We start from the raw sequence: 72,089 nt of genomic DNA, 5'->3' as shown, positions 1-72,089 counted from the left end.
CAATTTTTCCCAGAGAAAAATGAAGGCACAAATCAGGCAGGAAAATTAATATGATGAGAAGTTAAGTAACCTGCCCCAAAGTAACATGGTCAGTGTCAGAAGCAGAACTCATAACCTGTTCTCTAGGCTAAAATGTCTGCTAATACATCTGATATATGAGCTGGGAGTGTAGCTCAGTGGTAGAGCTCTTGCCTCATATGCATGGGGCCCCAGCACTGCAAAAAGAAAGGGAAAAAAATGTATTCCCCAGAGGAATAAAGTAAGCTACAACACTATAACAAAGAGATCAGACAAATCCAGGGGTATTCATTTGTTCAGACAAATGAACTGATTTTACCAACTAATCAATAAAAGTAAAAAATGCAGGACAAGCATTATATGGGGGGGAGGCATTTTAGGGATATAAAAATCAAAATTAATATGGGGCCTTGTTTGGATACTAATTGGAAAACATCAACGGTAAAAATATATTTTAGGAATGATCCGAGAAAATCTAAATATGAACTTAATATAGAAACTATTAAAGAATTTGTACAAATTTTATTAGATATGACCATGATCTTATTGTCCTTTGAAAAAAGGCCTTTAATTTTTGGAATATAGTGCCATGGTGCCAGAGCCTTTCTATTTTTAATTAATAAATAAATGAATTTTAATTAGTAAATAAAATTTTCATGTATTTATTATATATAGCATGATGTTGTGAGATACGTAAATGTTGTGGAATGACTCAATAGAGCTCATTAATATATGTGTTACCTTACATAATTATTATCCTTTTGGACTGGGATTGTGGCTCAGTGGTAGAGCGCTTCTTCGAATACGGGAGGCCCTGGGTTCGATCCTCAGCACCACATAAAAATAAACAAAATAAAGGTATCATGCCCATCTATAACTAAAATAATAATAATAATAATAGTAATAAATCATCCTTTTGTGATGAAAACAGTTAAATTCACTCTCAGCTATTCTCAAGTACACAACACCTTGTAAGTAACCACAGACACAGTACCATATAAAAGCTCTCTTGAACTTATTCTCCTTCTCACTGAAATTTTTACATCCTTTGACCATATCTCCCCAGCCCTCCCCACCAGGGTTTTTCTTTAAAATTCAGTCTTTATCTAGAAAAGTTTCAATGGGGAGGATTTTCCCCAGCTGAAGGGAAGAGGGAAAGGACACAGAGCACCTGGCATGCCTACGGGCTGAGGGAGCATGACAGTTCTTAGCTTGGAGGTGACCACATCAGGTGGCACATAGCAGCTGCCAAACAGAGGGAGGACTTGAAGATAAAGGTGACAAAGAAGTGGAACCGATAGAAAACTATAGCAGGAGTCTAGGGAGAAATTTTAGAGGTCCCAACCTTAGGCAGTGGTGTTAGAGAAGATTATATAGAGAAAGAAACTGAAAGAAAGCAGATATTTCAAAAGGGAAGGTAGAGAGATATGATGGTTGATTGACATATGAAAAATAAGCCACTAGGGTGAGAAGAGGGATTAGGAGGGAGGGCCCTGGTGCCACAGGACCCAAGGTCAAACCCAGCTCCATGGCGTACTAGCGGGGCACATTACTTAAACACTCTGTGCCTCAGTTTCCTCATCCATAAACAGTATTAAAAGTAGAGCCCAACCTAAGAATCAGTGCATCCTAAGAATCAGTGTTTAAAACAGTGCCTGGGTAATAACAAACGCTTAGTAAATATGTTATGGATAGCCATGTCAAGCTTGGGAAGACTGAAGATATGAAGATATGAACGTGGCTAAATCCATGGGAAGGAAGGAGGTTACCCAAGAAAAGCGGGAACGTGAAAGAACAGATTCATGCAAACCCCATGGAACACATCGTTTGAAGGGAGAGCTCAACAGGAGGATCCCCAAGACTGAGACAGAAGGGACATTAGAGAATCCTAGAGAGCAGTGTTTTGTGTCAGAAAGAGCCATCTCCCAAGATGAGAGCCATTGGAGACCCTTACCTTGGTGGGGCTAGAGTCTTAAGGACAGGGGCTGGGAAGTGAGCAGGAGGAGACCATGAGTCTGCTAGGCTGAGGACTGGCATGAGAGGGCAATAGTAAGAGACGGAAGAAAGATTAATGGGGAGAGGAGGTTTAAAATGCAAAATATTTGGACATGTTTGTAGAGTGAAGGCAAAGATCTTTTTTAAACGTGCAAATGAAAAGCTAGGGAAGAGAAGGGGAATAATACCCAGAGCAAGATCTCCAGAAGATGTCAGGTTCAAGGTCAGTAGTGATACCACAGACGGGAGCATGTGGACATCTGAACAGGCTGATACTATGGCGCCCTGTCAAACTTCTATGTGCATGTTTGAATTTTAGTGTGGACTGGGTGAAGAGTGATTAAGATTGTAGATGAGATTGGAACACGCAGTTTTCTCGCTGTGGAAGAGGGTGATGATGTCTGCTGAGAGGAATGAAATGGAGAAGTACAAAGAGGAAAGTAAACGGGGAAAGAAGTTTTCAGGTGGAAGAATGATGTAACTAAGGTGGTGAAATGTTCTTCAGCATCATGGTGTCTCCATCACCGTAGCATGTTTATGCAGCCTCTAGTGCTCAGGCCTTTGTCCCATGGTAGCCCGCTAAGACTTTACAGTGTGTGTAAATGTCCCTGGGTGGAGAGGACACAGAGTCAGTAAAGGTCTAGGTTTTGTAGCTACCACAGAGGCACCATCTCTTGGGTGCAATAGAAAGAAGCTTTGGAGCTGGGCATGATGGTGCATGCCTATAATACCAGTGTCTTGAGAGGCTGAAACAGGAGGATCATAAATTTGAGGCCAATCACAGCAATTTAGTAAGGTAACTTAGCGAGACCCAGTCTCCAAAATAAATAAAGAAATAAAAAAACAGGCTGGGGATGTGGATCAGTGGTAAAGTGCTTCTGAGTTAAATCCTCAATACAAAAAAAAAAAGAAAGAAAGAAAGAAAGAAAAGAAAAGAAGCATTGGGACACATATCTATGGGTTGCTATTTTCACCCTTCATCAAAAATAATACTCTTGGGGCTGGGATTGTGGCTCGGGGTAGAGCGTTTGCCTAGCATGTGTGAGGCCCTGGGTTCAATCTTCAGCACCACATAAAAAGATTTTAAAAATATGGTATTATGTTCACCTACAACTAAAAAAAATTAATAATAATAATAATACTCTTGAGGCAAGGAGGGAAGGGGAAATGCTAGGGAAGATACTGGCCAAATTATGTTGTTACATTGTATGTATGGACAAATGTGTAACAACAAATCCCTTTAATATGTGCAACTATAATACACAAAGAAATGGGGAAAAAAGAAAAAAAAATAATAATAATACTCTTGGTACTAGTGCAAGGGAGGTAAAGAGAATATAAGCCCACAAGTTGGAAGTTAGAGACTGAGAGTGCTAAAGACACTTTTCCTGGTCAAAAAAGAAAGGGAGGGTAACAATAGGTTTACAGATGGATGTGAAAGCTCATATTAGAAGGGAAGCAGGAGAAAGGAGGGGTTCTCGGGCCATCTTAAGGTGCTGGACTTGTAGGATCATGGGCTACGTCATTGGTTTATACATGTAATGGTGTACTGTATGAGTTAGGTGATGAGAGCTGGTATAACAAAGGGACCCAAAACTTCAATGACTCAAACAAGATAGTTTGGGTCTTGCTCATCTAACAGTCCACTTTGGGAATCCTGGTTTATCTCTATTCCAGGACAGCCAGTGGCAGTTCTTTTCACAACTTCCAAGGCTGCCAAAGTTGTAGCCATGCCACATGGCAAGGAAGGGGGAAAGAAATGAATCTAGGGCCAGAGATTTCTTCTTAAGCATGTGAATTAGAAGTTGCCCCCAACATCTCTGCTCACATTTCATCAGTGAGAGTAAAGTCTCGTAGCCACACTTTGCTTCTGAAAAGTGGGGAGGTTGGCCGGAGAGACACAGCCCCTGGAAATGCAGCCAAGATCCCCAGGACTATTCTAACACTGTGGAATGTAGGAGAATGGAGTTTGGGGACAGCTAGCACGCTCCACCACAGCTTTTGTCACTAGTCAACACCTTTATGGAAATACCTGACTCTCTTTCCCTCTCTTTTTGCTAAACAAAGTGCTCCCAGTTTATCACTAGATCAGTTGAATGTTTATTTCAAATTGCAATCAAGATATAACAATTAAGTATTTACTTTACATAATGAAAGTTACCATTGCCCTATTAGCATAATCTGTTTTGGGGGTTTATTGAAGCCATGTTAAAATATAAATAAATAGATTTTAATAGGCAATATACATATTTGATGTATTTCTGCTCTGCTTTAGGATAGTACTTAATTCTTTAAATGTAACTATTGGGGGCTGAGGTTGTGGCTCAAGGGGTAGAGCGCTCATCTAGCATGTGTGAGGCACTGGGTTCGATCCCCAGCACCACATAAAAATAAAATAAAGGTATTGTGTCCACCTACAACTAAAAATATATATAAAAAAAAGTAAATATCAGAAGCAAAATAGTAGTAAGCTAGTGAGATGATATCTAAAAGAAATATTGAAAAATTTACATTTCATTTATTAGATTCCTACCAACTATTTTTAGTGGTATATATTAAAAAATTTTTAAGTAATAAGAAAACACTTTGATACTGACTCATTAAATTACACTGTCGATTTTTCTTTTACAGCCATATGGTATTTTACTTTTTCTTATAATAATTCTCTTCTTCCCTTTTCCATATATTTTTATTTATACTTTTCTAATGAATTCTAGAATTATTTTTAAATATAAGATGGCTTTGTAAAAATACCTACGTATTGTGTAAGATAATCATAATCATTTTTTTCCCACTACCTTCTGATCAAATAAAGCCAATAGAGATGTAATTGTTGCCAAAGAAACAAAAGACACCCCAATTATTTCTGGGCTGGGATGGCTGATGGCTTGCCATTGCTAAAAAGCAAATGAGATACAGCCAAGAAACTGTGCTGTTTTGCTTAGTTGGAAGGCAAGTTAGGGATACATACACATGGTTCCAGATGACCTTCAAAGAGGACACAATGTCAGCATCCTGCCAGTTCACACACAAGGGAATAAAATCCATAATGACAGTTAAAATCTTTCTTCTCCTAGTAAACTATGTCACCCCAGTTATAAACAGTAACACTAGCACAGGAAATATCTGACCCTTTTGCCCCTGGTTAAGAGTTATTGCCTGTTCCTACTTGGCTAATTGTTTGAGTTTCTGAAAAAACAAGGAATATTTCAGAAACCTCATTATGAGAAGAGAGATTTGCAATTTACAGGTAAATGAAGCAAGCATTGTACATGCCCAGATGTGTCCAGGCCCCTGTTATATGAGCCCTGGCAAGTTAAACAGACTGTGTCTTGTCCTCTGCAGCAGCTAGGAATGCCCCCAGCTCACCAGAATGCTTGGAGGCCCCAGCACTGGCTCCTGGGAAAGGTTTGAGACGAAACATGAAATTTGCTCTCTAACCCGCAATGTTATCTTTGCAGTAGTTAACAAGATAAAGTAAATAAACCTAAACTCTCCATGAACTTATATCTTGGTTTTTTTAATTGAATTCTCTGGCACACTGCACCAGGTGATGGGAATATAAGGATGCATAAGGTACAGTCCAGAGAGGGAAACAGCTATATAGACATGACGTCAGTATCTGGGGAATGGCCAAGGCAGATCTCAGAGAAGCAAACATACCTACCTGGAGATCAGAAAGGCTCACAGCCAGGGATGCTGGAGTTCAGGTGACAAGGGAAGAAGGGAATTCCTCCTGCTTGAGTTTAATCCGGAAAACAATACACAGTGACTTGTACGATAATCTTTTTTTTTTTTTTTTTTTTTTTTTGCAGTTTCATTGAAAAAAGCTAAATAAAAGTCAAAATGGCACTGGGCACAATGGTACCCTGTCTCTAATGCTACCTTTTATTGAACTGGATTATTCAAGCGGGTACTAAGACACCCAGTTGGCCCTGTATCCATGGATTCTGCATCCACAGATTCAACAAACTACAGATTGAAAATATTCCAAAGAATAATTGTGTCTGTACTAAACATGTTCAGACATCTTTCCTTGTCATTATTCCCTAAGCAAAATGGCATGACTGCTATTTATATAGCATTAAGTATCATAAGTACATTGTTTCTTGTTTGGTTTTGTTACAGTGCTAGGGATCAAACCCAGGGCCTTGTGCATGGTAGGCAAGCACTCTACCACACTCCAGTCCACAAGGTATTATAAATAAATAATCCAGAGATCACTCACACTCACACACATATACACACAAACACACACACACACACACACACACGCAAATATATATGTATATATACACACACAATTAGGTTGTTTGGGCTGCCATAATAAAATATCATAGACTGGGTGGCTTAAGCAACAGAAATTTATTTTCTCCTTAGTTCTGGAGGCTGGAATTCCAGATCAAAGTGCTGGAGGGTTGGCTCTCTCTTTGACTTGCAGATGGCCACCCTCTAGCTACTTCTTCACCTGGTCCTACATCTGTGAGCACAGGCCCCTGGTGTCTCTATGTATCTTAACCTCCTCTTTTTATGACACCGGTCTGTTTAGAATAGGGCTGACCTTTAGCCTCATTTGAACTTAATTACCTCTTTAAAGGACCTGTCCCCTAAAAGAGTCACATTCCTAGGACCTGGATATTAGGGCTTCAATCTGCGAATTTTGGGGACACACAATTCAGTTTAAAATGCATGTGTATGCCTATATCTATTTAACTATGTCGTTTGACTTCAATAACCCTGTAAGGAACTCAGAAAGGCTTAAAAATTAGCCCACTTAATAAGTGTCAGAAAATGTAAACTCAGGACTGTCCAACTGAAAAGCCCATGTTTTTAACTCCTATTTTATACTTAGAAGAGAGAGAAAAACAAGTAGCAGATATGAAAACTCTCCTGTTACCTGGTACCTTTTTGCACACAGTCATGCCATTAAGTTAGTCCAACATTTACTGTGTGCTTATAATGTGTCTCAGGTGACAGTGGAAGTTGTAACTCTCCCATGAGAGAACTGCAGAATTAAACTGGGAATAAATTTTCATATGTGCAAGAATTGCATGGTTCTCCCAAACAGGAGATCTATGGGGGGAAAAATACAGGATATTGTCAAGTTCAGAGATCTTTAGAGCTAAGATCATCATGTAAAATCCAATCAAAATATGTGGGCTTGTCAACACTATAAGGAAAAGAAGATTTGGTAATGACTGACTTGAATCAAAGCATGTGGAATTCTGTGACCACCTTCTTTAAGTTATGGAGTCACTGGCATAGCAACTAGGAAAGGCTCTGGGTATTTCTACCATATTGTAGACATGGATTTTGTTGCATCCAAAAAAAAAAATTATCCTGGGAATCAAAAACTTAATAGTTATTGTTCTTTAGAGAGTAAACATGTTTTGCCTCGGGTGGATTTAGAATTTAGTATAGAAATGTCCATAAAATGAAACTTGTACTGCTAATAGATTATTATTATTATTATTACTATTAATTAATATGTAACATCAGCACATTTTTATGGGATACAGTGTAATATTTCAACACATATACAGTACTGATAAAATCAGGGGCAATTAACATTTCCATTTCTTTATCATTTCTTAATTGGGGTTTGAGTTCCACACTCCTAATATCTTGGTTTTAAGGAATCTATACCTATTAAAAACATAGCATTCATAATATTTGTCATGGACCAAATGTTTGTATCCCCCTGAAAATTAATTATTTTGAAATCTATCTAGGGTAGGCTGGGACTATGCTCAGTAGTAGAACACCTGCCTCACATACATGAGGCCCTGGGTTTGATCCCCAGCACTGCAAAAAAAAAAAAATGAAAAAAGAAAGAAAGATCTAATCCCTGATGTGATGGTACTTGAGAACAGGATTTTCAGAAGGCGATTAGGTCATGAAGATGAGTCATCATGAACAGAATCACACCCTTACAAGAGATGTGACATCTCCCTGCTACGCCTGCCATTGGAAGATACATAAGAAGTCAACCATCTATCACCAAAACCAGGGTCCTCGTAAGAACTTGATCATCCTACCACCCTGACCTCAGAACTCCAGCCTCTAGAATCATCATAAATAAATTTCTATTTGATATACCACCTAGCTTATGGTATTTTGTTTTAGAAACCCAATCTAAACAAATATTTTAAAGTATTTGGCCTTTTAGAGTTATTTATGAATTCTATAATTCCTATTTAGCATATGTAATTGAGAAATTTACACTGATGATTTTAATTTGGAAGTTTACTGTTTCTATATAATATTGATATTTAGACTTCAGACTGGCCATAAGGGGCTCAGACTGTGACTCAGTGGTAGAGCACTCACCTGGGTTTGATCCTCAGCACTACATAAAGATAAATAAATAAAGGTTCTTGTGTCCATTTACAACTAAAAATATTTTTAAAAAAAGAAAGAAAAAAGAAAAACAGAAAAGACTGGCCATGAAATAAGGCAGGCACGAAAGGACAAGTACAACATGTTCTTATTTATTTGTGGAAGCTAAAGGTCTCAGTCACATAGAAGTAGACAGTAGAATAGAGGTCACTAGAAGTTGGGAAGAGTAGGGATGGAGGGGACAGGGAAAGGTTGGATGAAAGGTACTAAAATACGGATAGATGAGGGAATTAATTCTATTGTAGAGTAACTTAGTCTATAACAATTCATTATACATTTCTAAATATTTAGGGAAGAATTGGAAGTTTCCCAGCAACAAAAATGGCAATCAATGTTCAAGGAGCTAGAAATGCCAATTACTCTAATTTGATTATTAGACATTATAAAGATGTATTGAACCATAACACTGTACCCCATAAAAAAGTTCAAATATTTTGTCATTTGAAAAGAATTATAATTAATTTAAAAATAATTAAGGCCAGCCATATAATCATGTTTAATGATCAGATTTGTAAGAATTAAACATTTAGGAAGATTTTACAATCAGGCATATGAAATACAACATATTTAATGGTTATAATTTCAGGTTCAAATATGTAAATGTTTACACTTGTAAATAGGACCAAATATTACTCAAAGGACCCCTTAAAATGTTGACATTTGTAGGCTGGGAATGTGGCTCATTGGTGGAGCACTTGCCTAGCACATGTGAGGCCCTGGGTTCAATCCTCAGCACCACATAAAAATTAAATAAAATAAAGGTATTGTGTCCAACTAAACTAAAAAAAAAAATTTAATGTTGACATTTGCTAGATTTATTCATAGAACAATAATATTTCTAAATTGACCTTAAAATGAATCACTTGATTTTTTTTTTCTTTTTCTTGTTTATGTCCTGGGAACCAAACCCAGGTCCTGTGTATGCAAGGCAAGCACTCCACCACTGAGCTCCACCTTGTAATTCCCCTTGAGGTTTTTTTAATATGGAATAAAAATAAACGGTAATTTTTAAAACAAAGGAAATTCCCAAATGAACTATTCTCTGGTTCAAACTACCTTCAAGGACACCAAAACTCTTATTTACTAGCCACTGTACCAGGCACAGGGATACAATGATGAGACAGAAATTCCTACCATCTGGTAGGGAAAAGCAGAAGCAGTTATATGATTGTGACTGTAACAGAGATTTGTGCAGGGTAAGGATGGAACCTAAGAAAAGTGGCACCTAAATGGGAAGCCAGGGAAAAGCTTTACAGAGGAAGGACTGGGAATGAGTAGCAATTCTCCTGGCAGATTGAACAGGGAAAGGGTGCATTTCCAGCAGAGGCAAAGAACTATGAGAGCCACAGAGACAAGTAGGTCAGCATTCCTGAGTCAAAAACTTAGGGGGAAACAGGTACAGGGAGGTCAGATAAGTAGGCAAGGACCAGATCATAAAGGGGTATGAGTCCCAGGGAAAGACATTCCCATTGCAACCTGTATGCAATGGTGAGACATTGAAGAATTTTCATCAGACTTGATCCAATTTGCCTGTAGAGCTCCCACTGTGAAAAAAAAAAAAGTGAACTGAATAAAGAAATGATTGGAGTTCAAGTAGAAGATTTTGGAAAATGGGAGGGAAAATGAGTGCAGAAAAAAAAATAATAATAAGATCAAGCTAAGGGCAAAATTAGTACCTAAAGCACATTTTCATGGGCCATGTATATTTTGTTAGCGGTATACTGCAAAATTTATCAAATGGAACTGCAGGAAGAAAAGAGGGAGGAAGAAGGGGGAAAAGAAGAAGGCAGGAAGGAAAACTGAGTTGGAAATTAAAATAAGAGATTTAGGCTAGAAATGTGTTTTAGGCATCGAGAGCAAATAGATGGTAATTTGTGAAATCTAGGGATATTTGTCAGCATCACATCACTACATGAAATACCTGACACAGGCTACTTACAAAAGAGGAGAGATGTATCTGGGCTCATGGTTCTGGAGATCCAAATCCAATGGATAGACCCATTGGTTTGGACCTCTTATGTGGGTGGTACATCATGACAGAAGTGAGTTTCAGAACAAGTGCTCACATCTTAAGCCAGAAATCAGAGAGAGGAGGACAAGATCCCATAATTCCTTTCAAGTGCCTCCAATGACCTAAGGACCTCCCATAAAGCCCCTCCTCTTGGAAGTCCACAGCCCCCCCACACACACCCCAGCTCCTCCCTGGGAACCAAGGTTTTAACACATGGACATCAGAGGGACACTATCCATATTCAAACCATAGCAATGGGAATAACAGATATTCCAAAGAGTATGTAGATGATAGGAAAGAGAATAAGGCTAAGGATAAAATCAGGGGAAAATCAACATTGGAGATATAAGGAGTAGGGGAAGAAAAGGTCAAAATTCACCCCCACAAGTAGGAGGTCATCCACAGCAAGAGACATCAGGGCATCAAGGAGAGGATTTCAGAAGGTGGAAGAAAGTGAGCTCAGATGTTAGAGAGAAGGCCCAGAAGATAAATACTAGTATTGTAAGGATTCATCCAGCAAAGTTTGTAAAGAACATCCTCCTTTAACTTTATAACATTTCTATAAAATAATAAAGAGAAAGGGGCTAACTCTAGTTTCAAATCACCTTCTTCTACTCTCATAATAGGCATCAGATCCATTAAACTTCTCGACGAACAGCCTTCTGTTAAGTGACCCCCAATTACCACCTTTACTTTTAAGCAACTTGACCCTCCTTGCCTTCTGCACCTTAGCCCTCTGAGGGGTTTCCTTCTCCAGGTCTCTCTCCCATCTTTCTGCCCTTTCTTCTCCCTCTCACCCGCTCCCTGCAAGCATTTCTCAGGGCTCAGTGTTCAGCCATCTGTTGGTCTTATTTCTAGAATAATTCTGCTGGGCTGATTTAATTTCCTTCTTCAGCTATAATTTCTTGGCTGATATTTCCTAGAATCATAAAATGTTGCTATTGTCGCTGTTCAATACATCATCACAGAGAAAGAACCACTAGATGTATATGTCCTGCATTCAGAATCCCAGATACAAAGTGCTGCACATAGCTCATCCATTATTCCCCTATTCTCTTTTTCTATTATTATTTTCAAGTAGCTCTAGGCAGCTTGGTGCTTCCTAGCTTCTGGGACCATTGGCAGGAATAATAATGACTTATCCAACTGCAGCAACAAATCCAACCATACAACCACTATTTCTGCAAGTGAGTTGAAAATTATATATAGTCCTGCCTGCTAGAGTTCACCCCTGAGAATATACTCAACCCACCAAGAATCCACACTGTTCTCACTGCCTACACGGGTGGGGTTACACAGCATTAGCCTCTTCTTTCCATAAGTAGCCCTATAATTTTATCATATTTCATCAATTTGAAAGTTTACATTTTATATTATAATGTCCCAGAAATTGAGATACACCTTTTCATTATAATTGGAATATAAAATAATGATGTGTCTTACAATCTATGGTGTCATAGATTTGATGAAATTTGGGTATTTGAAGAATAAGATGCAAAAGCAAATTAGTTTAACCTATTGTACAACACAGTGGCTGTCGTTAATAACTATGTATTTTATTTTTAAAATCACAGAGAGGAGATTTTAAGTATTCTCACCACAAAATAACAATAAATAATGGAATAATACATATATTAATTAGCTCAATTGAGCCATTCCACAACATATATGTATTTCAAATAGCATGTGGCTCACAATAATGATCTATAATTTTTGTGTATTTTAAAACTAAATTTTTTCTATAGAAGACAATACGTATGGTGAGTAAAAGGAGATTCAGAACTTAGATGACCAGGTTTAAATTTCAGCTCTTATACTTATTCGCTCTAATAACTAGGAAAAAGTCTTGATTTTTCTAGGTCTCCATTTTCTAACCTGAGAAACTGGACTAAAGGACTAGGCACAGCCGCCCCCTGGAATCCTGCAAGGTCTAGCCTTGTATGATGAGCTCAGCTTAGTGCCTGGCCCCTGTTTTTTTCAAAAGGACAAGCTGTAAGAGACATAGGAATAATATTGAATTCTTATTTGGACTGAACTAGGGAAATTCTTTCATCATTATAATCAAGAAGAGAAAAAACAAACAGCTTGTAACTCAGATTCTGAATAGTCCTAAAACTGGCTGAGCAAATTCTCATGCTTATAAATCATAAGCAAAATTTCCAAAGATGATAAACCAATACGGTCCTGCTTTCCATATCTCACATCACTAAAAGATGTGCAAGCACATGTTGCAGATTAGACCCAACAGAATATCCCTCTTCCCTCTGCAAGACCATGCATCCAACTCCTACAGCTAAGTTGACCAGAGTCAGTCCAAATTGAGATATTGACCAAAATGTTTGGTGTTTCTTTCAAGGGAAAAGTTATAAACTTCCAAACAGTATGGTCAGATTTTGGTAAATATACATATATTCATTAAAAAAAGAACTGAAAAGATACATACATACTAAGTTGCTAACTGGATAGTGATATTCTAAAACTTTTATTTCCTCTTTTTCACTTTTAATTTGTCAATAATAGAAATGAATTGCTTTTGTTGGGGAAAAAAATAATCTTTCAATTTTATAAAATAAAAAGGTGCAGGTATGCTGACACATTCCTGTAACCCCAGCATCTCAGGAAGCTAAAGCAGGAGGATTGCAAGTTCAAAGCCAGCCTCAGCAATTTAGTGAGACCCTGTCTCAAAAAAAAAAAATTGAAAGGACTGGAGATGTAACCGAATGGTAAAGCACCCCTGAGTTCAATCCCCAGTAGAAAAAAAAAAAGAAAGGACTGGGGATGTAGTGCAATGATAGAGCACCTGCCTCACATGCGCAAGTTCCTGGATTTGATCCCCCCACTGAAAAAAAAAAAAAAGACTTATTTTCAACAGGATTTAGGAGACATTGTTTTTTAGTCAATGTTTAATTCTTGTGAATTTAAACACACTTAGGAGACATTAATTCAGCTTTTCTAACGAAGATTATTAATTGATTCCCCATGGACTACTGCAGGGTAGACATACAGGGGTGACATGTACATACCAATAGGTTCACTCTAGCAAGTAAAAGTACAACAGAACTTTCTAAGCAGGCCTAAGTGAGTCCAAGGTTGAAGGGACAAAGCAATCAGCTTACAAGGACACAGCTGGGATAACTATTTTCTTTTGGAGTGTTTAGGAGAGAATTGTTTTTTGTTTGTTTTATGGTACTAGGCTTGAACCCAGGTCCTTACATGTCCTAGGCAAGGACTATATCACTGAGCTACAATCCCAAGAGAAGAACTGCTGTTAAAACTTATTTAGCAATGCAAATCGAACCCAGGGACATTTTACCATTGAGCCACATCCGCAGTCTCCTGTTATTTTTCATTTTGAAACAGGGTCTTGTTAAATTGCCCAGGCTGGCCTCGAACTTAGGATCCTCCTGCCCCAGTTTGAGTAGATGGGATTACACCATGTATGGTCCCTTAGCTTGCTTGGGTATTAATTTATGTATAAACTAAACTGCTATAACAAATACAGAAGTTTATTGTCTCTTGTGTCATTCCCAGAGGCAACTGCAAGGTGATCCAGTGTGTGAAAGCAGCTTTTTCCAGGAGGTCATCCATCAATCTTGTGGTTCTGCCTCCTGGTGGGGTGTCACCATCACATCTGCATCCCAAAGGAGGGGAAAAGGAGAAGAAGCAAAAAAAAAAAAAAAGAAAAAAAAGCAACTTGTCTTTAAGAAAATAATGTAGAGGGCTCAGTAGTATAGCAGAGGCAGTAAACTCTGGGTTCCATCCTCAGCACTTAACATAATCTGGAAGTTGCATACCACCCTGGACTCACAACCCAGGAGTGAGAACTTAGTCACATAGCCCCTCCTGCTCCAAAAGAGCTGCACACTACAGCCAGTATCTGAGAACTCCAGTCTCACCTGTTAAACCTCAGTGGGTGGGTGGGGGGTGGTTACACAACTGTAAAATAAAGAGAGGTAGGCCGCTAGACCTGAGATGCAGTTTCTGCAACAAAGGGCAATTAATGGAATATTTCTAAATTAAATATTTATATTGCTTTCTGTCCATCTTTTATTATTTATTTTTTAACTTTTCCCCTCTTTACTGTGGAGATTGAACCCAGAGCTTCACAAAGTTGGGCAACTGCTCCACCACTGAGCCACATCCCCAGCCCTTTTATTGTATTTTATTTAAAAACTAGGTCTCACTGAGTTGCTTAGGGCCTCGCTAAATTGCTGAGGTTGGCTTTGAACTTGCATCCTCCTGCCTCAGACTCCGAGCTCCTGGGAATACAAGCGGGTGCCACTGCGCCTGGTATATTTTAAAATAGAGTCTCTCCACTTCAACACTTTTGCCTTTCCTTTCCCAGTATCCTGGATTATAGGTGTTCATCACCTATAATGTCCACTTGTCCCCTCACTTCAAATATGATTGACAAACACTTCAGATGCACCAACCAAATAGTACCAGCAGCCAACCAGAAGCTGGAAGAACCAAAAACACAATTTTACCCTAGATTCCCCAAGAAAGAACAGCCTGGCCAATACCTTGATTTCAGCCCAGGGAAACTGATTTTGGAATCCTGGCCTCCAGAATTGTGAAAGAATAGAACTCTGTTGTTACAAGCCATCCAACTGTAGTGATTGGTTACAACCCCTAATTAATACAGTGACATTGTCTTTAATTTTAATCTTGGTGATTTTTTCGTAGCTACAGCCCATGGTCAAAATGTTCCAACTGATTCTAATATGATCTATAAATTAAAGTTAGTGGTTTGAATTTAGCTCAGCATTCACCTAAAAAAAATTAAGTGGTCTGTAACTGGTAGTCAGAATTCCACTTAAAACAAAAACAATATAAATAAGAGCACCCTACTTGGGTAATTTGGGGTTGAAAAGAGGGGAAATTCCCAAAGTTCATTTTCACTCATTAACTCATTCAATAATATTCACTGGACACCTGCCACGGGCCAAGCACTGAGCTTGGAATTGGGGAACAACAATGTAATAGACAAAGTCCCCAAGGGAATTATGGTCTGGTTCAGCTTTCAGTTGCTGGGAGAGAAAAAGAAGGAAGGCACAAGATGGAATAAATTAATTTAATTTTAGAAACCACTTTATAAAATGATGCACCAAAAATATGTAAGGTTTGTCATGATGCCTCTCAAAGTAATAAAGTACTGTCTATAAACAAATGTTTCTGGAAAAGGAAGCCTTCCTGAATGTGGGCTCCAAGGCAGGAGAAGGGAATCAGAACAAGTCCCCCAACGAAACCCAGAGGTGAAACAGCCCTAAACATGAGATATTAAGAGGAAAGCAAAAGATCTCAAAATTACATATTAAAAAATCTTACAAAAGACAGAGAGGGACCAGAAAAGGATGATTGACTGGTACTAAGTTTCACTTAGATTGGAGCAAAATGATCTGGTGTGCTATTGCCCCAAAGGGTGACTACAGAGAACAATAATGTACTGCACCTTTCAAAAAGCTACAAGAAAGGATTTTGAAAATTTTCACCAAATGACAAAAACTTGAAAAGGTATATATGTTTATCTGATTTAAATAAAATGCAATGTATACATGTATCAAAACATTACATGGTACCACATTAGTATGTATAATTTTTGTTTTTGTGTGTCAGTTAAAATAAATTCTTTTACAAACAGAAGCTTGAATTCCAAGAGGTGTACATGTATCAAAATATCACATTGTACCCCATCAATATAATTATTTGTTTATTAAAAAAAGAAAAAAATTAAAAATTATATAAAATGCAGAACCATGTTTCTTAATTTCTAAAGCTGGACTCTTTATAGTTGAATCAAATGAATTATAAACTAAATGACCATTTTCACCAATCTACATAAAATAATTTTCCTATATTTAAAGTCCACCATAATCCAAATTCTACTATAAACTTGCAAAGTCTGAAATGGACACAATTATCTTTATGTATGGGTTGGGGTCATAAACATCGAGGAGGCAAAACTGAATTGCCCAGGGGAGCTGACTATATAATCAAATTATCCAGCTCAAAGGGCAAGTTGTATAAGTGAAGACCATAAAGGAAAAGAAAAGTCCCCCTGTGTTGCTCAATAACAAGTTTCCCTTGCTTAATATTTTCGTGTGAAATTGCCTTCATCCCCCACTTTATTTTATATTTTTAGACACAATCAGTGGAAATTTTTCCACCACAAAATAGCAAAGTGACAAGCATTCTTGCTAAAGAAATCTAATATCACACATCCTGACAAATCTCTTTGGACTTTCCTCACTTCATTCAAAGATTCCAGCTCCCCTGACAGCCTGGTGGGATGAGCCGGCAGGAACCTTATTTGCCGCAGGGCCTGAATAGCTTCCTGGGAAATTCTGCCACCCAAGGGAAGCTCTCAAAGGTCAGACATGAGCCTGGCCCAGTGACAATACCTCCCTGGTCCCAGAGGAAGGGTGATTCTCAGTGCACTCTGGTCTGTGAATTAGATTTGTCCACCAGCCCTGCCCCCACGGACTCATGTCAGAATCCTCAAGAGGGGCATGAAAAACAATAGCAGCTTTTGCTAGAATTTGTGGACCAACTTTAATATTGCTAGAAGTGGACAGCCAGACACTCTGTCTCTTTATGAACTGTATTAGGAAGTTCAATATCACTTATAAAATATTTCTGTCCAAAACTGTAATAACAACTGAACCAGAATCAAATCAAGCCTCTGGACCTCATTATTACCAATTTACAAGAATCACAGGGAACTGAGGGGCATTTTTGAATGACCCTTTGATGATATATTCAGCCAAATCCAGAATGTGGAAAATTCCATGGGACAAATGGCCAGTTTCCTTTAACAAACACATAGTTTTATTTATTTTTATTTTATTTATTTATTTTACTTATTTTTTTAGTACTTGAACCCAGCGGTGCTTTACCTCGGTCTCCATCCCTAGCCCTTTTTGTTTTTAATTTTGAGACAGGATCTCACTAAGTTGCTGAGGCTGGTTTCAAACTTCAAATCCTCTTACCTCAGCCTCCCAAATATCTGGGATTACAGATGTGCACCACCATGCCCAGCAAATACAAAGTTTTTAAAAAAGGTTAGGGAGGGGTTGTAACTCAGTGGTAGAGCACTTGCCTAACACATGTGAGGCACTGGGTTCAAGCCTCAGCACCACATAAAAATAAATAAATAGACAAAATAAAGGTATTGTGTCATCTACAGTATATATATATATATATATGTGTGTGTGTGTGTGTGTGTGTGTGTGTGTGTGTAAGGAGAATTATTGTAGCTAGCAGAAGACAGAAAACACAAATACTTACATGGATCATCTTTAGAGTTTGATTCAAACAAACCATCTGTGCAAAGACATTTTTGAGACAATTAGAGAAAGACAATAGTTTTCAAATATCATGAGCCCTCTCTTCATTTTCTGAACTCTCAAAGCAATTTCTGTTGGTAGTGTGCTTTCTTTTCTCGGTTAACTTTATTATTTTGCATTCCTGATTGGGTTTAAAGTTCTCACAGGGCAGGCACATGCTTGTTATTCACTTAGCATGACAGCTTGACCCCAGATTCTGTCTTAAATTATCTTGACTAATTAGCATATGATGGGGATGTCTCTCTTAAAGCCCTGACCTAAGGGATAACACACTGAGATAAGAATATGGAATTCTGAGTCAGTGCTTGCCTTAGCCAGGGTCCCAAGGGACAGAAAAATCAACTCCTTCAGGCATAAGCAAAAAGGTGGGATGTACTGATTCCAATAACTGAACAGTCAAGGTGTAGAGACCTAAAGGTATTTTCAGTTTCCTTTTCCTTCCCTTTCCCCATCTCTAGGTTTTCCCACCTGTGACAGATCCAGCTCTTACCAGCCCAGCTTAGTCAGGCTGAAGAGAAAAGAACGTCATTTCCCCCCAACATACAGATTTGTGCATCTCCATGAAAAGTTCTGATTGGTTCAGATTGCATCACCTGCCCATCCTTAGGCCCATCACCCTGACTAGAGGGAATGGGACATTATAATTGGCCAGACCTGGAGCACACTGATCCCTGTAGCCAGGGAATAAGCAGATCAATAAGAACTGTGTCGGGGGGGACTCAGTTTCCCCAAGGGAAGGGGAGGAGTTCCCCCCAAAATATGGAGAAAGGAAATGCTGGGGAAAGCATCACCCTCTCCCAACCTCCACCCCTAAGTAAAACCCTCCCCCCACAGACCTGGTTCTGTCTCTCACCTGACAATCATCCTGGACAATCCTAAGACAACAATGTCACAATTTCTTGCACTTTTACTATCTATCAGATAATGGGCCAGTACTGTCATTGTAAATACAATTACATTTATAAAGTAATTTTGTATGTGTGTGTATGTGCATGGGTGTGTAATTTATAATTCTCTGAATAACTCAACAAGATAGATGTCATTAGGCCCATATTACAGATGATAAAACTAAGACTTTAATAGGTCTACAGATCTGTTTGAGAACCTGCTTGTTAGCACAACTGTTTCTTTGTGTTTCCGTTTCCCTGTTTATGGGGTTTCCCTTTTAAGGCAGTGACTTGGTGGTACTCCTACAGGACATTTGTATTGTTTCTATGGAGTAACTAATATTGGGTTGTTCCAAAATCTAAATACAACAAAGGTTAATAGAATTACTATAGAAAGCAAATCTCTGCTTCTCTATAAATTGTAAATCTAGTAGTTGCAGTAGTAGTAACCAACTAACAATTATTAAGCATCCACTGAGGGCCCTGCATTGGGCTAGTGACTTACAAAATTATCTCACTTATTTATTCAAACATCCTTTATGTAAATGTAGCAGCCCTTTTTTCCATTACTGTAACAAAACATCTATGGATGGAAAACTTACAAAGAAAAGGTTTGATTAGTTCACAGTTTTGGAGGCTGAAAATCCAAACAGCATGCTGCAGCTCCAGCGAAGACACATCTGACTATGTCACTTGATGGCATGTGGCATCACGATGACAGAAGCACGTGTGGAAACGAGATCACAGCAAGACAGGAAGCCAGTGCTTGACTAAAGGTCAGGCTCAATCTTTCAAATTACTCACTCTCAAGAGAACTAACTCAGGGCCGGGGCTGTAGCTCAGTGGCAGAGCACTTGCCTAGCACATGTGAGGCCGTGGGTTTGATCCTAAGCACCACATAAAAATAAATAAACCAAAAAAGGTATTATGATCTACAACTAAAAGAGAGAGAGAGAGAGAGAGAGAGAGAGAGAGAGAGAAAAAACTAACTCAGGGTCCTATAATAAGTACTTAATCCCTTCGCAGGTCAGCTTCCCCAGTACCCTCCCATTAGGCTCCATCTCTTCAAGGTCCCAACTATAGATTTTCACCCATGTCTATACCACTGTCACACTAAGGACCAAGCCACTCACACATGTGAACCCTGGAGAACAAACCACCTCCAAACCCTAGCAGTGAGTAATGTTGTTATTCCCATTTTACAGATAAGGAAGCTGAGGTTTTAAGAGGTTAAGAGGCTTGCCCCAAATGCGTGACTACAGAGTGGTAAGCCAAGATTGGAATCCTGCTGGTGTAAACCCAGGGCCTACATTCCTAACCACTGAGCTACAAGAAGGAGGGAAACAAAGAACAAAACTAGTGAACAAAAATAGTGATGGATGCTGATACTTCAAAAATAGGTGTTATATTTTGCATGCCAAATTTGATTCAACTATTTATTTCAAATAATGTAGCAATATGGCATTCTTCCTGTACTTTTTCAATTGAATAAAATGGAAACCTTTCTTGCTTACTCTAATGAAACCAGACAACTTAGAAAAATCAAACCATTCCTCTGATACCTCAGTGAATTTTAATTATATATATATATATATATATATATATGTATTTGTATACATATATACATATACAAATTAATTCCAGAATGACATTTTTATAACTATAAAAAAACTGTATATGAAAACGCAAAGATTTAAATCGATTAAATTAAACATTCATAAAAAGTTGTATGCAAAAAAAATTTGCTTATACTTCAAAAATAAGAATATTTTATTGATTAAGCCCTATAAAATATGCACTAGCAAAGAACATATTCACATTGTTTATAAAATATGTGAAAGCAGGGAGGATATTTGCAAATTAATCACATACAACAACACCAGTATTATCACATCAAGGGTAAATTTTAAGCGTGGAGACAATTGATTTTTACAAGTGACATATGAAATCCTCTTTAAATTATGAATAAAACAGGAATTTCAACACATTTTATGATGTTCAGAAATAAATGTGATCTTATGTTTTCAGCAATATGTTATTTAAAATAGTGTAATCATATACTAGTGATATAAACCTCACACAGAAGTTAAATGGGTATCAGAAGTTCTCCTGTCTGATCTAGGCAGACCATCCCTGGTTGAATGAAGTCATATTCAGATGAGCGAATGAGGCCTGCAGAGATCCTCAGAGCTCCCACAGTCAACCCTGAGATGCATGATTATAAACATTTAAAGTTACAAGCTGCTGAGGTTTTGTGATTGTTTCTTGCATAACTCATTGGAACCATATTAAAAAGTTATGTTGGTTTTTAAATATGTCCACAAATTTTTAATTCTCTCTTTACGAGATGGAGCCTCATTTCCATCCCTCGTGTATAAACTGGACTTAGTGATTTGCTTCTAATAAACAGAATAAAGTGGAAGTGGTGGGTGGACTTTTGGAAGGTAGAACATAAAGGGCACTGTAGCTCCCTCCTCATTCTCAGATTGCTCGCTCTAGGGAGAGTTAGCTAACATGTTGCATGGTGAGAAGCAGAGGGTTCCTGCCAACCTCCAGTGAGGAACTAAGGTCTCCTGCCAATAACCACACAAGTGAGCCATCTTGGAAGCAGATTACCCGGCCCCAGCCAAGGATTCAGATGCCTACAGCCACATGAGACCCTGAGCCAGACCCACTCAGCTAAGCCACTCCTACATGCCTGACCCACCATTACTGTGAGATTTCTTTTTTTAAGGTTTCTGTTTTAAACCACTAAACTTGGGGGCAATTTATCATGCAGCAATAAATAATGAAGACATTTACTGTGTCAATACATTAGACACCAACTTAAAAAGTAGGAAATCCCAACTACAGATTTTCACCCAGGTCTATACTAGTCTCTTTCTCTTCAAGGGATATGTTTGAAAACCCCCAATAGATGCTTTTCAATAGTACCAAAATATATTTATTTCAATTGATATGTGTGTGTGTGTGTATATATATATATATATATATATATATATATATATATATATATATATATCTTGTTTCTTCTACATAAAGTGAGTGTGTACATACAATGCTTTTTTCTTCTATGTACAGACCTATGATAAAGTATATAAATTAGGTACAGTAGTAAGAATAGTAACTAATAATAATATAATAACAATTATAATAATGTAATGCAATAAAAACTATGTGAATATTCTCTCTATATGTATGCATCTCAAAATATGGAATTTTCCATTTAATATTTTCAGATCAGAGTTAACCACAAGTAACTGAAACTTCAGAAAGTGAAACTATGGATCCAAGAGCCAGGGGTGGAACTATGGTACTACCATTCCCAGCCATGATGGAATAATTGGTATTGCCCTAGCTCTCTACAATAAACAACTATTATACCAGATAAAATGTATAAAATAACTGTTTTCAGATGTTGAATAATGAGCACTGCAGGACTTTTCTCCTGAAGAGAAGAGATCTGTGACCAGGATCACCCTGGCTTTCTACCTGGAGGCGCTTTTCAGACTGGCACAGAGAAGGAAGACTAAAGGGAACATAAAAGTCTTGCTGGATTGAGAAACAGAGATTGGATCTTTCTTTGGTCTAATGAAGTGGCTGAACTTTGTGGGGTTGGATACCAAAGAAAAGGAGCTGCAGGCTGGGATGTAGCTCAGTGGAAGAGCATGTACTTAGGATGCCCAAAGTCCTGGGTTCTATTCCTAGCACTGAAAGAAAGAAAAGGAGCTGCAGATACCTGCAAATGGAATCCTGGAGTGTACAGGGGAATACTAAGCTGTGTACACAGGAGTGAGCCTCCAGGAGATCAGTAAAGTGAAAATGGAGTAATAAAGACAATCTAAGCTGAAACACACATAGGAAAAGGTCTAAAAAAATGAGCAGTCCTAATGACCCATGGGACAATATCAAGCAGTCCAATAAGTAAATAATTGAAGTTACAAGAAGAAAGAAAATATTAGGGAAAAATATTTTCTTAAATGTGTTAAACTTGATGAAAAATATTAGCCCATATAGCCAAGTAGCCCAAGAAACACAAACAAAATTACATCATGTGATTTTCCTTCTGCATGTGGCCTCTTCAAATATCTGTTTAGCAAGGTAGCCAGATTTCTTATACAGTAACACAGGACCCCAAGCTTCTAGGCCTTCTTAAAGTTTAGGCCCAAAACTAGCAGAGCACTAATTCCACCACATTTTACTGGTTATATTGAGTCAAAGGGCTGTCCCTGATTGGATGGAGACACAGAAAGTTAGGGTTTACTCGGGGACGGGGGTCATCTTTCGGGATGAGTTATTTCATTAAAAAGTCAATAGAGAAAAAGATAAATGGAACACTAAAATACACTCAAGGCAAAGAAAGCAGAGAGTGAAAAATAGCAAGTAAAAGTTGAAGCATGTAGAAAATAAATGGCAAAATGATAGATTCAAGCCGAAGCATATCAATAATTACATTAAATATAAGCAGATTAAACATTTTAATACAAGACAGAGATTATCAGACAGGATAGAAAAGCAAGGCCCAATTACATACAGTCTGGAAGAAGCCCACTTTAATGTTAAGATTCGGATTCATTAAAAATAAAGTACAGAAAAAGATATAGCGTATAGCATGCAAATACTAGTCAAAAGAAAGCTGGAATGACTATATGAATGCTTGTCAACTTATGATAGAGTTATGTCCCAATAGACCCATAGTAAATTGAAAATATTATAAGTTCAAAATTCATTTAATAAACCTAAACTACCAAGTCACAGCTTAGTAACACAGTCTGTAGTAGCATATTGACCTCATGGCTGACTGGGAGCTGCATCTCCCTGCCCTTGCCCATCTTTTTGAGAGAGTATTGTGCCTAGTATCACTACTCCAAGAAAAGATCAAAATTCAAAGTATGGTTTCTACTAGCTGCGAATTTTCTCAAACTATTGCATCAGTTCAAAAATCTTGGGTTGAGCCATTGTTAAGTCAGGAACATCTGTATTATTATTTTTTTAATAACACATTTATTTTATTTATTTATTTTTATGTGGTGCTGAAGATCAAACCCACAGCCCTGCGCATGTTAGACGTGCAGTCTACCGCTGAGCCACGACCCCAGCCCATCTGTATTAATTTTAACCAAAGCAGTCTTTAGACTAAGGCATATTATCAGAGACGAAGAGAACATTGCATATTGACAAAACCTCAATTCATCATGAAGACATGGCAATTTTAAATGTTTTTATAGGGCTAGGGGCGTAGCTCCATAGTAGATTACTTGTCTAGCATGCACAAGAGCCTGAGTTCAAGCTTTCAAGCTCCAGCACTGAAAAAAACAGAAAAATAAAAGAGGAAGAACAAGAAGGAGAAGGAAAAGAATGAAAGAAAGAAATGCATATGTACCTAAAAACAGGACTTTAAAATACCTGAAGCAAAAACTCAGGAGGCTGAGGTAGGAGAATCACGAGTTCAAACCCAGCCTCAGCAACTTAGCAAAGCTCTAAGCAAGACTATCTCAAAATAAAAAATTCAAGAGGGATAGGGATATAGCTCATTGGTAAAGCAATCTCGGGTTATGGTTTACTGGGGTTCAATCTCCAGTACCCACCTCACCCCCAGAATTGACAGAACCAAAGGAACATAGAGACAAATTATTTTATTTTATAGATTTCAACACTCCCTTCAGTAACTAGTGAAATAAGTGTCATAAAAATCAATAAAAATACATAAAAGCTAACAAAATTAGGGACTGGAAATATAGCTAGGTAGTAGAACCCTTGCCTTAGCATGTGTGAGGACCTAGATTCAAATCTTAATACAAAAATTAATAATTAATTAATTTTAAAAAACACGAAAAAAAAACCCACCATCTTCACCCAGTTGACATTCATAGAAGCTATACCTAATAACTGCAGAATGCACATTTTTTAAAAAAGAAACATGGGGTCAGTCATAGTAGCACTCATCTGTAATCCCAGCTACTAAACAGACCGAGGCAGGAGGATCAAAAGTTCAAAGCCAGATCAGATAATTAAGCAAGATCCTGCCTCAAAATTAAAATAAAAATGTGTGCATGTACAAATATGTAATGTTAAATTCCACCATATGTACAACCGTAATGCACCAATAAAAATATGGAAATAAAATAAAGGTCTGGGAATGTAGCTCAGTGGTAGAATGCTAGCCTAGCATGCCTGAAGCCCTGTGTTCAATCCCTAGCACCAATAAATAAATAAATTAAATTAAGTGATATGGAACAGTCATCTATAGAGAGCATTTATTAAGATATACAATAAGCTTTGATAAACTTGAAAGAATAAATTAGAAACCAATAACAAAAAAATCTGGAAAACATTCAATTATTTTAATATTAAGCAACATAATATTAAAGACCCTGTGGTTCAAAGAAGAAAATAAAAGAGAAGTTAGAAAATATTTTGAACTAGGGAGGGAGGAGGGACAGGGGAAAAAAAGGAACAATGGAATGAATCTGACCAAACTCTCCTATGTACATATATGAATGTACCACAATGAATTTCATCTTCATGTATTTCCATAATGCACTAATTAAAAGAAAACATAAATAGGGCTGGGGTTGTGGCTCAGTGGTAGAGCAGTTGCCTAGCATATGTGAGGGAGGCACTGGGTTTGATCCTCAGCACCACATAGAAAAATAAATAAATAAAATAAAGTTTTATGTACAACTAAAATATTTTTTTAAAAGAAAACATAAATAAATAGAAGAAAGATCAGTAGAGTAGAGGAAAGGGAAGAAGGAGAGGGAGGAGGGAAAGTGGAAGTACTGGGAATGAATTGGATAAATTATATTCCATGTTTGTGTAATTATGTCAAAATGAATCCCAATATTATGTATATCTATAGTACACTGAAAGAAAAAAAGAAAAAATCTTTTGAACTGAATTATAGTGAAAACACAACACTTAAAATTTTGTAGGATGCAAACCAAAGTGATAATGCTTAGGAAATTTATAACTTTAAATATTCATATTCAAAAAGAAAAAATGTTTAAAATCAGTGACCTATGCCTCCCCCTTAAGAAGGTAAGGGTTGCAGGGAGCAGTGGCTCATGCCTATAATCCCAGCAACTCAGGAAGCGGAGGCAGGAGGAACTCAAGTTTCAAGCCAACCTCAGCAATTTAGCAAAACCCTAAGCAAATTAGTGAGACCCTGTCTCAAAATAAAAAATAAAAATGGCTGGGGATGTGGGTCAGTGATTAAGCAGCCCTGGGTTCAATCCCCAGTACCAAAAAGAAGAAGGAGAAGGAGAAGAGGAGGAGGAGGAGGAGGAGGAAGAGAGGAGAGCATATAAAAATAGGAGAGAAAGTAAATAAAATAAGAGCAGAAATTGATGAAATAGAACATAGGCAGATAATAGTAAAATCTAACACGTGGTTCTTTGAAATGATAAATAAACTAAACTTCTAGCTAGACAGAACACAGAAAAAAAAAGAAAACAAATTCTCAGTATCAGGAATGAAAGAGAAGATAACACTGTGTGTTCTACAGATAATGAAAGAAAAATAAAGGAATGATATAAAAATATTTATGCCAGTAAATGTGACAACTTAAATACAATGGAGAAATTCCTCGAATGATTACCAAACTAACACAAAATAAGTAGAAAATCCAAATAGTCCTATATGTATTTTAAAAATTTATCTTTCTCATGAAAAAAATTGCAGGACTTCCCTAGTAAATCCTATCTTACATTTAGGAAAGAAATACTATCACTTTTATACCAAGTCTTACAGGAAATAGAGAAGGAAGGGACACTTCTTAAGTCATTTTATGAGGGGAACATTATATTTATATCAAAACCAGGCAAAGACATTACAATAAAATGAAACAATAGACTAATATCCCTCACGATCACAAATGCAATCTTTAAAGAGGACCACACTAAATCCAGCAATGTATAGAACATCATGACCTAGTAGAGTTTATCTCAGTGGTGCAAGATTGTTTCAACATGCAAAATTCAATCAATAGAATCTAGCACGGCAGCAAAATAAAAGAGGAAAAAATCATGTGGTTATCTCAATAGATACAGAAAAAAGAATTTAACAAAACCTAATGACCATGTATGCTAAACAAACTGAGTAAAATGGAATAAAGAATATCTATTAGCAAAGCAGGGTGGTGTATGCCTGTAATCCCAGCTATGTTAGGAGCTGTGATAGGAGGATCACAAGTTCAAGGCCAATCTGGAAAATTTAGTGACACCTTGTCTCAAAAAAAAAAAAAAAGAGAGAGAGATAGAGAGAGAGAAAGAGAATACCTATGAAAAAGTAAGTGTTAACTTCAACTTACTGATGAAAAAGAATGTTTTCCCTTTAGGAATAGGGATGTTTACTCTTTCCACTTACATTCAATATTTCATTCATATTTTTAGTTATTGAAATAAGATAAGAAAATACAAATAAAAGGCATACAGATTGGAAAGGAAAAATTAAAAGCATTTTATACATAGATTAAATAATTATAAACATAGATGTCATGAAGAATCCACAAAAATCGAATGGGACTAACAGTTGAACTTGGAAAGGTCACAGAATAAGAGGTCAACATAGAAAACCAATTATATTTCTATATTCTACCAACAATCAACTGGAAAATAAAAATTTTAAAATAAAGACGTGTGAGCTGGGCAAGGTGGCTTGAACCTGTAATTCCAGCAGCTCAGGAGGCTGAGGCAGGAGAATCGATAGTTCAAAGGCAGCCTTAGCAATGGTGAAGCACTAAGCAACTAAGTGAGACCCTATCTCTAAATTAAAAAATTAAAAAAGGCTGGGGATACGGCTCAATATTTGAGTGGCTCTGAGTTCAATCCCCAGTACCAAAAAAATAAATAAAAATAAAAATAAATAAAGAAGTGTGAACTGGGTATAGTGGTGCAAACCTGTAATCCCAGAAGCTCAGGAGACTGAGGCAGGAGGATCACATGTTAAACCTGTAATCCCAGCAACTCAGGGAGGCCCTATCTCTAAATTAAAAAATAAAAAAGGGCTGATGTGGCTCAATGGCTAAAGGACCCTTAGTCAATCCCCGATATAAAAAAATAAAATAAAATAAAAATAAAGAAGTGTGGATGGACTAGATCAATGCACAGTGTATGCATGTATGATGATTATCACAGTGAATTCCATTCATTTGTACAATTCATATGTGCTAATAATTATAATAATAAATAAATAAAACATCATTTGCAGTAGCATCAATAACAAAATGTTTGCATTTATTTGTTTATTTTGCAGTGCTGGGAATTGAGCCCAGGGCTTTGCTCATGCTAGGCAAGAGTTCTACCACTGAGCTATATACCCAGCCCAGGGCTTTTATAATAAACAATAATAATGATGTAATTATGAAAAAAAGATGTAATTATGTACAGGAACTCTATCCGATACATTGACAACTACAAAACATTGCTAATAATAACTAAAGAATACATAGATAAATATACAATATTCATGGATTAAGAGACTTAATATTGTTGTCATATTGCCAGTACCTCACAAATTGTTCTACTGATTCAATGCAATCTCAAAATCCCAGCAGGCTCTTTTGTAGAAGTTGGCAAACAGATTGTAAACAGATTGTAAAAGTATCTTCCAGTAAGTTAATAAACAAATAATAAAATTATATTTGAATACAAATAACTTAGAAGAACCAAAGCAAATTAGTAGGAAAAAAATAATATGGGAGAAATTACATTATTGCTGTGGTATTTAAGAGAAGGTAGTAAGTCCAGAAGTAGGCTCACTAAATAAGTGGTCAAGAAGCAAAAAGAATTCAATAGAGGTCTTTTCTTTTTTCTTTTTTTTTTTTTTTCTTTTGTTTCCTTGCTGAAGATTAAACTCAAGGCCTCACACAGACTAGGCAAGCTCTCTATCATCAAGCTGCATCCCCAGCCCTTTATTTACTTTGAGACAGGGTCTTAGTACGTTGCCCAGGCTGGCCTTGAACTTTAGATCCTCCTGCCTGAGCCTCCCGAGTCTCTGGGATTACAGGCATGCACAACTGCACCCAGCTCAAGTTAATTTTTGTGCATATTTTGAGATCTGAAAAGAGGTTGTTTATTTTTTTTTCCCTTAAATATCCAGGTAGTTGGTTGTTACCAAATATCACCCGGGTGTAGTGACATACACCAATGTCTATCTGTACTCACCACTGCAACAATTAATCTACAGGCAGCTTGGAAAGCAGCTGCCCTCAGAGAGAAAGGACATGTCCCACTATGTGTGCACTCCCTGAGGGGTAGGTAGGCTGATGTTTAATCCAATCACTTCCCATTGCCTTCCTTCCCAAATAGGAGGCAATCGCCATGCCATTCTAGAAATAAAGGCTCTCTCAAGATTCATCTTCTCAGTTCTTCCTAAGGCAGATGAGAGTCAATACTGAGTCAAGTATTACCTAGCAGCTCAGTCTAAATATAGAAAGACATCAATCAGAAAATATGAGGGCTGCAAAAGCACACATTGCCCAAAGATGATTTTTAAGAGTGACAATGACAAATAAAGGACACAGAACTGAAAGTTGTCAAAAACGTTTTCTCTCCAATTGAGCAATTAATCTTATTTTGTAATTTTGTATATAGTTTGTATGGTGGAAAAACGTTTCTGTTGCTGAAAAAGCAGAGTACTACTGATCTCATCCAAAACTTTTCATTTTTAAGAAAGGACAGATGTGAAGGGTCTTGCTCAAAGTCATTCAGCTAAAGATGGCGGGCTGGGACCAGCATTCAGGTTCCTTGGCTCTCAGCTCTGTGTTCCTTCGTTTCGAGCACATTGAGTCTGAAATGTTGGAAAGACACCTGGATAGGTAAACTAACACATCTGCTAGGCATTACAACATGGAAATTGTATTCTGAAGTGCAACCCAGTCTAGCACATAAATATTTTTCACCCCATATATCTTTATCCAAGCATCTACATAGATTTAACTAACATGCAAGCAAATGAAGAGATACATACATAGAAATAAATTTGGGGAAATCCCATTCAAAATGTAGAGAAATATTAAAGAAATCTGAGTTTAAGAAATAAAAATTCAGAGCCTTTAGACCCTTCCCAAGGAGCATGCCCTTAACAAAATATCAGGTAAATCACGATCTAAGCAACAACCTGGATCCTGACTCCAATGTATAACTCACCATGAAAAAGAAAATAAATTTAGAGACTAGAAAAGATTTCATAATTGGGAAACTTAAGGTAGACCCTTTAAACATAAAGTTAAACATTTTATTAAATGTTTAAGAGACATATGCAATAAATTAACTAATAATATTTCATAGGCTTGACCACTATCAAATAAACAAAACTTTAAACATAGAAAATTTATTTTACAATAAGACACACATATGTAGAATCAAGAGCCTACCCTTTGACCTAATAATTCTATTTCTGGGATCCTAGCCTAAAGAAATATAAAATTCATAAATTTTTTATGCCCCAAAATGTTCACTGTAACATTTTTTTGTAACCATAAAGAAAGGATTCTGCCTAGATGTCCAACAGAAGGGCAATATTAAGCAAACCAGAGTTCAACCACAGGACAGACCATTTCATAGAAAGATGTAATATACAGAAAGATAGAATAATATGGGAAATAAGCATTGCTAACCTTTACTGAATGTTTTCCAAAAGCCAAGAACGGTGTTATGAACTTCATACACATTAACTCATTCAATCTGTACAAAAACCTATTAGAATAGTCCTTTCATTGTCACCTTTTTAGAAATGAGAAAGAAAGACATAGGGTGGTTATTAACTTGTCCAAAGTCACACAAATTTTGAAGGGAAAGCTGGCATTGGAACGTGGGCAGTGTGACTCCAGCACCTGAACTTTACCACTGTGAACAAAAGAACATAGGAATCAAAATTATAAAAAGAGATCTTTAATCTCTCTCCATTTTTAAACCAAGGAAAAATGCATCCAAAGATCAACAGTGGTTGTCTCTAGGTAAGAAGGTTATTTATCTTTCACTTTCCAAATATTCCAAATTTTCAGTCATATGAATATAGTTTTCTATCATGGACATTCATTCACATGCCTGTAATCCCAGCAGCTCAGGAGACTGAGGCAGAAGGAACAAAAGGCCAGTCTCAGCAACTTGGCGAGGACTTAGGCAACTTAGTGAAACCCTGTCTCAAAATAAAGCATAAAAAGAGCTGGGGATGTGGCTCAGTAGTAAAAATACCACTGGGTTCAATTACAATAACAAAACAATCTCTAGTAGAGTTGTCCTTCAGATTGGTTTTAGGACTCTGCAGATACCAATATCCAAGAATGTTCACGTCCCTTATGTGAAATGATATAGTATATAAATACTACATACACCACACTGCCCCATACATCCTCACATATGCTTATTTCTTCCTTTTTTTTTTTTTCCTTTCTTCCTTTCTTTCTATGTGTGATGTTGGGAATTGAACCAGGGGCCTCACTCATATTAGGCAAGTGCTCTACCACTGAGCTATATCACCAACTCTTGCCATGTTCTGTAAATCATTTCTAAATTACTTATAATATCTAATACAATGTAAATGCTATATAAATAGCTGATAGACTATATTATTTAAGGAATAATGTCAAGGAAAAAAAACAGGCAGTATTACTCAATACAAACACAATTTGTATTTTTCAATATAATTTCTGTCTCCGGTTGGTTGAATCCTGAGTAGCTGAATCTCCAGATGCAGAGGGCTGTCTTCATTTGCTTATTCATGGTCTTCTGAGTTACAAAGAAGATTACCCAGACACAAACCTGCTCCACTTGGAGGATTTTCTCTATGGACTCCTATTGCCCAGAAAAAAAGTTACAGAGAGGTATTACGATTTAGTCCCTGATGCCGAAGACCCATTGGGTTGGCTTGCACAAACCCTCCCCTTTTTCTGCACTTTCCTATGACCCCCTTTACCCACCAACCCCATTCCCTCACCCAACTTGTGAATCCCTTTAAGAAAGACCACCTAATTAAATTCACCTTTCCATCTTTTTCCAGGCCCAAACCAGTGTTCCACATATAATTCTCATGTAATTTCATTAATAAAAAGGTACTAAATAAATTTTGAAAAATTTAGGTGCTATGACCAGGAAAAAAGAATTTGCCAGAACAAAAGTGTGACTATACACTCCAAAGGTACAGAGGGTTTCCATGGCCAGTTGGATCAGATCCAGCTGAGCAGTGCCTGATGTGGAACATGGCCCAGATTCCCTTGGTGAGAGTCGGGTAGTGCGCCAGGGACCAGGGGTGGCAGGAGAACTCAGGCCTTGCTCTTTCACCTGCCAGGAATATTGGCTGCTAAATGTTACAACTGAGTTCCCCCACTATGTCAAAGGAGCTGCTTTACCCAGGGTCCTGCTGCCTCCCCAGGGATGACCTCCTTCAATGGCCAATCAATGACCCAGGCCCAAGCTTCAATTTAGGACAACTCCAAAGAGCCCTCCCAGCTCCTGAGCTCCCCGTGGGACCAGCTGAGGCCTCTGTTATGACCACAATGCAACTGAAGTCCCCTCTCTGCTCAGTTTCAGAGTTGCCAGAACCCAAAGCACCCCAATAGATCTGTGTGCAAATCTCCATCTCAGAGTCTGTTTCCCAGAGAATTTGACTTAATAGAGCCCCCAGGAAACAGAAGTTCTAACAGAGGCCTGGTTGTTAACAAGATAAAGACATGAAGAGTAATTGAGGCCAGAGGGACAATGGGAAGACTCCCAAGAGCTTTCCAACTTCGAGGAAGGCAAGAGAGGAGTCAGGAGGCTGAGAAATGGGGTGTCTCAGGTGCAAATGCCTAAAGAGTAGGAAAACCTGGTAGATGTAGGTAAATAGTCTGGTAGACAGACAGGTAGGAAATAAGCAAATTTAAAATGACCCTAGTAAGTAGCTTGGTTAACCATGATCCTAAGACAAAAACAGACTTAATACTGCTGGCTAGAAATCAGCAATAACAGTTCTGGGAGTGCAGATTACAGCTGAAATGTCAGGAGCTGCAAGATAAATTTTGCCCCTGATTGAGGAAAATAGAGAAATGTGAGGATTACCTTTCAGAATATCTCCTATTCCAGTTGCTTTTGAGCATTCAACAAGACATAATGTCTTTTTCCCATTAAATCCAAGTGCTAGCCAGAGTCTCTCTGATAATTCCTGAAATTGCTCTTGACGCCTACTGATGGCACATCATAATGTAATTTCACACTCCACTCTGACAGCATGGATGTAAGGCATCCCCATGACCACTTCCAATTCTGTGTCCTGAAATCACATCCCCATAGCTCAGGGCACCTCTAAAGTTTTCCAGCAGAAGTATCTCAGGCACGTGAACATTTACATCATCCATCTCTCAGGTATCCCTACACACCAGGAGAGTCCAATGACAACCCATGTCCTTCATGACTAAAATCTGTTTATCCACATTAGACTATGGCCTTTGGCAGCCTGAAGGGAACACTAAGGCAGCCCAAAGTTTCCAAGGTAGACAAAAAGCATATGCGATGGTATATGCCTGTAATCCCAGCTACTCAGGAGACTGAGGCTAGAGGATGGCAAGTTGGAGACAGTCTGAGCAACTGAGCAATACCCTATCTCAAAATTTTTTAAATTTTTAAATTTTTTTTAAAAAAGCAGAATCCTGAAAGAATGCATAAAAGCAGAAAAGGTATAGAGGTTCCTCCAAAAATTTAAAATAGACCTATCATATGATCCAGCAACCCCACTACCAGATATATATCCAAAGGAAATGAAATCAGTAAGTCAAAGAGACATCTGCACCCCATGTTCATTGCAGCGTTACTCACAAAAGCCAAGAAATGCAAACAACCTCCATGTCCATCAGGTGATGAATGGATAAAGAAAATGTGGTGCATATACATAATGGAATGCTATTCGGCCATTAAAAAAAAAAATGAAATCCTGCCATTTGAGACAACATAGATGGAGCTGGAAATCATTAAATGAAGTGAAATAAGCCAGGCACATGATCTCACTCATATGTGGAATATATAAAAGTTGATCTCATAGAAGTGGAGAGTAGAATGGTGGTAACCAGAGGCTGTGGGAGTGGCGGGGAGGGAGGGAAGGGCATACTCAGATAGGATTAAGAGATTCCTGTGTGCCATTGCCCAGTGGGGTAACCATAGGTGACAATAATGTATGGTCATTTCAAAAAGCTAGAAGAATTTTGAAAGTTTTTACCATAAAGAAATAATAAGTGTTTGAGTAGATAGGTATGTTTAACCCAATTAAAACATTACACAAGGGGGTCTGGGGTTGTGGCTTAGCGGTAGAGCACTTGCCTAGCATGTGCGAGGTCCTGGGTTCGATCCTCAGCACCACATAAAAGTAAATAAATAAAATAAAGGTATTGTGTTCAACTACAACTAAAAAATAAATAGTAAAAGCAAAAACATTACACAACGTATATCAGTAACACAACATCACATTACCCCCATTAAAATACAATTTTTATGTTTTATATACCAAGGAAGAATAAATTTACTTAAAAATTTGTTAACATCTGTGATTACAAATTCAGTACATTTGATAAGAAAAAAAAAAAGAGCAAGAAAAAAAAAACAGCAGGCTTGATAGCAATCAAAACCATTAAAAATAAATGCCCTTGGACCCAATTTCAGAAATTTACCGTAGTTAAATTTGACACATATGTCTAAGAATATTAAGCAAAAATATTCACTTCTTGTGTCACAAAGATGTCCCGCTGGAGTCTCCCTGTCTTTCCAGATTAAAATAAGTTCAGATCAAAGTCCCACAGTGGAACAAAGCTCCCTCTGCACCCACCTTCCTCAAGATATTTTCAAATTCTCAGTAGGTCATATATTCCTCTGGCCACTTCTGGCTTCAATATCCTGCCTCTGCACCTTGCAGTTCCTCTGTCTCTACCTTGATAACAATAGAATGTGGGTTGTGGCTCAACGGTAGAGCACTCGCCTAGCACGTGTGAGGCCCTGGGTTTGATTCTTAGCACCACATATAAATAAAAATAAAATGAGTATGTTGTGTCCACCTACAACTAAAAAATAAATATATAAAAAAAAGAAAACAAAATAATGTGGGCCACGGCCCCTTATATGATTGATCCTTTCTCTAAAGCCACCACTGGTAGAATAAACATGTTACTAGAAGTTTGTGAGTCACAGAAAACAACTTAGCTAGGGCTGGGGGTCTAGTTGGTATGAAATGTACTTCACATGCTGGAGGCCCTGGTCAGATACCCAGCACCAAAAAAAGAAAAGAAAAGATACCCAAGGAGACAACTTACCTCACATTTTATTTGGTCTTGTTTTTGTATTTATTTGTTTGTGGTGCTGGGATCAAACCTAGGGCCTTGTCATGCTAGGTAAGCCCTCTGCCAATGAGCTACATCTGCAGCCCTTTACATTTTTTATTTTGAGACAAGGTATTGTTAGGTTACCCAGGCTGGCCTCAAACTTGTGATCTTTGGGCCTCAGCTTCCCAAGTAGCTGGGATTATAGGCATGTGCCACCAAGCCCAGCCAGACTTATTCTTAAAGTCACCCCATAAGAGTTTTCTCACTGGCTGTTTCATTTCATGGGACACTCAGTGTTATGGTTTGGATCAGAATTATCTCTGAAAGGCTCATGTGTTAAAGGCTTGGTCCCTAGCAGGTGGCACTTGGGAGATGGTAGAAACTTTATAAGGTGGGGCTTAGTCAGAAGAAATGGATCACTGAGGGGCATGCCTTTGAAGGTTATATTTTGTCCCTAGACCCTTTCCACCCTTCCTTGCTTCCTGGCTGCCATGAACTGAGCAGCTTTGTTAAACCATATCTTTCTACCATAATGCTCTGACCATGAACTGAAACTTTGAGCCAAAATAAATCTTTCTCCTTTAACTTTGTTTTTCTCAGGTATTTTGTCACAGTGATAGAAAGCTCATCAACATACTCAGTGTCTTAGTTCATTCAGGCTGCTATAACAAAATGCCTCAGGCTAGGTAATTTATAAATAATAGAAATTTACTTATCCCAATTCTGGAGGCTGGGAAGTTCAAGATCAAGTTTCCAGTAGATTCAGTGTCCAATGTCACAATGTATTAGTAAAAGAGTTAGTTAATCATGTATAATAAAAGGCTTACATAAGACACATAGCTACTCAGAGGTGAGAGGTGAATCTGCTTTCAAACACCCCAAAATCATTGCCATTGTCCAGCCAGAAAGGGCAGGAGAAAGAATCAAATATCATTAAGAAAGTGACTCTCTGCTTTTCAGATAATGATTGAGAAGCTAATTTAAAAAAAATGGTTCCAGGTTTCACAACAGTAACAGCACTTTGCTCTTTTCTCCAATTTTGGTTTGTTGTTTGTTTGTTTTTTTTTTTACCCACACCCCTCCCTCTTTTAATGGAGTATGCCAGATGTCTCTATAATTTTGTTTGGATAACTACAAAACCTGAAAAAGCTGTTGCCGAGATATATATATATATATATATATATATATAATTAAATTTGAATTTTTGGAAACTTGAGCTGTGCTATCAATTATGGAAAAAGTATCCCAGTTTACCATGTTGAGATGACATTGTACAGAAATTAACAGCCATATTGATCTAGAAATGTTAAACTTGATTTTTTTCCATTTGTTCAGGGGTCATGCACTATATTAAATATGTAAGATCTTATCCACATGGGTTTGATTACAGAAACTAATAAATTATTCTCTAAATAATGAAAGAAAAAAAAGAAAGAAAGAAAATGACTCAACCCAGGCATAGCTGTGCACCTGTGAAGATAGCTGCTCAGGAGACTGAGGCAGGAAGATTGCAAGTTTGAGTCCAGTCTGGGCAATTTAGCAAGGCCCTGTCTCAAAATAAAATTTTAAAAGGGCTAGAGATGTAGCCCAGTGAAAAAGAGTGCTTGCCCAATTTGCATGATGTCTTAGGTTCAAACCCTTGTTCTTGGGAAAAAAGAAAAAAGCTTATTTTTTTAAAAGGTAAATACCTCCTGCTAATATTGACCTGTCTTCTCCAATAGAAAAGCTCTAGGGATGTATAACAAATTAGAACAAATAAATTAATTAATTAATTTTAAAAAAGAAAAGCTCCAGAAAGACTGTCAGTCTCCTATTTGTTCTTAGAGCCAAACACGATGCCTAACGCATAGTAGGCTCACTAAATATTAGGTGTGAATGAATATTGAGCTCTACTATTGAAATCTAGTAGTTTTCTACAAATGTGTGTCAGATGATTAACTGAATGATCTCAATCTTACGTATGTCTTTAAACTATTCCTTATGAAGCCATAAAGATTTTTTTAGAGAAAACTGTAACACAGACCTTATTCAGCTACAGCATTCCTATAATCACAAATTTTCTTGTACCTTTATGAGTAGTAATACTCCTTATTGCAACATGGTCACCAGATTTTTCAGTATCCCCTCAGTGTGATGCTTTGAAGTAGAATATGATTGAACAACTGCAGTTTGAACTTGAACAAAGTTCGCAGTAAACAGATTACAGAGAATTCCCTTTAAATGTGCTCTTAAATGCTAAGAATATATTAAGCACATTAGAACATGAAGTTTACCAAGAAAAGGATGTGAGATTGAGCTTTCCAATCCAAAGCAACTACTACCATATTTCACTAAATCTAAGGCATCACTGATCTTCAGATTCCCTAAATCTACCACTAAAAAAAAAAGAAAAAGAAAAAAGAAAAAAAATCTGATGTCAGTTAAACTCTGATACAGTGTTTTCTTAACTACCTGGTCTCTGCCATAAAGGGCGGCCAGTGGTGGGGGGGTAGGCAGACAGCGGTCAGGCTGACATCAGATAGCAGAGGAGGAAAACTGGGTTTTCTGAAGGTCACTCTGCTGCCATTCAGGAGAGCTTCAGATCTATAGGAGCAGGACCTACAGATACAGTGGTTTCTTAACCACCTGGAATTTTTGTATACCTATGAAAAAAACATCTTTTACACTTATTTAGCAATAGTTTTATTATGAATTGTATAAATCTTTTTCCATGTCTTTCTGCAAATACAATAATTTTTATGCCAAATCATATAGAGATTATTGTGAAGAAATTCTAAAGGGCAATTAAATACAAATGCCTCATTTAAAGTGGGGACAACAATGTGATAGCTATGACCAGATTCCTACAACCACAAAACAACTGTGACCTGCCCAGCAATTATTAGATAGCCATCAATTATAAGAGATACCTTGACATCAGAGATGTTTCTGTGGGGTGGGTAATGGAAGGGAGTAAGTCTTAGAATCAATAAAATTCGGGACTTAGTCCCTGAACTCGGATTCTAAGCTAAGATCCCTATTTCCCTGATTGTATCCTTGGTAACATACCATATTAGGGAGGGATCAGGGGAAAAGAAGAGGAATGGGAGAGGAAGGCAACAATTAGAGAATGGAAGTACTAGTTTCATGTTCATCTTAACTAAGTCAGATTACAAATTACTTTTTAAAAAATTACTTACAAGCTTGACCCAGAGGTTCATTCCTATAATCCCAGCTACTTGGGAGGATAAGGCAGGAGGATCTCAAATTGGAGGCTAGCTTCAGCAACTCAGCAGGACCTAGTCTCAAAATAAAATAAAAAGAACTGGGAATGTAGCTTAGTGGTAGAAAACACCTAGGTTCAATCCCCAGTACAAAAAAAAAAATCACTCATAAATATTGCACATTAAATATTTGCTGGATAATGATTGTTTAACATAAGGCTGAGAACCAAAGAACGATCCAATGAATCCATCATTGGAGAGACTAATCTAAATCACGAGAAACCCCCCAAATGCCCAGAAAGAAATGCATATGCTCAAAAGTAAGGCTAGGTGTTTCCAAAATTAGACCCCAGAAAAGACAGGAAAAAAAGAAAGAAAGAGGCCCTTGCATTTGAGTCCTTTTGAAATCTTTCATATTGTAAATTACTCTTTCCATTACTTTATTTTGACTTACCAAATATAGTTTAAGGAAAACATTAACCTAACCTCACTTAATACTAGTTTAGATGCTTATTGATAAAACCTAATGAAACTGATTTTTAAAAGGCATATTGTTATACATTATTCGTGCCTGGGGGCATGAATATTGTAAGAGTTGGATGTCTGTCATAATTGAACCTTTCAAAACTCACCTAGAGCAATATAGAAAACACTGTGGGGGAACAGGGATGAGGCAGGAAGCCAAGAAGAGAAATAAAAATCCCATTGGCCTTAACATTACATGAATGGCTACTTGTAATTCAGGGTAGACTTTCCAGTTTACATCATGTATGAATTCAAAAATCATTTTAGATAGCAATATGAAGTGTTCTGAAAAATTGACTGGAGGTGGTGTTCAGAATGTGCTCTCCCAAAATACAGCACGTTGGCATTTGAGAAAACAGCAGAAACAGGAGTCCCCTTTCCTTTCTCCCCTAAAGCAGATCATAAAATCTTCAGGGGAGGGATACCGAGAGGAAAGGAACATTATAACTCTGGAAAACACATATTAGAAAAATATTATGCGGGGGTGGGGGTGGTTATTGAACATTGACTACAGGAGCTCTTTACCTCTGACATAACACCTCTAGTCCTTTTTCGTTTTTTATTTTGAGACAGGGTCTTACCAAATCACCCAGACTAGCCTCCAACTTTCGATCCTCCTGCCTCAGGCTCCCAACCCAAGCTCTTTATTTCACTTGGTCTTGTTAAGTAGTCCCTCCCCCTTTCAAGAAATATAATAACGGTAATGAACATGAAATCATTAAACAGAACTGCACCCAGGAATTTACCTAATGGGAAATTCAACAGAAGCCCAACTCAGCCTGGAAATTACTCCTTCCACCAAATAAGCAAGTACATTGCCTCCTCCTTTTTGTGCCCCAGTGTAAAAGAGACACTTCCAATAACCAGGGGTGGAATATCTGACCGTTGATCAAACCACTGATGAAGGGCAACCTACTGGTCTCGATGCCATAGACCATGAAGAGGAGCCCTGATCCCTGCCCTCCCGGCACTTGAGCATTGGAGACAATAAGTTAACCATGAGCCCCATAGTTAATTATTTCACGACCAAAACAGCCTGAGTGAGTCAAGTATTTTGTTAGGTGGGTCAGAGCCCATGAGCAAACCAAAAAACTGTACCAGTAGCACAGGCTGTGCACAGACTGCAGCTGCCTAGTACTCAGACCACTCCCATTTTGTCTTAAAGTGAAAACAGCCAGAGAAAACCTCGGCACAGAATAATGTAGGAGCAAAGGGCACTTCCCACCCCCACTCTCTGCAGGTTCAATCATTGAGTCTGCTGAAATAGACTGACAGACAGTAGATCAACAGGAGAAAAGGCAAACGAGTTTACCATGTGTCCAGGGGCATCGCAGAAGGTTGAGTACCCAAAAATCCAGAGAGGTTTGTAAGCTTAGATAGGGGAAGTGGGGGGTATAGACAATTTTAGAGGAAGAGTAAATGATTTTTAGGGAAGATGAATGTACTCAAAAAGAGACAACAGCCTGAGACCAAAACCTGAAACAAAGTCTGTTGGGGTGCGGTGTGTGATGTCAACTCCAAACCTCCGTCTGCAACATGCCTCAGTCTTCCTTGATTGGTGGGATATCTGGAGAAGGGAGTCACAACAATTGACTATCTTCTGGAGCATTTGGCCATGAAGGGAGACAAGGCAAAACCTCTCCTGCATCTGAGGCTCCCTCCCCAATGGCTCTTAATTTGAAGTCCAATGTGGCATATTTGAGGGTTATAGTTTTTTGAACCCCAAAAGCAGACTACAGGCACATACCTTGGAGCATGTGTAGTGGCCATTTGTCAGCTAACAGGGATTCTGATATTTGAGCTCTCAACAGAGAACATCTGCAGTAGGGAATGTTCAATTAGCAGCAGAAAAGAGAAATGGCCCCTGATAAGAGGAAGCGACCATTCCGGTGCAGAATAAGAGTGGCATGGGACATTCTGAAAGGTCAGCAGACAAAACACAGAACTGGCTGACAAAGAGGTGAATATGCACCCAGCGGGGACCCTTCCTTAGGCACACATCCCCAGCAGTGAAGAATAATAAATTAATAGCGGAACCACACTGTAAGGTGTTTGAGGTTGTTATATATAAAATGGTGGTCACCTTCAGTGCCGCGTAAATCTGGGTCTCCTTCCCTGTGTGGGTTTTGGCATCCGTAATTAATGCTTTTATTATCTCTATAAAGTTCCAAGCTAATGAACCCCTCTAGGTATTGTTACAGCTGTATTCAGAGAAAAAAAAAAAACAACAGACTGACAGTGAGAGTCCAGATTCTGGTGCCCCGAGGGGGTGGACCAGGTAAGCAGTATCCCTACCCCTGCAGAATGTGCCCAATGTTACAATTACTTAATGCACTTTTCAACTAGTGCTCTAGAAGAAAAAGGAGATGGATTAAATCAAAGGTTTTCAGCGCTGCCAACTGCTAAGGAGGAATCTGTCATTTTCTAGATCAGGAAGAAAGGTTAAAAAAAAAAAAAAAAAGGATGTGCCCCATGGACAATTATTTTGGTCTCTCTTTGCTCCCTCAGCTTCTGCCTCACATAACACTTCTCACACACCCCGGTGGCCTTTAGAGTACATACAAATTTCTCTGACATTACCCTTCTCTCCAGTCCCCTATTCTCATGCAAATTCCCCCTATAAGTCCTCTTCTTTCTCATTCCATTCCCATTTTGAAGCATAAAAAGAACAAAACCCCCAGAAGCCCCGTGGTGGCACCAGAAGGGGTAGAGGCTAGATAACCTTTTGTACCTTTTCCATCAGTGATTCCCGATCTGATCCCAACGTGTTCCCACTAATGCTGCTGCCTGAAATGGTCTGCAGATTGAGCTTTTGTCGCCGTCCTATCAGATGCCCACAGCAATTCACATTCATAAAAAGGGAGATAAAATGTGTATAACTGTTGGCCTGGACTCCTGAATTCCGTTTTTGGCTCTACTAATGATTTCTTTTCAAGGACAGATTTTTTTTTTTTAAACCTCAGTACAGAGAGTGAAGCTTCCCTGACTGTCAGGAATGGTTATTAAGAAACTAAACCAGATCTCTCCCACACAAAAGAAATTATTTGGTTAGTGTGGTTAATGCAGGGCAAAGTACAGCAAGAGAATCATTCATTCATTAAGTAAATACTTATCAGTTGCCTACATTATACCCTATATGAAATATTATACAGAAACTTAGATCCAACAGAAGAGATAAAACAAACACCCTTTTTCAAGTGTGAGTGTTTGAAGGGCCCTAGGAGTTGAGAGAAGAAAGAATTAAAACTCCCTAGTAGATGTTTTTTAGCTCTTTTAGAGGCCTAAATGCAGCAAATTCAATCCGAACTAATTCAATAGTCATCAAGAACATAAAATATAAAATATTTGCTAGGAAGGCTACAAACATCATAATGAACCAAAGCTACTATTTAAGGAACTTGCTATGCATCCAACACTATGCTACACATTATCTGATTTAATCCCCACAGTGACCCTGAGAAGTAGGAAAAGTACCCATTTCACATATAAAGGAAATTCAAACAGGCTGAGTCATTTGTCCAAGAGAGGTGGCAATACAAGAATTCTAAAAATTATCAGATCTTGCTGTCTGAATATTTATCACTACATGCACTACCTCTTATTTTACCAGCAAGAAAATTGCATCATGGAGAAAAGACTTTTTCTTAACTCTTAGGTTCATTATCTGAGGGGCTGCAAATTGAATGACAAAAGACAGATTAGCAAAAGAGAAAAGACAGATTTTCATCCACATACATAGGAGTGCAAAGGGAAATGTGAGTCAAGGAAGCAGTAAGAATTTGAGGTTCATTCACCTTTTTTTTTTTTTTTTTTTTGGTGGTGGTGTTGCTGGGGATTGAACTCAAGGCTTATCACAACGGCAAGCACTCTACCACTAAGCTACATCTCCAGCTCTCTTTATAATTTTTTTTTATTCTGAGATGGGCGTCTCACAGGCTAAATTTCGCAGGCTAGCCTGAAACTTGTGATCCTCCTGCCTCAACCTCCCAAGTAGCTGGGAATTCAGGCCTGTGACACCATGCCTGGCTATTTACCATCTTAATGAAGAATGAGTAGGAGCAGAAGTGCCCTTCTGTGAGAACAAATTATTTTTTAGAAGGTAGGCAGAAAAGGCACTATGGAAACAACAAAGAACTTTTCTGAAAGATAAATGGACCCTTAGGAAAATAGATAGGAGATGTAATAGCTTTGTGACCACGTCTGCTTGGGGTATTACGCTGACTTCTCTCTTCTTTGAGAAGATAAAATAGAGTTGGTTCAGGGAAGGGATTTATGATAACAGAGTTCTTTTGGAAGGCTCTGATGGTGGGCATATAATGGATTTCAGCAACTCAAATGCCTTCAGCCTAAAGTAATTTTTATGCCCAAGTGGCATATTTTGGAGTGGCAAATCCTGATTCCCTTCTGTGATAGCTTATGAGAACAAGAACACAAAGAGCAATAGAGCAAAAGAGGACTTGTTAAAGGCCATTGAAGAATGATTAAAATACCATGAAGTTTCAGAGAAGAGATCACTCCCGATGAGGAGATCAGGAAAGCCTGAATCAAAGAAAGCAGAGGCATAAGATTCAGCATAGCAGGCACCGACTGGAAGAGCCTTCTGGTAAGCCGAAGCAGCATTTCCTTTGGACACGGTAGGAGAGAGTATAAAATCTATCCAGCGCACATTACATAATCTAATATGGCTGGGAAAATATGGAATAACTCAAAAATCCACATGTCATCTTGCAAAGGGTCTCCGCTCCCTCCGACATGTCAATACAGGTAAAAGCTAAGGAACACCTAATATTTAAGCAGAAACTCATTTTTGCCAGAATTAGGAGCTATTTTGATGCTTTGAAAAAAAAAACTATCCTTTTTAGGATATTCCTTAATAACATATAAATCCCTAATAAATTGTATAAAATTCTATGTTATGATAATTGATGGCTCTGATTTTACTGTTCTAGTTGGAGTAAAAGTCCTCAGCAGGAAGGTCCTGGCACCTGAGGTACTGGTGTCCATTGTAAGATAGACCACAAGCAGTAGCTCTCTAACACTCTTTGCAAAGATTTCCCTTTTTAAAAAGAAGAATCTGATTTTACTAAGTTGACTAACTTTACTCTCATCTAACTGATTTGCATTCCACCAAGCTCTCTTTAGTGTCTGAGAAAGGCAAGGAATCAGCTCTGGCAATGAATTGCACATAATAATCAGCCTATCTTCTGTCGATAGCAGAAAGTCTGCCCAAGGATGCATGACCATGTTCTCATATGGATCACTGTTGCAAAAGCTTGTATGCACCTGGCTTTCACCTCTATTCAAAATAGCAGTATTTTTGTCCTGTGTTCTGTGTAAAGCACATAGAACATATGAAGAAAGCTCTTTAAGCTACTATACAGAAAATGCATCACACAATTTAAAAGGTATTGTACTAATACCTTACAATCATCTCAAAAAACCTTTGCAAACACAGGCCTGGCCTCCTAATTTTTCAGAAACATTCAGTGCAGGGGTGGGAAATCTTTTTGGATGGTGGAAGGGATTCACACAACCTAAAACACCAGCATGAAAGGACCTCAGTGAATGATGCAGACACCAGCACCTGCTGCATGATTGTGAGCTGTTATGTTGGACATAATGACATTTGCTGGACATATGGACATAATGAATGGAAATAACCCAGCAGGCTCACACCATGGGTCTGTTTAGTTGACCCTCCTCAAGATTGTAACTGAGTGTAGCTGGAAGAAAAAAGTAAACCTTCCCCTATATTCATCCTGCCCTCACTTGTAAGGAAGGCCCCACAGTTGCATAAACTAATTAACGAACCATTCAGATGTTTTGTCAAGAAGCAAGAATCACAGAAATTGCAGTGGTTCAAAACATGCTTTAAAAAAAATATACATACACACACACACACACACACACACACACATACATATACACATGAGACTGTTCCTGGCTAAGTAAAAGAGTAGTCGTAACTACTGTCATAAATCACAGTGACTTTTCTCAGGTTGTTTAAAGCAGGATGGAAAGTTCAGCCAGTCAAAGCTTGGGGCTGGCTCTCTGTTCCACACCTCATAAAATGAACCCAAGGTACCATTGTAAGAAAGCAACTTAGACCGGACAATGCCAGAGTCACTGGGGAAGAGAGAAAATGTGAAAAACTTTAAAAATGTAAATCCAGCTTATGTTTGGATTCCACCATTTTAAAATATGTCTTCTCAGCCTGCTAGCCACTCTGCTTGGAAGGAAACCCTTAATTTATTTCTAAGGAGTGCCAGGATTCATTAGAATCATAGTCTCCTTATCCAGCCTCATGGTTTTAAAAATGGTCTCTGGGTACTTGCCTAAAATAACTTTTTAGAGTCTGTACTCCAATAAAGAGTCCTTTGCTGAAACTTGGATCAGATGTTCATTTATTACCCTCACCTCTTAATCAATTAAAAAACATATCATAAAAGCACATTCCTTATAAGAGGAAAAACATAGGAGTTATTCTCCTTGCTGTGCTCAGAGCATAATTTTTCTAGAATGAAAGGAAACTACACATGTGTACTGAGTGAGGAAAATGTGCCTGCATCCTGGGGTAGCTGTGTGAAATATTATTACCTTATCAGAATCAGACAGAAACCAATGGGTAAGAGGAAATAACTTCCCCTTACAAGCATCGGCTCTGAGCAGGGTTGGGTGGGGATGTCTGTAGGACCAGAAAATCAGTTTACTTCTGGTTTTTAAAACTGAACATTTTCTGGCTAAAAGGAAACTGTTGATCTATCCTAAAATTGAGATGGCCACAAAGATGGTAGTAGAGATGGTTTATTCCTAAATCTCCTCTTCTTGAAAAATATTTATTTAAGAGATCAAAGCCTGTGAGCCTATCATCAACTTTCCATTCTTCTTAGCACATGGCTATTTTGAACCCAGCCAGCTCCCAAATATAGGCATGGAGACATATGATGTCAGAGTCTAGCATGCACATTCTTCCCCCCACACCCACACACACATATGCTCATGAAGAATGGAAACATGTCCCAAAGTCATGAATAGTTGAGCATGCTTTGAAAGGTTACATTGCTGTATCCCCAGAGATGGAAGAGAAGGAAAACCTTGACTGCAGAGAGAAGATATTACAGCAGAGATAGCTAGCCTCTCTAATTAGAATTTTCTAGTCTCTAAAAGCAAGAGCTACTGAACAAATGAAAATAAAAAACAACAACAGGCTGGGCGCACCCTGTAATCCCAGCGACTCAGGAGGCTGAGGCAGGAGGATCGCGAGTTCAAAGCCAGCCTCAACAACTCAGAAAGACCCTGTCTCTAAATAAAATCTAAAAAGGGCTGAGGATGTGGCTCAGTGGTTAAGCACTCCTGGATTCAATCCCTGGTACAAAAAAAAAAAAATGCTATTGATCCCAGCTTAAAATTCTCTTAGGAGTCCATTTAGGTTCATTTAAGAGAGCAACATTTTGACATGTTAAACTTAGCATGACTTTGTCCCTCAGCTAAAGACAATCCATCAATGAACACATAATTTCAAGTGATACTTAATGTACTGCAACTAGGGATGGGCTAAATATCAGAGAACTAAGTCTTCTAATCATAGAAGAATCTATCGCTGGCTCATGACAGGCCAGCAATTGGTGGAAGAGGTAAAATAGCTCCTTGGGGCGTTGCTTTTTTTTTTCTTTTTTGCAGTACTAGAGTTTGAACCCAGGGGTACCCTCCCACTAAGCTACATCTCCAGCCCTTTTCATTTTTTATTTTTAGACAGGGTCTCGCTACATTGCTCAGCTGGCTCAAACTTGTGATCCTCCTGTCTCAGCCTCCGGAGTAGCTGGGATTACAAGTATGCACTTCCATGCCCATCTCTGGGGCATCTTTTATAATAGCACAAATCTCAGTGATGAGGGTTTCTCCCTTAGGACCTAATCACTTCTCAAATTCTCCACCTTCAAATACTATAATCTTGGGGGTTAAGATTTCCATGTAAGAATTTGAAGGGGACATGAATATTCAGACCATAATAGAAAACATAAAGAAGATATGGAAGAATTAACACACTATGCCAGGTCATATACAATAAAGAGAGGAATGGTGTGACCATCAGAAGGTGTTATGAATTCCACTGGGCTGTGTTGTAGGCTAAGCTCCTCAGGAAGCAGACCCTGAGGCAGAGATCAGGGTGAAAAGTTATTAGACAGATGCTCAGAGCCAACACCTATGGAGGATAGGAAGGACTCAGGACAGGGCCGATGGAGAAGCTGGGCTATGGTACAGGCCCTCTGTGGGGAGTTCTGAAGCCGGGATGTTCTTCAAAATTGTCCCACACTGGACCTTTAGACCACTCCACACATTCCCACCGGTCACTGGGTGTGGCATGTCCAGAAAGAAACGTGGCCAAGGGCAAAGGGTACATTAAGAGGAAGCAATTCTCAGGTTTCCTGAGGATAGCTCCTACCTAGCGTGAAAGGCTCCCAGCACCCAAGGGAGTAAGCTCCACCCTGAAGGGAGAATCTGGACAATGTAGCCCAGCATCTGTGGGAGGAGGGCTCGAGAGCACAACAATTTCCACCACTAAGGGAAAGGATCCTATTCACAAAGGAAGGCCCTCAGTAACACCAGTTTCCTCAGCCACCTCTATCCACCTAGATGATCTAGGGATAATCACCTGACTCAAGGTTAAACATTTCATTTTTCTCCTGGGATTGATATTTGGCATAGATATAGAAAGTAGCCATCATTGATCTGTGGTAGTGCCTCTAGAGAAAGTCTTGATGATTTTGCAGGTGAGACCCCTGAAAGGGATCCTGCTGGTGGGAAACCAAAGTTCCAGCCCTCCCCTCAGTTCTGTGTAGTACCCCATGACCTTCCTAGGAAATGCATGTTTTGGCTTGTGTTTTAGTAGTTTTCTGTCACTGTGACAAAACACCTGAGAAAATCAACTTCTAAGGAGGGATGATTTATCTTGGCTCAGATTCAGAGGTTTCAGTCCATAGTCACTAGGCCCCCATCGTATTGGGTCTGCAGTGAGGCAGAGCTTCGTGGCAGGAACACGAGGTGAAGCAAAGCTGCTCACTTCACGGGGGGCCAGGCAGTAGAGAGAGAGGAAGGGGCTCAGGTCCCAAAATCCCAGGGCACGCCCCCAATGACTTAACTTTCTTCCACTAGACCCCACTCATAGAGGTCCACCACCTCCCAATAGCTCACAGGCTATTAACCAAGTTTATAGCATAAGAAACTTCAGGGGACATTTAAAATCCAAACCATAACAACCTGCATTCCAGAATTGGGTTTGTTGAGAAAGAAAGAAAGGAAAAAGAGAGAGAAATAAATAAATTATCCTACTTAATAAATAAGGATGACAAGGAGGACAGAAAGAATCTATTATGTGATTTGTGTGTGTGTGATGCCTAGGTCTCCGAGACTCTTAGTTTCATGAAGACAGGGAACAAGTCTGCTTTATGTGCTGTGGGATTCCCACTAAGCATTGGGATTGGCATAGGGCAAGCATCTCATAAATATTTATTTAGTGAATGAATGAATAAAAATGGAGAACTTCACTGGGGATATAGCTCAGCTGGTAGAGCATGCACAAGGCCGTGGGTTCAATCCCCAGCACCACCAAAAACAAAAAATCATCTAAAAATGGAGAACTTCATGGTAGGCTAGAGTCACCCAAAGCTTCATGATGGAGGTGGAATTTGACCTCAGCATTACAAGAAATGACTTAGCTGAGCAGAGAAAGAGAACCTGCAAGGAAGAAAAGTGGCATGAAGAAACTGGAGAAGAAGGGCAACCAGCCAGGAGTGGAGGGTGCGGATTATGGGATTAGATGAGATGGGGCAGACTGTTGAAACTCCTGAAGAACAAGATAGACTTCATGTGGCAGGAAGACATGGCCAGATCATTGTGCGAAGGATAAATGGCTTCTTCATCCACTTCCTTCCCCTCTGCCGAAAAACCCAGACCAAAAGACAAACTCATGCCAAAACCTGTTACAAATTTCCACCCACCGTTATTGTCCATGGAGCTGGGTGGAGAAAAATCTAATCAGAGCCAGACTGAAAACATGTTATACCTCCCTCCGAGTCTACTTCCTGTCTCAGAGACCACGGGTATGTGGCTACCAAAACACTAAATAATGAGAGAGAAGGAGCCAGAATAAGATCCCTGCATGTAGCCCATCTCTCTGCCTGAAAACTCAGGGCAACAAAGGGGGTTTGGTAGCAATGATGCACTACATCCTCTGAGCATAAGCCCCACAATAGAACTCTCTAGGCTGAGCCAGCATAAAGATGTGCCCCTGTAGTCCCAGATAATGGAGAGGCTAAGGTAAAAGGATCACTTGAACCCAGGAATGTGAGACCAGCATGGGAAACACAGGGAGACCTCATCTCTTTAAAAAAAAAAAAATTCTAGAGACCCAAAGTAAGCCCACTGAAATATAAGCGTAAGAAGAAAGTATGCCACTCTCCCAAACTGCCTGTTTAGCAGACCTCATAGTCATAGAAGGAATTCTGAAAACAGAGTAGAAGTGGTCCTGTTGTAAGGAAAGTATATCTGTAAAGGAAATTAACCCTGCAATGAACACTGCTTCAATGAGGTGTTATCCATTCCTCTGGCTGTCACCCATGTATAGATGAGGTACACATATTAATAAACTTCTCTTTGTTTTTCTCTTACAGAGGTCCATCTGAACTAAGTATACAATAGGGATTCAAGACATGCTACCCCCAAATATGGCATGTTGGCATTTGAAAAAAAATGGAAGCAGGAAGGTCTCTCACCTGCACCTACTGTTCTCCCCTGGCACAGGCCATCAACAAACTGTCTGACCAGCCTCAGAGTGTAGCTCAATAGTAGAGTGTTCACCTAGCATGAGCAAGGCCCTGGGTTCCATTTCTAGTACCGTTAAAAAAAAAATACACAGCATTTCCTCTTTCTTTGGAACTTCATTTCTAAATGGATTGTGTCATATGAAACTTAAATTAAATAAATTTGTATGCTTTTCTCATACTAAATAAATTTGGATGGTTTTCTCTTGTTACTCTGTCTTTTATTGTATAGATCTCAGCCTTGAACCTTGCAATGGGTAAGGAAAGGATATTTGTTCCTTCCTTACAAAGGATAAAGAAAAAAACATTTTTCCTCCCCTAAAAAGTAGAGTCAGAGAAAAGAAGAATCCAGGAGGCAGCATGACAGCATGGCAATCTGTCATGGAAGTTTGTGATCTTGCTTGGGGTATACAGTTTACCTGGAAGCTACAGGTGCTGGTTCAAATAATCAAAGGACAATTGAGGGCTGGCTTGGAAAGCATCAGGCCTGTCACAAGAAGCCCACTTGAGTCTATGTTAAAGTATGGATAGGGAGCTGAGTCCATAATTCTGTCCTTAGCTGCAAGGAGAAGCACTTAATGAGCAGAGCCAAGAGCAATTAATACTTTGGTCTGATAGCAATCATCAAGTATGAATAGCTCTTTTGTTTAAAGTTCAGAAAATAGAGGGGGAAAAAAACTTGAGGTCTGCAAAATCACACTAGATAAAAGAAAAGGGGGGTGGAATACTCAAAAGCTCACCCAAAAGCCTCAACTGAGAAGGCTCCTATGCAGAAATGCAGAATGCAGGAAAAAATTAGGGAACCTTTTGTTATCCTTAATACAATGAAAGCAAGAAGACACAAGTGATCAATTTGTAAAAGTAATAAGCACCACAAAGGAAAAACAGTTGAAATGAAGGCGAAAGTATTCATTAGATTAGTTAATTCACTTTACATATGCTTTATAATATACTTTATTATTTATGTACATATAAAGTGTATTCGTTATAAATAAATAATTTAAAAGGGAAGCAAAAGAAGAGAAGGAGTTTATAACACGAATATGGGGTGATTTACAGACCACAGGAGTGGAAAAGATCAGGCTCTCAGAAAGGACCAGAGCTAGAATGCTCTGGTATGCACATAGGGAAAGGAGGTCATGCTTTCTCTGACTTCTCTTTGTCCCACTTCCTCACCAACAATGGATATGATTAATATCTTTTATTTCTGTCTTGATGATGGGAGACACAGTAGCATCTCATTTTAATACACATTTCTTTGATTATTAAGGAAGTTGAGTATGTTTTCATGTTTATCAATATTTCCATTCAGCCTGAACGGGGCTGCTCTGAGAAATAAAATGAAAGAATAGAGAAAAAAATTGAAAACAAATGGAGGCTGCTGTGTTACTCTATTTTTGCAAAAAAAAAAAAATGAACAGCGGTTTATATTGAATACATATTTCAAATAAATTATGAAGTTCATCAGGTTTCTATTAAAGAAGAGCAATGTGTACAGAGAGAAAGACTATTTTAGATGATGAAATTGCAACCAAACAAATAAGCACTTGATGGCTAGATACGATAAAGATCTGTCATTTATCCCTAAACCAAACCAAAGTGGGAAAAAGGAAAAATTGCTAAGCCTAAAAGAAATTTCATGTCCTAGGTCATCCTTTCTAGACACCTTTTGTCTGGTTTTTGTGGGACTTTATTTCCTGCAGGGAAGCCTTCAGGGACAAACCACAGCCAAACCACAGCAGACCTGTTCCACTGGGCCTCCCAAACCTGGTTGAAAAAGTATAATTCCAACTAGTTTGGAATTATATTTTATATAGGCACAAGGATCTGTCTTGATAAAGTATTATTATTATTATTATTATTATTATTATTATTATTATTTTGTTTCCAAATATGCTCAGAGATGGTTAATTATAATCAGAAAAAAAATATTCTTAGTCAGACTCAATGGTGCAAGACTATAATCCCAGCTACTCCAGAGGCTGAGGCAGGAGGATCGAAAGTTGGAGACCAATCTGGGCATTTTAGCAAGATTCTGCCTCAAAATAAAATAAAAAGGACTAGGGATGTAGTTCAGTGGTAGAGTGGCTCTGGATTCAATCCTCAGTACCTCAAAGAAAGAAACAATAAAATATTCTTTACTACTTAAAAGAGGATTGAGCATTCTGCTTACAGCTGAAGGGTGTATAGCATACAAAGAACACCCAATCTAACTTGTGTAAGCCCTTGTTATGGTTTGGATGTGAGGTGTTTCCCAAAAGCTCACATATGAGATAATGTAAGAAGGTTCAGAGGAGAAATGATTGGGTTGTGAGAGTCTTAACCCAGTCAGCGAATGAATCCAAGGATAGGGATTAACTGAGTGGTAACTAAAGTGGTGGGGTGTGGCTAGAGGAGGTGGGAATTGGGGATGTGGCTTGGGGTTATATGTTTGTACCTGGTAAGGGAAGACCTCTCTCTCTGCTTTCTGATCACCATGTGAGCTGCTTCCCTCTGCCACACTCTTCTGCCATGATGTTCTGCCTCACCTCAAGCCCTGAGGAATGGAGCTGGTTGTCTATGGATTGAGGCCTCTGAAACTGTGAGCCTCCAAATAAACTTTTCCTCCTCTATAATCTTTCTGGTCGGGTCCTTTAGTCACAACAGCAAAAAAAAAAAAAAAAACCTGATTAAAACAGCCCTAAAACCTGCCTTTCTAAAAATCCAACTTCAGTTTCTAATCCCCCACCCAGAAATACAAACAAAGTAAATGTTACAAGAGACTATTTCTACCTACTTCCTCAAGACCATTTATTTGGTCTTCATAAGACACTCTAAACTAGCAATGTAAACCTGATCTATGTTGAAAATGAGTTTTAAAAAAAACCTATTTTCTTGATCAGAGATAAAAAAACAAAATTGTCTTATTCTAGCTCCAGATTTATTTTTTATTAAATATATATATATATATATATATATATATATATATATATATATTTTTTTTTTTTTTTTCCCTGCCATCCACAGTAAAAGAAAGAAAGCCAAGTGGAATCCCTGTGCTTCCTCCTCTGTATCTGAGGAGTGATATCGTTATCACCCTAAGGAACCATTTCTGATTTAGAAGGCCGTAGAAATCTAAGCTCATGAGGCCAAGTATCCAAAAGCAAAACTGAGCATCAAACACATTCAGAACTACAATGTGCATTTTCCAGCTTGCTCTCAGAGTGGGCATACTTCTGTCATCTGTGTAACATTTAAAGGGAAAATGTCCATTAAAGAGAAGATAAGCATAAGCAAACCATTTGCACATATAAAAATCTGTTTTAAAAACTTGAAACAGTTGGAAATTCAACTGACCAGAAAGATCTGAATTTATGCTCACTTCAAAGCAACCTGGGTAACACTGGCATTGTCTTCTAAGGAATGCCCAGGCCCCTCTGTAACTCTTGTCAGAACTTTTCAAAATTCCAAAAGACCAGTCTTTCAAAGTGTTCCTGGGTGAAGGGAAAAATAACACTCACTCTCCCAGGCAAGGTTGTTTGCCTGTTCCACCGTGTGCTCCTCACTCACCCTTACTATGTTTTGTGTGTGACTATTTGTGTTTGTTCCTATTTTTTTTTTTTTTTTTTGGAGGTGGGGATGCTTGGGATTGAACCCAGGGGGCACTTAACCACTGAACCACATCTCTAGCCCTTTTTATTTTTTATTTTGAGTCAGGGTCTCTCTAAGTTATTTAGAACCTGGCTAAATGACTGAGGCTGGCTTTGAACTCATGATTCTCCTACCTCAGCCTCCTGACTGGCCATCCAGCCCAGTTCATTTGCTCCTGTTGAGGCTCAGAAAACAAAATACTAAAGTATGAGCTTTGATGTGCTGAGCTGGAAAAACAGGCTCAAAACTGAGGTCTTTCTGACCCTCCTCCTCCAATCTCTCCTCCATCTTTGATTCTCTTTCTCCCCTGCAATGCTGTCAGAGGTTTTCACTGAAGTTTTATTATCTGACTAAGGAAAGTTCCCTTCCAAAGACCAGAAGAAATGAAATTGTTAACAAATCTTCTTAATCAGGAAGAATTAATCACCTAGAGCCTGCAGGAAATTTGTTCCAGACCATTGTCTTTTCTTTGGGCCAGTTCGTCAACCCTAAAAATCATTTACAACCCCTAAAACTGCCTAAAGCCCCCTATTTCCCTCTCCCCTCTTAAGAGGATATTTAGGCCTCAACCATTTGGCCCTTCCTGAGGTTTATATTTACATGGCTCCATGCCCATGTGTGCGTTAAAAAACATGTATGACTTTTTCCGCCATTAATCTATTGTCAGTTTATTTCAGCAGATCTGAACCTTCAGGAAAGGAAGGGAAATTTCCTTCACCTCTGTATGCCTCAAAGGAAGGGACAGTATACTCGACATTTCCTCCTCTCTCCTTTCCCAGCACCTACCACAGCAACTGGAACACACACTTCATTCAAAAACTGCTTTAGTAGACAAATGAGTGTATAAATGAATATGTCAGGGAGCAAAAACTGTACCCACATAATGCTCTGTATTTGGGACTTGCAAGTTAAATTGACAAAAGATTAGCAAGAGGAAACAAATAATTTAACTACATATATATGTATATATGTGTTCACAAAGATATGTGAATCAAGGGGACAGAATTTGAAACTACACTATCTTAGTAAGTGATAAGGCAAGGCTAAGAGGCACTTCTGGGAGAACAGGTGACTTCTAGGAAAAAAATCATTGATCCCTTAAAAGAATAGATAGAAGACAGGATAATTATCTTAATCCATTTAGGCTGCTATAACAAAAATATGACAAATAGTAGAAATTCCTTTCTCATAATTCTGGAAGCTAGGAAGTTCAAGATCTAGACATTGGCAAATTCATGTCTGGTGAGGGCCCATTTCTGGGTTCATACATGGTCATCCTTTCATATGATGGCAGTGGTGAGGGATCTTTCTAGGACCTCTTTTATAAGGATGCTAATCCCATTTATGAGGGCCCTGCCCTCTTGACCTAATCACCTGCCAAAAGTCCCATCTCCAAATACCCTCACATTGGGGATTGGGTTTGAGTGACACAAACGTTCAGACTACAGCAATAGTTTTATGACAGTGTCTGTCTGTCTGGGTGATTTCTCATCCAGATGCTGACTCATGCAGATTCTCTCTTCAGAAATAAGAGTCTAACTACCCTGGTCATGAAACTTCCAGGGAGGGAATTTTTGACAGTGAGCTTCTTTGAGGAGGCCCTGCTTTCAGGAAAATAATGGAAGCCCAGAAAAAGCCTCTTCCTGCAGCTGTGGATTCCCAGATATCTTCAGTTCCAAATAACCCTGAGGCCACTGTAACATATTCTGCACACCTTCAAGAGAATAGATGAGTGAGTGAATGAATGAATGAATGAATGAAATCACCAGCGAAGCTTCAGCCCACCCCACCATTAGAAGGCAGGACAAGCAGTGTAGATGTGACAGCGTTCATGGTCTCTCTCCCCACCATGCAGAATTGTTATGTCCTTCTGCAGGAATCCAGAGCCTCCATCCCCAAGAGCAAAGAGATGGGAACCACAGGAAAAAGAGTCTGAGCCCAGAGCCTGAAGCAGTGGGGAGAAAAAGGGAGAGAAGGACTGCAGAGGCGACATCTCCCAGAAGCTAGCAAAGACCACCAGAAAGGTTGAAGGCCTGAAGCCCAGAAAGGCTTGAAATATGCCTGTCTACCTGTGTGGGCTACAGATGCTTGTTTTGGGTCTAATGACTTGGGAGGGGAATCAGTATGTGATTTGGGCACTGGCAAAGCAGCAGCACTCAAGAGAGAGGGAGAGTCTCCAAGGAGGTTCACTGGAAAAATTAAGTTATTCTTATTGTGTAGGAGAGGGCAACTGTCTTTTTCTCACACATCCTAGGGTCACCACTGACACCTCTGCAAGAACAGACAGATTACAAGAGAAAAGCAGTTTGTACAAGAAAAAACAGTTTGTTAACTGTTTAATATGAGTTTTACATGACATGGGAACTATAGGAAGTGAAGACCCAAAGAAACAGCCAGAGTGTTTTGTTTGCAGTGCTGGTGATAGAACCCAGAACTTCTCACCCTGCCCAGCCTTATGTTGTTTTTATATATGTGGATGTCATTGCCTGTGCAGGGTCAGGACCCCCAAATGTCTTTTTTTTTGTACCAGGAATTGAACTCAGAGGCACTTGACCATTGAGCCCCATTTTGCATTTTACTTAGAGACAGGGTCTCATTGAGTTGCTTGGCAAGCCTCAATTTTGCGGAGGCTGGCTTTGAACTTGCAGTCCTCCTGCCTCAGCCTCCTGAGCCTCTGGGATTACAGGTGTGCAGCGATGACCCCCAAATGTCTTAATTCACTCTACAATCACAGGTATTGATAGATACAGAGTTTGCATCTCTGGGTATCTAAATAAAGAGTCATGCAGAAGAGTACATGATATGTCACCATAAAGAAAAAGACTTTGGTGACAGCCTGTGAAAGCTGTCTCCTTATTTCCTAATGCACTTTGGTTATTTATGAACACACATGTGATTAAAGGTTTAAGCTGAGTCCTTGTGTAATTAACTCTGTGTGCATGTGTGTCCGTGTAAACGTTTGTAGCATGTGTACACAAGACGTGGGTAAGTAAAGGAACCCAAATGGGAACTCAATCTCAAAAATTTTGGCTCAGAAGTGAGACAGATTGAAACAATCTATAAAAAGGATAAGAGACAGAAAGGAAATGGAGTCAGCAGAGGATAAAGGCCAACATCTTACTGAAGAGGCACAAGTAAATTGAAAATAGATGTGTACCAACCATTCTAACAGTTTGCTATGATGCCATGAGACTGAAAAATTACCATCTCTGTAATATGGTTTAAAACTGTGTTTACCAGCCTTGAATGGGTGTAGATAGAACCCATACACATGTGAATGAAGTGTAGCTCAGATTGAAAAAGAAACTCACAGAAGAACATAGTTTCTAGTTTGCGAGTTTTAATAAACCTAGACTATTATAAAATAGCACCTCACATTATAGAAAAAAGCAAAATTTCAGGGAAATGATTATTAATTTATCATTTCTTATTAATAGGAAGAAGTTAATTCTACTTTCTGGGGAAAATTACAAGAAACTTTTCAGTTTGATTGACTTTGCTAATATAAAAATGAAGATGTAAGGTGTAACGTGTTGAATCTCAAAGACAGGTTTAGAATGCAAGGTTACCAGGAAATGGAAGCGATAGAAGATCTTAGCTGATTTCCCCCTGGGACCTGTTTACTTGAAGGTTTAGGTATTTTGTAAATCTCCTGCATTCCTATAATGACTCACCCTTTTTCAAAGGGCTTTTGCATTTCTGATCCTTGTTGATCCCCATAACAACTTTGCACATTGTCAGAGCATTAAGTGTGAGGAAATGTGAGCTACAGAGAAGGTGTGTGGTTTATTTGAGGTGTCACGGTCAGTGACAGCCCCACAACAAATAATTCCTATTCTGCTTCCTGCAGTCATTAATGCCTCCCAAGAACAATGGAGCTGCCCAACATACTGTGTTATAATGAAGGCACACATGGAACTTTCCTGCTGGAGGATGCCAGACTGCCATCTTGGTTGTGTGTGTTCATTCCAATGAGTTTGTACCCAAGCCAGGATAAATATTTGAATGTGATCTGTGTTTACATATGTAAAGGCCTCCGGTCAGGACCTTTGAGTCCTTGCCCTTGTGTTTGCTATTAAGAATGATAGAGCCAGGCTGGGGCAAAACTCAGTGGCAGAGCGCTGGCCTAGCATGCATGAGGGACTGGGTTCCATCCTCAGCACCACATAAAAATAAACAAATAAAATAAAGTGCCCATCTACAACTACAAAAAAAAAAAGAAAGAAAGAAAAAGAATACAGCCATTGCTGTAGCATTGGGTGCTTACTACAAATAAGGCATCTCCCTGAGCATGCTATCTAGAACATCTCCCTAAATCCTCATAGCTACTCTAGGCAGTAAATACTCTTGGCTTCTGCTGTTCTGATAAGGAAACTTAGTCCCAGAGAAATAAAATTAATTGCCATTAATTGCCCAAGACATTGTTATGGTTTGGATATGAGGTGTCCCCCAAAAGCTCCTCTGTTTATGCTGGAGGGAAATGATGAGATTATGGTGATCTATCAGCCCATCTTGATTTGAATGGACTGGCTAGGCAGGTGGGGCATGGAGGGGTGGAGGAGGTGGGTCACTGGGGGTGTCCCTGGAAGGTCTCATCTTCCCTGTGACCCCTTACCCGCTTCTCTCTCTGCTTCCTGACTCCACCATGAGCTGAGCAGCTGTCCTCCACCAGGTTCTTGAGCCATGATGGCCCACCTCGCCTCAGCCTCAAAGCAATGAACCAGCCAAGTTGGACTAAACATCTGAAATTATGACCCAAAATAAACTTTTTCTTCTCTAAATTGTTCCTGTCCAGTATTCTGGTTACCATAATGAAAAGCTAACACAAAAATGCAGCTAATAGAATGAGAAGCCAGGATGTGAACTTGGTGGTCAGACTCCAGAACTCCTACTTCTGATCACTGTGAAAACCTGACTAGGGCAATCTTAGTTTCTCTGGGTTCAGTCTCCTTAATTATTTAGGAAAAAGGGTCTTACTAAGCCTCTTCCATTTCCACATATGTAGAATATAGGAATTGAAGAAGAAATAGAGACAAAGTCCAACTATCATTTGTTGATCAGCATGCAAATGGTGCTCTGAGCCCAACAGACAAAATTGAGGGCCTTCTGATGCCCACTAGCCACCTGTTTTCTCCATTTTAAACTTTTTGAATCCTGTTAGTTTATTTTACTTTACACCTAAGATATATTCTTAGTATGTTACTCACAGATTTTTAAAATCTAAATGTTATGTTAAATCTCCTGGATGAATAATCCTTTAAAAATCATTATCATGGATTGTTTATAAAAATGAAGAATTATCCCCAGCTGGGGAAAGTGGTGGGCACCTTAGGAATCTGAGGCAGGAGGATCACTTGAGTCCAGGAGTCAGAGATATATATAGTTGTTGTTGTTTGTTTGTTTGTTTGTTTTGTTTTGTTTTTTCAGGACAGGGGTTGTGGCTCAGTGGTGGAGTGCTTGCCTAGCATGTGTGAGTGTGAGGCATTGGGTTCGATCCTCAGCACCACATAAAAATAAGTAAATAAAATAAAGGTATTGTGTCTATCTACAATTAAAAAAATATTTTTAAAAAAATCACTTAATTGCTTTTTTTGTGGAGGGTGGGATGTTGCTAGGAATTGAAACCAGAGTACTTTACTATTAAACTACATCCCCAGACCTTTTTTTTTTTTTTTTTTTTTTTTTTAATTTTGAGACAGGGTCTCACTAAGTTGCTGAGGCTGGCCTTGAACTTGTGATCTTCCTGCCTCAGCTCCTGAGTTGCTAGGATCTTAATTGCTTTTATAAAACTGAGATTTTCATTACGAAGTGCTTGATGAGAAGCACTCCTATACGTCAACTGCTCATTTATACGGCTTTGTGCTTTTTGTTTCGTGATCCTAAAAAATACTTCAAAGAGGTAGTGCAATCTGATAATACAACAATGCCTTCTTTCTTCTCAAATTCTTCATTTGCCTAATTCTGTTGCAGGGTGGAGTGGAGGGGTTCTGGTCTATCTGATGGTTTTTATGAACACATCAACAATTATTTTACTTCAGTGACATATTTTGAGGTGATAGTTCATCAATAGATTAAGGAAACACTGCAGTCTAACACATTGCAGTAAGTAATCAGGACAAGATTAATGGTTACACTTAATGAAAGCCATCTGTTTTTTAAAGCGGCTTGCTTGCTTCATTTCATTTTGGATTCCAATAAGTTGTGAGTGCTTTGAAGCATACATGAGTCAGCTGAGTCAATGGAATTCTTTGAGTGTAATATTCACCTCTTTTAGAATACTGACCAATAGCCACATGGTTTGTAGTTGGAAGAAGGAAAGCAGTCAACTGACAGGCTGTTTGGTGGACTTGATGGCTACCCACAAGTCTGTCTTTTTATTTCCCCCTGGTTTAATGAATTGATGTGTGTTTTCTTGGTGTGCAGCCTCCATCACAGAATGATGGAAGCCAGACTGCTAAATTTGCTGGTCTTATAGTCGTCATATTTTACCCTCTTTCCCCAAAGATTACAAGTCAACAACCATAAAAATTATGTAATTGCCTAAAATTAAGTAGACAGTTTCTCCCATGGTGGCTTTTAACCTAATAATTGGATTAAGATACATGCCAGAAGGAGGGGGGAAAGCATGCATTTTATCCCCAAAGCAAGTGTGTCTCCCTAAAATGTCCAGAACAGCTGGGCACAGTGGCACACGCCTCTAATCCCAGCAAGTCGGGAGTTATGGCAGGAGGATCACAAGTTCAAGATCAGCAAGTTAGTGGACCCTGTCCAAAAATAAACAATAAAAAGGGTTGAAGGTATAGCTGAGTGGTAAAGCACCCCTGGATTCAATCCCCAGTACAAAAACAAAAAAAGTGCCGTATAACATATTTAAAAACATTAATAGTAACTATCTCTGGACATGAGATTGAGTGATTATTTTCTTTTTAAAATGGTTTATTACCTGCGTTTTTCACTGTGTGTGCTTGTGCATTTGTGCACCCGAGTGTGTGTATGTGTGTGTGTGTGTGTGTTGCTGGAGATTGAACCCAGGGCCTTAAGCATGCCGGGAAAGTGCTCTACCACTGAGTTACATCCACAGCTCCAATATTCCAATACCCGAATTTTCAAGATGTTCTTTATAGTCTCATATAATAATTTCAATAATATATACATAATCTCGCTATAGATAGATAGATAGATATACACACACATATGTATACATAATAACCTTTTTGTTTTACTTCTTACAGGTGTAATTATATCATTTTCTGACTAATATTTTGATGGCAGGTATAATAGTAAATTAGTTCTAATTTCATATCATTTATACTTGATGATTTATAACTTTATTCCTCTTCTACAAGAGCATACAAGCTGTATCAAAGAAAGCCATTTTTCTGTACAGTTATACTGGTGCTGAAATTGCATTCATCTCCATCATCAAATGGAAAGATCTCAAAAATTTTGGTTTTCAAATAGAAACTTCTTGGCCATACAGTGGCACATGCCTGCAATCCCAGCAACTCCAGAGGCTAAGACAGGAAGATCCCAAGTCTGAGGCCAGCCTGGGCAATTTAAAGAGATCGCATCTCAAAATTAAAAACAAAAAAGGGCTGGGGTGTGGCTCAGTGGTAGAGCCCTTGCCTAGCAGGTGCCAAGCCCTGGGTTCCATCCCCAGGATTCAAAAGGGGAAAAAAAAAAAAAAAGGCATTATGGCTGGAGGGTAGCTCAGTGGTAAAGAGTGTACTTAGCATGCAGGAGGCTCTGGGTTCAATCCCCAGCACACACCCATAAAAAGAACCTTCTTAGACAAAGAACAATATACCTGGAGATTCTCACTTTCTAACAATTTTAGCTAACCAGAATATAGCCCAGTATCTCCACCATTAAAAAAGGCCCCTAAAAAACCAACAAAATATCTTGCCCAGAGTAGAATCACTTTTCTTTCAAATACATGGAAGAGAGTCTCAGTGTACAGAGAGACCCTGGGCATGTTTGTTAATTCACCAGTGTCTGAGAAGACATTTTAGGGTGACTATTTTCATCCTCCAGGTTCCTAAGGGCCATTTGAGATCTATTAGCAGCCCTCAGAGTTAAGAACCCCACCTCTCCAGGGGAGCAAGAACCACCATCAGTTCTGCAGGTATTGTTCAGGCGGGTGGTCAGGTGTGAATTGGATGACAGCAAAACACTCAGACCTCCCTCCTAATATAAAGAGCCAGCACCTTTGGGATCTTGGCGTGTAACCGAAGAACAAGGAAAACACAACCTTTCTCACTTATTCTGCATGAAACAAAGATAACTCCAGCCAGCCCGTGATGCACCATAAATGCTACGGAAGTTGACAGGAGTATTTTCCTAACTTCCTGTTGCAATAATCCAAACCCATTGAGTTCATACAACAAGCCATTTATTTGCTCACAGTTCTGCAGTTGAGCTGGAACCAACTGGGCAGTTTTTTCCTACTCTTGTCTCTGGTAACTCATGCAACTGCACTCAGTTGATGGGGCAGCTGGGAGCCAGCTGGCACTGGCTGCCCCAGGATGTCCTCACTCATGTGTCTAAAATAGCTAGAATGACAGGGACAGCTGTGCCTCTCTCTCCCCATGTGGTCTCTCCTCCTCAAAGGGGCTAGCCCAGGCTCATTCACAAGAGAGCAGAAGCAAAACAACAGGACACAATGTCAATTCTACTGCATTCTGTTAGTCAAAGCAAGTCAGAAATCAGCCCTCATCCAAGAGGTGGGTGCTAGCCTCTATCTTGATGGAGAGAGTAGCAAAGTGAATTTGCAAGGGAGTCACTGAGGCCTAACTCATTGGGGTCCCACAGTACCTTGGAATCCACTCCTTTGGCTAACAGAGACAGGGACAGCAATACCTCAGGAAAGGGTACACCCTTTGTACCCATTGGTAGTGCACCACATTGGCCATGCAGGGGCCAGAGTCCATGACCTTGCAAAGAAAGGAAGCTGAGCTGGGTGTGGGGGTGCACACTTGCAATCCCAGCTATTCAGAAGGTTGAGGCAGGAGGATCCCAAGTTTGAAGCCAGTCTGGGCAATTTAACAAGAACTTGTCTCAAAATAAAAAATGAAAAGGGCCAGGATACAGCTAAGTTGTAAGCACTACTTGCCTAGTGCCAAAACCTCTACCTTTTTTGCCCATAAGTGGAAATGTGAATGAGGTTGGGGTTCCTGTGATGATGCAGGTGAAAACTGAATCAAAGTATTAATGGGGCTAGGATGTAGCTCAGTGGTAAAGCACTTGCCTGGCATGTGCAAGGTCCTAGGTTCAATCCCCAGCACTGCAAACATAAATAAATAAATTGTTCTTGAATGTTCTCAATGCAAAGAAATGATACATGTGCATTGGAGCTAGAGATAGGTCATTACCATGATCTGATCATGACCTATTGAATATATGTATCAAAATGTCACACTGTACCCCACAGATACGTACAATTACTATGTGTCAAATTATTTTATTTTAAAAAGAAAAAATGGAAGCAAAAACAAATCTTATCCTTAGATTTTTTTCTATTTTCTTTTTACTCTTGCTGTTTTTGTTTTGTTTTATAATCTTTTTTTCATTACCTTCTTTTGACCTTGGTTCATGGCCCAGGATGCACATATAATTCTAATAAGCTTGGTCTACTGGCTTGCTAACCCATTTAAAAGGAGCTAATCCAAAAGAAGCAAAAGAACTGCTGGTGTTGAATACTCTGACGAAAGCAAAAATGACCATAGAAAACCTAACAGAAAGGAAGAGTCAGAAAAGCCAAAAGGAACAAACAGGATGACTTAATAAGCCAGGTGAGGTGGCAGGAACATGAAACCCCAGCTACTTGAGATGCTGAGTCAGGAGGATTCCCTGAGCCCAAGAATTCAAGGCCAGCCTGGGCAGCATAGCAAGACCCCATCTCAAAATAATTAACAAAACCTAATCTGGGGACATGTAACTGCAGGAACAGAGACCATCCCGTATCAGATCCCAGCTATATTTGTCATGATAACCAAGACCTCCAGGCATTTTTAATCATTTTCAGCTTGAAAACCAGGAACAACTGACGAGAGCAATCTAAACAAAAAGCTCAGCACCATGTTAAAAAAAAAAAAAAAAAAAAAATTACCNGGTATTATGTCCAACTACAACTAAAAAAATAAATTTAAAAAAAAAAAAAAGATGGTAGGGGCAGACTTTATTCCAGAGGGGTTACTACAATGGAACCTTCTCAGAGTACCTTTTGTATGCTTTATATAAATACATTAAATTTTCCTCCTGTAAATGCCCAAGCTTAGATCATGGTAGGGGATGTCAAAAGCCTAGACTTAGAAATCAGACACACCAGAACTTCACATACCAAGTGTATGACTTTGGCCAAGTTACTTAACCTTTCCACCCCTCAGTTGTGGAGTGTGTATGTGTGTGTGTGTGTGTGTGTGTGTGAGTACACATGTGTTTCTCATGACTATAGATGGAACCCAAGGGCACTCTACCATTGAGCTACATCCCCAGTCCATTTTTTTTTTAATCTCACTTATGTTGCCCAGACTGACCTCAAGCATACAATCCTCCTGCCTCAGCCTTCAGAGTAGCTGGGGTCATAGGCATGCGCCACCATGCCTGCCTCCAGACTTTTTTTCTGTTAAATGGAAATGGTAACAATATAATGAGCATCTATCATTTTGGTCTTGGCAGGAACCATTCCTCTGGGGATTTATACCCTCCCTAAATTACGTGTCGGCTCAGTAAATGGTGGGTTTTTATTAATTATGATTATATTACTAGCTGTCTAGGACATACTTAAGTCCCTGCAACAGAAAGAAATCTACAATATCATGGTAAATACAATGACAGATGTTCCCACAAAAATGTTCTCTATTCTCTTTCACTTAGATCCCAACCTGGAAAAGCTATGAGGGGAGATATTCCTGGAACCAGCTTCAGGGAATGTCCCCGGCATTGTCACGTGGCACATCCAGAGAGCCTGCAGCAAACCGCACCTAATTTTCCTTTCTGGGCATCAAGGTGTACTTTTTGTCCTTTGCTTTCATCAGACATTTCAGTTACCATTTTGCAGCTCTCTCTAACTAGTAGCCCCTGTTGTGAGAGTGATCATATCACACATAATGGTACGTCTGGCTTGGCAGATTATGGGGATAATGTGGGTGATGGTCACAGTTTAGCCAAAGTCTATATAAATTTCAATTACTACCTGCAGCTCTCTGCTGCACATACCTCGGTCCAGAGCTAGACTCCACTGCTTTCCTATGCTAGAAACTCTTCAGGCAGAACCTATAATCTTCCTCTATCGTCCTCATTCCTTGTTTTTATTTTCATTCTTCTCTTTCTACAATTGCAATATTCACAATTCAAATGCTGGCGAGTGAACCCCCATGACATTAACCATCTGGGAGGACGGCTCTTATCTCCTATCACCATGATTGGCTCTTCATCTTCCTGCTCATGCAAAAAATCTCAGAGTTGACAACACACGCACAAAGTGCACACCTGAGTCATTTTTAAGCCATGGACACCTGTGGTTCGGGTATATTTAAAAAGCAGTGATGATTCTACCTCTTTTCAAAAGAGCATTCGCCACTTTTCTGTGTAGGGAAAGCTTTGTTAACTATGAGCCCCCACAAGTACAGTGGACAGAAAATGTCAGGAGGGCATAAATAAGTTCATCAAATAGGTTGCTACTACTTTCCCACAGAGTGTACTTTCTGATAGTCTTGTTCACTGGTGCCTTATTCTATAGTAACTAATTTCTGTAATGGTTCTATTGCCATGGGGAAAAATGTAAAATAAAATATTATTAAAATTGAAATTGGCTAAGGCCTGGATACACCCAGACATAAATTCCTTAAATAACAAAAGTGTTTAAGTTGATTTTTAGGAAAAGCATCCAGAACCCGGTTAAGGACCAATTGAAACAAGGTTTTCAAAAAAGCCAGCTTCACTGGTCAATGGCATTTTGACATGACAAGCTCAAAATCCCCCCACAGTACATGTTAACTCCCCCAAAAAAGAAACCTGTGGCCTATAAAGAAGCATAAAAACTATCTACATCTGTGCACACACACACACACACACACACACAATCTCCCCCTTCCTGTCATCCAATCAACAAGCAATACCACCCCCTCCCCAACTCCCTTCCTATAAATCTCCCTGCTACCAATCAGGGAGAGATTTGAGATTTTTGCTCCCATTCCCCATTCCAATCTACCACAAAATAAAATTCTTTTAGCAAAGAAAACGATTATCAGTCTATTGGCTTCTATGCGCCATAGGCAGCAAGCCCTCGCTCCCTATCAAAATGTCTGTAGAAGCTGGGCGCCATGTCCCAAACCTGTTAATCCCAGCGGCTTGGGAAGCTGAGGCAAGAGGATGGAGGTTTCAAAGCCAGCCTCAGCAATTTAGCAAGGCCCTAAGCAACTTAGCAAGGTTCTGTGTCTAAATAAAATTTTAAAAAGGCTGGGAATGTGGCTCAGTGGTTGAGTGCCCCTGGGTTCAATCCCAGTAGCAAAAAAAAAAAAAGAAAGAAAGTCTGTAGAGAAACCCTTTGTTTAGATGAGCCAGCTGATGTGCCTTGAAGAATTTAGGTGAAACAAAATTCTACAGCTCTACCAACTACAAACTCTCCCGCTCTCCCAGGACTGTACAGGGCAACTGCATGGCTGAGTCTACTTGGCACTTACCAGTGGGTAAGAAAAAATATATTTTCCACCAAGGAGAAATAAAATCAGAACTGCTAGCGGTGAATTTGAACAGTTATCCTACAAAGTCCAAAAAGTGAGTGTGCAAGAATTGAACTACAGTTACTTTTATACTTTTTTTTTTTCAGTACTAGGGATTGAACCCAGGGGCGCTCAACCACTGAGCCACATCCCTAGCTCGATTTTTTATTTTTTTTTTTTAGAGACAGGGTCTCACTGAGTTGCTTAGAGCCTCACCATTGCTTAGTCTGGTTTTGAACTCACGATCCTCCTGCCTCAGCCTCCCAAGCCACTGGGATTACAGGCAATGTGCCCTGGGTTCAACCCCCAGCATAGTGGGGGAGGAGAGGCAGGGATGAAGAAGAATGAAGACAGTTCTGTATTATTAACTGTATTTTTTAAATTAAGTAATCTAATACCCAATCCAAAATCAAATATCCTGATTTTCTCCCCCCAAAAAATGACATTTTCTCAAACCAGGATCCAAACAAGGCCTACACATTCTGTGAAATTGACCTGGGGTATAGCAATATGATAGAGCTTGTGTCTAGCACGTAAGGCTCTGAGTTCCATTCCCAACACCAAAAACAAAAAAGGGTATAACAACACATGTCAGAAACATAACATTAAGTCTTATTTCATGTGTATGTGAGAAAGAGGAAGAGACAGAGACTGACTACATCCCCAGCCTTTTTACTATTTTTTATTTTGACTAAGTTACTCAGGCTGGCCTCCAACTTGTGTCTCAGCCTTCTGAGTAGCTGGGATTACAGGCATGCACCACTGTGCCTGGCTTAAGTCTTCTTAATTAATTAATAGTATAGCATAACTACAAGACCTTAATTCTCCTTAAAGACTGATTGTAAAATTTTACGACAGTTTTTATTCTTTTTTTTTTTATTAAGCCTTGAGAATAAATTCTTAACTGAATTTATGCTCCTCAAGGAGAGAGGAAAAAGGGAAGGGAGGGCCAGAGGAAGGAGAGTTTTTACTTCTGTTCTCTCCTGCTGTTTTCTGCTTGTAGATTTATATTCTCCAATAGCTTTTATTCATTCCCCCCCATCCCCCCTGGAAACTTGATTTTCCTCCCATGTGTTAGAAGAGATCGAGCAGCACAAACCCAGATTCTCAAGGAGAAAATTAAAGAGACTATAACCCATTTAACTAAAACATTAGGAATCATTTGAATAGCCCACATTTCTTTTACTTCCTGAGGAGTTTGTCTCAACACTGCTCTCTCTCCTGTCTGCCCAAACTGCTACCTTAAATCGTGGAGAAGGTCAGAAAAGACAGAAAACAAGTCCTGACCTTTGGGTAAAGATGGCAGATTGAGCGATTGCATTTGCTTCTATTGTCTCCTAAAATATGCTAAAATAACAGCAAAGGGATTTTTAATCCAATAAAAATAGTATTTTATTGGTATAAATTGGCAAAATATAAACACTAGCCTTGAAAATCTATTTCAAAATTAAATTATAAAACTGGGCACAGCGGTGCACACCTGTAATTCCTGTGATTCAGGAAGCTAAAGTGGGTGGATCACAAGTTTGAGGCCAACCTCAACAACTCAGTGAGACCCTCAGCAACTTGGTGACACCCTGTCTCCAAACAGAAAATAAAAAATAAAAAGGACTGGGGATGTAGCTCAGTGGTAAGGAGTCCCTGGGTTCCATCCCCAGTGCCAAAAAAAAAAAAAAAAAAATTAAATTAGGGCTGGGCATGTGGCTCAAGCAGTAGCGCGCTCACCTGGCATGCGAGCGGCCCGGGGTTCGATCCTCAGCACCACATACAAACAAAAATGTTGTGTCCGCTGCAAACTGAAAAATAAATATTGAAATTCTCTCTCTCTCTCTTAAAAAAAAATAAATTGTAGGCAAACATATACAGAAACTCAAAACATCTTTATGGAGCCTGATTTGAAAACCTTTGGCTGAGCTTTATAATGGGCCTTCCCTACAGTCTCAAGGAAGCAAATGGACACAGTAGCAAAAGCTGGTAGCCTAGGAATCGCCAGATCTGGGCTTCAGTCCCAGCCCCGTCCCTAGCTAGCTACATGACATTAAGCTAATCTCTTCTCCTCTCTAGGCCTCAATTTCACATAGATGTTCTCACATGTCCCTGCCAGTTTTGAGAGTGGTTCTGGCTCCGGTACCAAAAATCTCAGGCAAAATCAAGTGAAATCCTAAACCTGGACCTTACTAAGCTGTAAGGGTTTAGATGAATAAAAATAAATCCATAAGGACAGGACAACTGGAGATGAAACAAAGCACCAACATTCAGAGAGCAGATAGGTGAGTGATGGCTGATTCAGCATCCTGAGAAAATTGAATCCTAATCCAACAGTGAGGAAAGTCAAGAACTGACTGGGTTCAGAGCAGCAGATCTCCAAGAGTCAGGAACTGGTGCATCAGACAGCTCTGGAAGTAGAGATGAAACCGAGCAGGAAGGATATAGGAAAGAAGAAAAAAGAATTGTCTGGAGGTCTGAGGAGTGATGGGGGTCCTCATCCCTTTCCTAATAACCAAGCTACTGCCTCATCCCTGCAAAATATTTAATTTCTGGGTGGGTTGGGGTTGTGTCTCAGTGGTAGAGCACTCGCCTAGCACGTGTAAGGCACTGGGTTAAATCCTCAGCACCACATGAAAATAAATAAATAAAGGTATTATGTCCATCTATGACTAAAAAAAATTTTTTAAAGATTTAATTTCTGAAGGGGAATTAGCGAAGGTCTTGGGACTAGGGGCACCAAAGAATTATTTAAAGCAAAGGAAAACACAGAAACAGAGACTGTTGACCTTCTCCCTCCTCAGCTTGCAGAATGTTAACAACCAGGCCACTTCTTTTAAGCAAGATTTTACAGTCTTTTTTTTTTACAGGATTTGACCAGCCCAAGAACAAAGACCTACTTGGAGGTACAGCGAAGACCCAGTACAGTGAAATGTACCCAACAAGTACAGCTTTGTAGTCAGTGATGTTTACCTGGGAGCTGATACCCAGAGATCAATAGATATCCAAGATCAATAGATATCCAAGGAAAGACTCCAATATAAAGGGTAGACACCACAAAGCCAGGCATGGTGGTGCATGCATGTAATTCCAGCTAGTTGGGAGGCTGAGGCAGGAGGATCACAAGTTCAAAGCCAGCCTCAGCAAAAGTGAGATGCTAAGCAACTCAGTGAGACTCTGTCTCTAAATAAAATACAAAATAGGGCTGGGGGTGTGGCTCAGTGGTGGAGTGCCCCTGAGTTCAATCCCTAGTACCCCCAAAAAAATTATTAAGGAAAGAATCACACAGGGCAGAATCTAGGAGAGTTCCAAACCTGGAGTTTGCAGTTGCCGTCTCCACTTGGTGTCATGGACCCCATTACTCCTCCCAGCATTGAGGTGTGGCAATTGCCAACCAGAGAAACTCTCCAAACATCAGTATCCAGGGCTTTTATTGTGACTCCACCACGTAAGCATGGCTGACTGCCTACTCGGCTGATTTCAGTCATCAGTCCCTCAAGAGGTCAAACTAACTCTGCATGACCCAAAGCCCCCATTCTAAATCACATTTTTGGTGTGACTCAAAGACCCCAGGCAAACAAAAATACTCTATCAAACATGATATTCCAGGGGCTTAGAGATTACTCCCAGAATCCTAAAGCAAAAAAAAAAAACCAGATCTCTTTATGGGCAAGGTTAAATTCTTTACTATACAGGTCACCCCTTGGTTTGGGGCCAAAGTTTTCTTACAACAAAATGATGTATATTTCTTAGTTTCCCCCCAGTTGCATGTTCCTATACAAACCATTTCCATTTTATTACGTTGCCTTCCCTACTAATCTTCTCTAACATCACCCAAAACATTGTGAGTACTTCAGATTTTAATGTTATTTTACATCTTATAGTCATAGGGGCAGTTTCAATTAATGTCCAATAGTAATCTCTCAAATGGGAATTTTCTGGTCCAAAAATCTTAGTGGTTGCTTCCAGTGGTGCTCAGTCTTTTACCATAAGCCCCAGTCTGAAGTCTACATAGGGATATGGTGCAGGGAATCTGTCAATACCAGCCCTCCAGCTTGTAAGAGGACATTAATTAAAGTAATAATGTCTTCTTATCCACCATTTGTAAATTCTACCTCCTGTAACTATGGCAGTACAATTAATTGCAATGTTGTTTCAAATTAACAACCTATATGTGCTTGGGCAAACTTATTGGTTCCCATTTAACATACCAAATCAGTATGAGTGAAGGACGGATTTACCCAATGAGCAGGGTGAGAGGATGGGTAGCCATTTTAAGATTCTTCTTTTGTTTTGCTTCACTTTTGTTTTAAGTTGCCTGTCCCTGGAGATGTGTAAGATGGAAGAAAAACCGCTCACATCTGAGGAACAGATAGGGAGAAAGGATGGATGGACATTTCAGGAGGATAGAAAAGCTATAATGATTTTTTGTTGTTCCAATTTTGTTTCACTCTGTTTCAGTTTTGTTTGGCGTTATCTTCTTGGGTTGTATTATAGTTATAGTAGAAATATTCAAGTAAAAGAGAAGGTCTCTCGAGCTAGTCAGACAGAGAAAGAAAGTGTAGAGCAGAAAAAGCCATCAGGGGTAAAGTTACAACAGGAGACTGCTACTAACACCTTTCTATCACCAGAGGGCGTAAGTGTCCAACCCAACAGCGCCACCTCTACAGAGACTGCTACTAACACCTTTCTATCACCAGAGGACGTAAGTGTCCAACTAACAAGGCCACCTCCATATGCTGGGAGGTCCCCAACCCCCGCAGTTGATAGTTGGGATCCTGAGACAAGATCTCAAATATTAACATGCCCTGTATTTGAGGCAGGAGGGCAGCGATTTTACCAAGTTTTAAATTTCAAAACAGTGAAGCAGCTAAAAGAGGCTGTAACAACCTATGGTCCTCAAGCACCCTTCACTGTAAGCATGGTCGAATCCATTAACAACTTGAACATGACGCCAGCAGATTGGGCTAATATGTGTAAAGCTGTGCTAAATGGAGGACAATACCTGTTATGGAAGGTTGCCAATGAGGAATTTTGCAAGGAGACGGCTAGGCGAAATGCAGCAGCTGGTTATCCTCAGAGAAATCTAGATATGTTGTTAGGAAAGGGACCTTATGAGGATCAGCAGCAACAAATTGCATATGATCCTGGCGTATACGCACAAATTGCTGCAGATGCGATTAGGGCATGGAAGACTTTACAAGGACATGGAGGTTTACAAGGTCAATTATCTAAGGTAATACAAGGAGCTAATGAATCTTACGCTGAATTTGTAGATAGGCTTATTCAAACAGCTACCAGAGTTTTGGGGAATACAGAACAAGCAATGCCATTAATAAAACAACTGGCTTATGAGCAAGCGAATCGTTGGTGCTGATAATGCCAAGTCGCGGGTTCGTTCCCTGTACGGGCCACCAAATGCCGCAGTCTGGCTGGGCACAATTCAGGAGCCACTTGTCAAAAGAAACGAACTTTATTTTTAAATAAACCAAACCACACAGCTCCTCAGGAAAAACCTTCAGAGCCCAACTGCCACCACCGGCTTCCCACAAGCCTCTCAACCTCCCCCCTCCTCCTGCTCTTGAGGCTGATTGGCTGGGTGGCGTGGGCAGAGCCAAAAAAAAAGTCCCCCAATGAGCAGCTCCGTGGTCTGAAAGGGCGGGGAAACAGCCCAATGAGCATCACCCCAAAGGAGCCAATCTGTTGGCAGCTAGAAGTTTGCTGGGGCTGCTGTGAGCCAATCATCAGCTGGCAGCTGGAAGTTTGCTGGCAGCTGGAAGTTTGCTGGGGCTCCTTCGGCTGCGGCTCTCAACATCTTCCATTTTCCTATATGAGGTAGGAAAAGCATTCCTCCATCAGATATGGTGTCTGTCCTCATAACACATTCAGATAGAGACACAAACACTTCATATGAACTCCAATCATTGGAACTTCAATAATTCCACCATTTTCATCTAGATGACTTTGATCCTCTCAGCTATTGCATCCCACACCCTCCCACTCTTAAGTAGCTCCATTAGGACCTTGCCAACAGGTTTTGTAATCACAGTGTCTTGAGCTTCTATGTCAAGAAGTTCTAGAAAGTCTTTTATCTACCTGATGGCCATTTTACCCCCTTGTGTGCACATCACCTTAAATCCACATTGAGGGTTTAAGCCAAAGGATGAAGACCCCTCCATCAGTCCTTATCTTGATTAGTTTGCAGGACTATTGGCCTGGGTTTCTCTTTGCCATTTTTGTCCTCTGGCTTTTTAAATATGTCCAAA

This window comes from Marmota marmota, unplaced genomic scaffold (assembly GCF_001458135.2).
Source record: "Marmota marmota marmota unplaced genomic scaffold, marMar, whole genome shotgun sequence".
Taxonomy (NCBI): Eukaryota; Metazoa; Chordata; class Mammalia; order Rodentia; family Sciuridae; genus Marmota; species Marmota marmota.
Note: the sequence above shows the minus strand (reverse complement) of the source record.